At 38.6% G+C, this 72,089-nt stretch overlaps 2 protein-coding genes across 5 annotated transcripts in view; one reads left to right on the top strand and one right to left on the bottom strand.

Moving 5' to 3' along the window:
* The window catches only part of CLCN3 (chloride voltage-gated channel 3), a 97,465-nt gene extending 71,882 nt beyond the window's left edge, over positions 1-25,583 (top strand). For 2 of the 4 annotated variants that reach the window (XM_040470776.1, XM_040470782.1), the window contains 7 exons: positions 735-815; positions 1,714-2,259; positions 5,209-5,395; positions 8,213-8,611; positions 15,626-15,842; positions 20,831-20,906; positions 22,633-25,583. In XM_040470776.1, coding sequence (XP_040326710.1) covers positions 735-815; positions 1,714-2,259; positions 5,209-5,395; positions 8,213-8,611; positions 15,626-15,842; positions 20,831-20,906; positions 22,633-22,791 — 1,665 coding nt within the window. In that variant the 3' untranslated portion in view covers positions 22,792-25,583. The remainder of the gene's footprint in view (positions 1-734; positions 816-1,713; positions 2,260-5,208; positions 5,396-8,212; positions 8,612-15,625; positions 15,843-20,830; positions 20,907-22,632) is intronic. The other 2 variants (XM_040470792.1, XM_040470799.1) reach the window with 1 other exon arrangement.
* Positions 25,584-31,029: 5,446 nt separating this feature from the next.
* HPF1 (histone PARylation factor 1) lies at positions 31,030-60,619 on the bottom strand. Its single transcript, XM_040470774.1, has 8 exons — positions 60,498-60,619; positions 55,893-56,052; positions 53,439-53,628; positions 52,175-52,273; positions 43,581-43,731; positions 38,329-38,416; positions 33,474-33,646; positions 31,030-31,268 (listed from the first exon to the last, which is right to left on the bottom strand). Exons 1-8 carry the CDS (start codon positions 60,543-60,545, stop codon positions 31,137-31,139), a joined length of 1,041 nt encoding a protein of 346 aa, XP_040326708.1. The 5' UTR covers positions 60,546-60,619; the 3' UTR covers positions 31,030-31,136.
* Positions 60,620-72,089: the final 11,470 nt, after the last annotated feature.

Genomic DNA, 72,089 nt, shown 5'->3' with positions numbered 1-72,089 from the left:
GTCCAAGTGATAGTCTGGGGGGGCTGGAGAGAGGATCTGTAAGAGCTTTTGTGGATATTTTTGTCTTCTTTAACTTTATTGTTAGGCTTCTAGTTGGAAAGACTGTGTCATAAAGGGTAGCCATTGTGCTTTAGATGAGGTTTTCCATATTGGCAGTTGTAGTATTGTCACAGGATTTAGAGTAGTGAAAATAAGGAAACTCGATAGGTTTTAAGTTCTCTGGATATTTTAGTAGGATTTAGAAAACAGTAGTTATCTCACATCAATGTTTTTTGACTGAATATTGAATATATGAATGACCTTTCAACTAAAACAGAAGAGAAAAAAATACCTTTTTAGAGGAAATAAATATTTGCCTCTGTTTGGGGCGGTGGGTGGACATGCAAGTTAAATTCAGAAGAGGTTGGGGCGCCTGGGTGGCGCAGTCGGTTGAGCGTCCGACTTCAGCCAGGTCACGATCTCGCGGTCCGTGAGTTCGAGCCCCGCGTCGGGCTCTGGGCTGATGGCTCGGAGCCTGGAGCCTGTTTCCGATTCTGTGTTTCCCTGTCTCTCTGCCCCTCCCCCGTTCATGCTCTGTCTCTCTCTGTCCCAAAAATAAATAAACGTTGAAAAAAAAAATTTAAAAAAAAAAAATTCAGAAGAGGCATTTCAAAAATTCAAGCAACATAAAGAATTTTTATTTGATATATTTTAATTTATAAGAATATACGAAATAAGCCAAATCCTCTTTTTAGGTGCTATCAGCTGCCTCAGCTGCAGGTGTTTCTGTAGCTTTTGGTGCACCAATTGGAGGAGTTCTTTTTAGCCTGGAAGAGGTAGGTAAAAAAATACAGCAATTAAAATTATGTATAATTACCATTACAAATGTATTTTGACACACATTTCAGTTTTGTAACTAGTGTAAGAGATGCAGACTTTGTCTTAAAAACAAAGATTTAATTTCATAAAGTTATTTTTCATGTATTCTTACATAAAGAGTAATACATTACACATGTTCTTTACCTTGAGAAAAGTCTTAAAAATATTATTCTTGTATAATTATTAGTGGTCATTTAAAATTTAACTTTGTTGACATTTAAAAGTAAGCAGAAGTGAATTTGACTTAATAGAAAATATTTAACCACTATTTGTTAAATTATAGCCCATGTTTTTATTTTAAAAATACTTAATTCCTAATGTGTTTTTGTGAGTTTTTGTTGTATGATTATTTCTGTGGCAGTGATTGATATTTAAAAAGATGATTTTAGTTCTGTCACTGGTTTAGTTTGTTTTTGTTCTCTCAAGACTTTTTACATGTTTACACAAAAATGTGACTGGGAATGTTTTAAAATTTACTTTTCCCAATTTTTGCATTCTTTTTTTTTTTAATATAGAACAGGCAAATACTTCTTTTGAGCTCATAGGAATTGGTGGTGATGTATTTATTCACTCTACATGATTGAATTGGAGGTGAAACTCATTTTGAAAATAAAAAAATGCTGTGTCTGAAGTAATTATTAGACATTTTTTGACCAGTTGATATTGTGAATTTATAATGATGTGATAGCCAAAGTTATTAAACATCAATCTTTTTCTTACCGCAGTAAAATCTATTATATGTAAATTCTAGCTGCAACAAAAATTAGACTATGATATTCGCCATTCAACTTATACCATATTGGAAACATCTTAAAATTCTAGCATTAATTTTTCTTTTCCTTTTTTTTTTTTTAGGTTAGCTATTATTTTCCTCTTAAAACTTTATGGAGATCCTTTTTTGCTGCTTTAGTGGCTGCATTTGTTTTAAGATCCATCAATCCATTTGGTAATAGCCGTCTGGTCCTTTTTTATGTGGAGTATCATACACCGTGGTACCTTTTTGAACTGTTTCCTTTTATTCTCCTCGGGGTATTTGGCGGGCTTTGGGGAGCCTTCTTCATTAGGGCAAATATTGCCTGGTGTCGTCGACGCAAATCCACCAAATTTGGAAAGTATCCTGTTCTTGAAGTCATTGTTGTTGCTGCCATTACTGCGGTGATAGCCTTCCCTAATCCATATACCAGGCTCAACACCAGTGAGCTGATTAAAGAGCTTTTTACAGACTGTGGTCCTCTGGAATCCTCTTCTCTTTGTGACTACAGAAATGACATGAATGCCAGTAAAATTGTTGATGATATTCCTGATCGTCCAGCAGGCCTGGGAGTATATTCAGCTATATGGCAGTTATGCTTAGCACTCATATTTAAAATTATAATGACAGTATTCACTTTTGGTATCAAGGTAAGTACTGATGTGAGGTGCTATTTAAGTAATCTTGGCATGTTCAAAACTTTTATGTGAAATGAGCAGTGAATGTTTATCTAAAAGTGGTTATTTCATAAATGTAGGCTGAAAAAAGTTCTTATCTTTTGGGTTTCATTTTAAATAATGGAAAAAAAAAGAATTCCTTTGGATATATTGCTGAGCATGGTTATTTGTTGCTGTGTAACACATCACCCCAAAACCTGGCAATTTAAAAGAACTATTTTGCTCTTGATATTAGGTCAGTAATTTGGGAAGGACTCAACTGGGCATGTTTTGTTTGTGGCCTATCATACATGTCATCAGACATGGCTAAGGCTGGTCATCTACCACCCAAGCTAGGAAGATTCAGAACGTCTGGCTCTTGAAACATTTCTCTCTCTCTCTCTCTCTCTCTCTCTCTCTCTCTCTCTCTGGCTTTTCCAGTATGGTGCCTTCAGAGCATTTGGATTTCTTACATGGTAGCTCAAGATTCTAAAAGCAAGTGTCCCAAGAGGACCATTTCTTACCTAGCCAAAGAAGTCATGCACCATGCCTCTGTTGCATTCTGTTTGTCCAGACTGTCACAGAGGCCTACCTACCTCTTAATTGGAGCAGTGTTAGGGAATTTATGATCATGTTTTATTTTTTTATTGTTTAATGTGTGCTTTTTTTGTTTTGTTTTTTTGAGAGAGAGACAGAGTGTGAGCACGGGGGAGGGACAGAGAGAGAGAGAGGGAGACACAGAATCCGACACAGGCTCTAGGCTCTGAGCTGTCAGCACGGAGCCCGACATGGGGCTTGAACCCATGAACTGTGAAATCATGACCAAGCCGAAGTCAGATGCCTAACCGTTTGAGCCATTTAGGTGCTCCCATGATTGTTTTAAACTACCACAAACTTAATGGCTTAAAATTACACAAATTTATTTTAGTTTTGGAGATCAGAAGTCCAAAATGGGTCTCACTGGGCTAAAATCAAGGTGTTCACATGGATTTATGTAGTCTAGCTTTTTTTTTTTTTTTTTTTTTTTTTTTGCCTTTTCCAGCCTTCTAGAGGCTTCCCACATTCCCTGGTTCATGGCCCCCTTCTCCCATCTTCAAAGCCAGCAATGGGTGGTCAAGTCTTTTTTATCTTCATTTTTCTAACCCTATTCTAAATCTTTCTTCCATATTTAAAAAACATTTGTAATTACTTTGAGCCCAGTTAAGTAATCCAGGATAATCTCCTGTTTAAAAAAATTTTTTTAAGTTTATTTATTTATTTTGAGAGAGAGGCAGATAGTATGAGTAGGGGAGGAGCAGGGAGAATCCCAAGCAAGCTCTGCACCGTCATTGCAAAGCCCCATGTGGAGCTTGAACTCACAAAACTGTGAGGTCATGACCTGAGCCAAAACTGAGAGTCAGACACTTAACCAACTGAGCTACTCAGGCACCCATGATAATTTCCTGTTTTAAGGTCAGCTGATTAACAACCTTAATTTTACCGGCACCCTTAATTCTTCCTTACTGTATAACATAACATATTCACAGGAATTAGGATAGGGATATCTTTGGGGAGCTATTATTCCACCTATCATATTATTATAGGGTGTTAGCTTGAAAGGACACTGCAGACTCAGAGTTAAATTACTAGCCTATGAATACCATGTCTTTTTCCATCAAGGATTTAAGGGAGCTAGGCCTAATGCCCTGGGATGTTGCTTCATGTGAATTTATAAAAGAATAATATTCATTAATTAGTGATTTGCCAGTAAATATAATTCTCTTATATGGCTGTCAGTGCTGTATATAGGGAATCCGATGTCAGCTAATCCTTGTTCCTTAAGTTAACATTCACTAGTGATTATATGCTTTCACAGATGTAGATTATGTGGAATAACAGCTTAATTTCAACAAAATTGTAATGATGGTTTTTGAAATATGGTCTCTGTCTCTTCTGTTGTTCTCTATTTAGTCCACTGGTTATAAGAGTTAAATAATAGAAAAACCTTGAAGTTTAAAATGTTTAATCATAGTGAATCAAGTTAAAGCAGCTGTTAAAGCTCCTGTTTCTACAGTAAGTTGATTTTCTGTAAATCCCAACTTTCTCATCTTTAGCTGAGCTACAGGAAGCTGGAGACAGTTGTCAGGTCTTTGTTAAGTCTCACCTCGCTCTGTGCTCTGGCTGAAGGATCCTAATCAACAGGAGAGTGTAAAACATATTTTGATCTCTTCTATTTGGATAACCTTTTAATGATCCTAATGCAATGTTCAACATGCCATTATTTTGTGCTCAGCTTATTTCATTTCTGTAACATTTTAGAGCTATTAGTATTTTAATCCTTAAATGATCTCGCTTAAGGTATCTACTATTCCTATTTTTTTCATTACATTTAATTGATACATACTCTTCTCCATATATGTGTGTGTGTGTGTGTGTGTGTGTGTGTGTGTGTGTGTGTGTGTCGTTAAACAAATATTGAAGGACCTGATAAGCTTGTCCTCTTTACATTGTACTACTTGAGGAATAGCATGTAATATTTTTTTCATTTGGTAAACAACAAATATGTAGGGAGGATATAATCATGGAGTAAAGGACAGTACTTCACACTAAATTGATTCAGTTTAATGAAAAATGCTTCATATTGTCCTTTTTTTTCCTTTCCCCGTTTCACCATGAATTAATGAAAATCGTGTTAGGGACTGGCATTAAGGAACCCTTGAGCTAAAGGATGAATAACCCTTAGGTTGGTTTAGAGAATGTTATTTGTTACTTTGTAACTGAAATCACAGAATTACTAAGGTATCATTAGAACAGTATTTTGCTGTAGTTTTATTTGTACTAGGATTTTGCTATATAAATAAAATGTGTAAAGAATCTAAAGTGTTAGTTAGAAATCCATAATTTAGGTTCCGAGCATATAAGTAGAGGATCTCTGTCCCCTTAAGCATTGTGGTTTTGTTACAGGTTCCATCCGGCTTGTTCATTCCCAGCATGGCCATTGGTGCGATTGCCGGAAGGATTGTGGGGATTGCGGTGGAACAGCTTGCGTATTTTCACCATGACTGGTTTATCTTTAAGGAATGGTGTGAGGTTGGAGCTGATTGCATTACACCTGGCCTTTATGCCATGGTTGGTGCTGCTGCGTGCTTAGGTAATGTAACTGTGTCTGTGTATGGATGTTTGTGAATCTGAGAGAGAAGAGAGCGAGTGTGGGAGCACATTTATGCTTAATTGGTGAGGGGGGTGAGGGCGGTACAGGATGGAGGAAGAGAATGTTTTAACAGAAATGAAACCACTAATATATAGTATTTATGTAGTAATAGTTTTCATTTTGCCTGCTCTAAATATTTGTTAATACAAAAATTTAATGGTAGTTACCATCTTTTAAACATCATGTAATGCTTTGTGACAGAAAACATCTCAGTACAAATTAGGCTTAGTTTGAATCCTGTCAGGGAGATTTTTGGTTTTTTCATTGTCAGGGATCTTGGCTTACCTATAACAACTATAGCATGGTTCCTGAGATTAACATTTAGCAAAGCTGAAGATTTGGTTCTGCAGTGATTTATAATTAGCTGAAAAGAAAGAGTTCTTTACCAGCCCTCTTTTATTTAAGGTGCATTTATAGGAAAATTAAAAAAGATAACTACTGTTTTAACGAAAAGCAAAACAAAGTAACTGCATTAAATATGAGTCTGTTGTCCTCTTGGATATGAAAAATTGTTACTTTAAAATTTAAATGTCGAATTTTGGTTATGATATTAAATAGTTGGTATTTTGACTTACTTTTGTTCAGTGAATCACAAATCTATAATTATTGATCTCCAAAAGAATGCTATCAAGTTAAAGTGAAGGACAGGACATTTTCACCACAGTAGCGGTGATTTAGTAGTTGTCCACTGTCTGTAAAGTGCTGTGCTAGGTGCAGTGAGTGATACAAAAAGAAGTGTAAAACATGGGCTCACACTTCAACGACAGTCAGATTGGGAAGGGAAGATAAGACCAAAACTGAGAAACAGTAGTAGGAAATATATAATAATTATATATAGTACTGAGTCTATGACAGTGTAGGAAACTAGAGGAAAAGAGAGCTGAAGTAGTTCAGGTAGAACAGGAGCTTTATTTCAGAAAACTAGTAGGATTTAAAGAAGAGGATTTTGTTGAGGAATAGAATGGTGTGAAATTGAAGGAATTGGAATAAATTTGAGGATACTGATAGTATTGAAGCAGAGAGTGCATTTTGGATACTTTTGGGAAATGAAGTTGGATTAGTGAGAAAGAGCCAGGTTATGAAAAGGCAATCATCTGTGTCAGGATGAATTTGTGTTTGGAATAGGTCGTATCTGTGGCAGAATCGTGGCTTTGGCAGTTGTAACTTGACAACTTTGGGAATGTTCCTTTACTTTGATTTTTTATTTTCTTATCTTTAAGATAGAAATAATAACCACTAATCTCCTACAGTTGTTTTGAGCAGTATATGAGATAAAATGCATGTAAAGCTGTTAGCACAGTGCCAGGTAAAATAAGTTACTTGAGTTCAAAACAAAATTCTCTGTGAACTGATTAGGACATGCCTGGCATAGTGTAGATGTGTAATATGTAGTAGGTTCTTTCTCCCTTCTATTTTTAGGTTAAAAAGCAAAAAGGAAGAGTTTAAGCTTAATTATACAGTATGAACTGGCGAATCCTGGTAGGTTTTTGAGCAAAGGAGCAACATGATGAAAGTAGTACTTAGGAAAGATTAACCTGGGAACATGGCTTATAAAGTGGATTAAAGGTAATGGGGCTTGGAGTCAAGGAGGTAAGATAAAATAGTATTAAAATTAAGGAACAAAGTCTTGAGAGTCTGGACTAGTTTGGTTAAAGTGACAATAGTGAGAAGGGACCAATAGATGGATATTTTGCAAAGCAAATCAGATAAGACTAGGTGAGAGTCTAGGTATTGGATTCAAGTAAAGGATGAACCCGGAATAACTATCTAGGTTGTCAGGAAGAACATGGTGCTGTGCTGGCTGGAATGGGTAGCTCTTTGGGGAAGAAGAGGACTTTGGTTTTAAATGTGTGGTATTTTTTGTGGCAGTGGGTCGTCCAAAGTCTTTTTACAGTTGGAAAACAAGACAAGCACAGCAATAAGGTATGCATAGTTGGAGACATGGAACAATGGCAACAGGAAGTAGAAAGATGTGGATTAGGAAGCATGAGCATAGAGGTGATAGTTCAAAATGATGATTTTGGGGGGCACCTAGGTGGCTCAGTCGGTTAGCATCCAACTTCGGCTCAGGTCATGATTTTGCAGTTTGTGAGTTTGAGCCCTTTGTTGGGCTCTGTGCTAACAACTCAGCACCTGGAGCCTGCTTCAGATTCTGTGTCTCCCTCTATGCTCCTCCCTTGCTTACTCTCTGTCTCTCAAAAATAAACATCAAAAAAATTAAAAAAAAAAAATGATGATTTGGGTAAATGAATAGATGAGTTTCTAAGGGAGAGGATATTACACTGTTAACATAAATCACAAGGCACCAAAATATTTTACTCATTTTGAAAAGATTTAGAGGAGAGAAATGTATTAATATTCTACCCACATAGGAGCTTTATTTGTAATGTGGTAGTAAGCAAGATAGCTATGATGTGCTTCACCAAATTCTTTAATTAATAATCAGCTTTTATAAGAGTGGAATTATATCTTTGCTATAGCAATAAACCAAAATGGCAAATTCGTTTCAGTTGGCTGTTTACTGTGAAGTAAACAGGTTTTGAAATGTTATTTTAATAGTCTTGTGTTTAACAAAGAAAATTGGTGTTTCTCTAGATCTTATTAAAACAGTGATAATTGTCCTAAAAGAGGAGTAGTAGTTTTCGATGATTATCCTTTTCACTAAGTTCTTTTTACAATTTGTGTTCAACTGCCTAGTAGAACAGTTCCACTGACCTGTCCTGTCCTCCTTGACCAGTGGTATTCATTTTTTTTCAGGTGGCGTGACAAGGATGACTGTCTCCCTGGTGGTTATTGTTTTTGAGCTCACTGGAGGCTTGGAATATATTGTTCCCCTTATGGCTGCAGTAATGACCAGTAAATGGGTTGGTGATGCTTTTGGTAGGGAAGGCATTTATGAAGCACACATCCGGTTAAATGGATACCCTTTCTTGGACGCAAAAGAAGAATTCACTCATACCACCCTGGCTGCTGACGTCATGAGACCTCGAAGGAACGATCCTCCCTTAGCTGTCCTGACACAGGACAATATGACAGTGGATGATATAGAAAACATGATTAATGAAACCAGCTACAATGGCTTTCCTGTCATAATGTCAAAAGAATCTCAACGATTAGTGGGATTTGCCCTCAGAAGAGACCTGACAATTGCAATAGGTACCCTTTTTTAAGAATACAAACACACATATACATCTGTCTGTGTCTATATCGTGTATCTGTGGAATCTATATATCTAGATAGATAAAGGCATATAATGGATTTTTGGAGGAAAGGAAAACAATAATATTTAATTGGTTGGGTGTGTTGGAGTAAAGAGTATATTTTATTTATGTCCCTGAAAGTCTTATGCTCTTTAGGAAAGGAATTTGTGAATTGTTTTCTCACTAAATACAGTTTTATCTTTTGATTTGGCATTGTTATCAGAGATTGGAGTCTGATTCTTTTCCCACTCAGATAAGCCTTGTTTATATTGTTTGTAGTAGCATGTAATATATGGCCTAGCAAGTGCCAGGGCATCCCAGTAAATACATTCTTTTTTTTTTTTATTTTTTTTATTTTTAATTTTTTATTTTTTTTTTATAAATTTTTTTTTTCAACGTTTATTTATTTTTGGGACAGAGAGAGACAGAGCATGAACGGGGGAGGGGCAGAGAGACAGGGAGACACAGAATCGGAAACAGGCTCCAGGCTCCGAGCCATCAGCCCAGAGCCTGACGCGGGGCTCGAACTCACGGACCGCGAGATCGTGACCTGGCTGAAGTCGGACGCTCAACCGACTGCGCCACCCAGGCGCCCCAATACATTCTTATATTAACTTAATATTGGCTTATTTGAATGCAGACTTTGAAAAATTTCATCTTTGGTCTGTTTCATATCAGATTCACAATATTTTCCTTTTTCAGTTTTTGGATTTAAGTTTACAATAGTAACATGTAATAGCAACTTTGTTATTTTTTTAGTCTTTAAAAAAAATTTTTTTTAAACGTATTTACTTTGAGAGAGAGAAAGAGAGAGCGACAGGGGAAAGGGCAGAGAGAGGGAGAGAGAATCCCAAGCAGGCTCCTCGCTGCCAGCACCGAACCCAATGTGGGGCTTGAACTGATGAACCATGAGATCATGACTTGAGCTGGAACCAAGCGTCTGATGCTTAACCAACTGAGCCACGCAGGCTCCCCTATTTGTTTATTTTATTTTATTTTTTAAAAATTTTTTTAACATTTATTTTTGAGACAGAGAGAGGCAGATCATGAATGGGGGAGGGTCAGAGAGAGGGAGACACAGAATCCGAAGCAGGCTCCAGGCTCTGAGCTGTCAGCAGAGCCCGATGCGGGACTTGAACTCAGGGACCGTGAGATCATGACCTGAGCTGAAGTTGGGCGCTTAACCGACTGAGCCACCCAGGTGCCCCTGTTTTTTTATTTTAAATATTTATTTTTGAGAGAGAGAGAGCAAGAGTAAGGGGGGTAGGGGCAGAGAGATTGGGGGACAGAGGATACAAAGCAGGCTCTGCACTGACAGCAGCAAGCCCAGTATGGGGCTTGAACTTAGGGACTGCGAGATCATGACCTGAGCCGAAGTCAGACCCTCAACCTACTAAGCCACCCAGGCGCCTCTGTAATACCTACTTTAAAGTGAAAAATCATTGAGATTTTATTTTTGGTGAAATACTGTGTTGAAAAGTATATAAGTTCTATTGTATTATGTGCTGATATTCCTACAAATAATGTTTAAAGGCATTAGCCATAGTATGCTATTTCTTGGGGATAAAGTAAACTGTTGTTTTGGTTTATTTTGTTTTTACTTATTTTTTAAATTTTATTTAAATCCCAATTAGTTAACATATAGTGTAGTAATGGTTTCACTAGAATGTAGTGATTCATCACGTATGTATAACACCCAGTGCTCATCCCAACAAATGTCTTCCTTAATGCCCATCACCCACTTAGCCCATCCCCCCACCTACCTCCCCTCCAACAACCCTGTTTGTTTTCTGTATTCAAGAGTCTCATATGGTTTGCCTCCCTCTCTCTTTTTGTCTTATTTTTTCTTCTCTTTCCCTATGTTCATCTGTTTTGTTTCTTAAATTCCACATATGGAGATAAAGTAAACTTTTTATGAGGAGTAAACAATTGTTTGTGTTCCTCCAAAATTTATTTTTCTCCTTATCTTATAGTCCTGCAGTATTGATGAGGAGGCTAGGCTAGTAACACCATTTCTATTCAATCCGATTCCTTTCCCTCTCTTCTCTCAACCCCCAAAAGTGATAAATGATATTTTCATGAAGCTGTTGCTTTCATACTCCCCAGTTTTTAGTAAAGGACCCTAAGCTGCAAATGTCATGCCTTTGTTCCTTTGAGTCTCTACAGCTTATCTCTTGGCCACTGCAAAAGGATTGTGAAAGATTTTAATTCTTGTGCCATTTGAAGAGGGAAGATATCTAGTCTAGGATTATTTCTTAAATCAGAATGGAAATGCAAATGCTCAGTTTATAAGAGTTATCAAAACAAAGGAGCCTGCAGAAAATATCCTTACAGTTAAGGAAAAGCCTACAGCTTTGTAGGAGTTTTTTAAAGACTAGCAATCTCATCATTCCAAGTTTTGCTGTAGGCAATAGAATATTTGCCAGAATGGGCGAAGTATGTGGTCACACTTGGCTCTTGTATTTAAGTGTTTCAGCTTCTAATCTAGTACCATGGCCAAACCTACAGTCACAGAAGAATTTCATTGTTCACATTCCTATTCTTTAGGTTTTAATGGTAGCCAGCCAAAGAAAAGAAAAAGGTCAGAATTCTGGAATTTATATAGAAATTGAAAGGAAAAAGCAAGGTTTTTAAAAGATAAAGTGGTCAAAGTTAAGAATTACTCATATTCCCACTGATTCTGTGGATATGTTTTTCAAAGCATTGTTACTGTCTTGAAACAGAATATTGTGATAGTAGATAATGTCAGTTTAGGGAATAGATGTATTTTAGACATGCCATCAGAAACGTTTCACATGATGACTTTTAGAACATACCTTACATGTTTACCCATGTACATTTTCATAGAGTTTACAGTTTTGAATGAGAAAAATAGACCTGTCCTTGAGGCTTTGTATATATGTATAATACATAAAATATGGGGTGCCTGGGTGGCTCAGTCAGTTGAGTGTCCGACTTTGGCTCAGGTCATGATCTCGCAGTTCATGAGTTCAGGCTCCACATCGGGCTCTGTGCTGATAGCTCAGAGCCTGGAGCCTGCTTCAGATTCTGTGTCTCCCAATCTCTCTGCCCCTGCTACGCTCATGCTCTCTGTCTCTCTCAAATAAATAAGCATAAAAAAAAACTAAAAAATTATAATATATAATATAATATAACATAACATAACATAACATAATATGGAGACTTGGTTAAGTTTCTGACTCTTGATTTCAGATCAGGTCATGATCTCACTGTTCATGGGATCAAGCCCCACATTAGGCTCTGCGCTGACAGCACAGAGCCTGCCTTGGGATTCTCTCTGCCTCTCCCTGTCTCTCTCTCCCTGTCTCTCTCTCTGTCTCAAAATAAGTGAACATTTAAATATATACATAAATTAAATTAATCAAATATATATAAATATATATAAATTAATTAAATATATATAATATGTAATTTATATGTATTTATATGACATACTTTATGAAAGACAAAGAATGCTTGAGTAAGTGGTAAGCTATATACTATATCCAGGATTGGGAAAGACCAAGGTTTTTTTTTTTTTTTTTATATTTATTTATTTTTGAGAGAGAGGGCAAGTGGGGGAAGGGTGACAGAAGGGGACAGAGAGTCTGAAGCAGGCTCAGCCCAATGTGGAGCTTGGAACTCATGAGCCGTGAGATCATGACCTGAGCCAAAGTTGAACAGTTAACCAGTTGAGCCTCCCAGCACCCCAGGAAAACTCAAGATTTTGAAAGAACAATTTTCCCATAATTTATTTATAAACTATACTTTTGTGTCATTTCATCATTTTAAAGTGTTTATTTATAGATAGTATATTCACATAGTTCAAATTCAAGAAGATTAAAAAGTATACAGTGAAAAATCTCACTCACCCTTGACCTCATAATTCCCCATTTAACTCTCTGTAGGCAGCCATCTCTTTGGTTTCTTATGTACTCTGGTAGATATTATTCTATACTTATATATATATCTTTTTAAACGAACTGTGTCATGCTATCCAATACATGTGTACTTTGTTTTTTTGTTTTTTGTTTTCACTAAGCAATGTTTTCTTGGACATCTACCCAAATGAGTATGTAAAGTTTCTTCATTCTATTCTTTTAAGCTACATAGTATTTCTTGAAGTAGATGTACCATGGGATACATCATGATTTCTAAAATCAGTTCCTTATTGATGGACATTTAAGATGTTTACAATTTTCTGCTATGATAGAAATTGCTCCCTCATATATTTGATAATCTCCTATTTTTGACTCTGTGCCTATGTGCAAATGGACAAAAATTACTAGAAGTAGAAAGTTGGATCAGAGAGTGGGTGCATTTGTAATGTTGTAAGATATTTTCCTATTGCACCAGGTAGTGATCATGCCATGTACTCCCACCAGCAGTGAATGACAGTTTGCTGTGTTAAAGTTTAGTTCAAATGGAGAGATTTCTTCCTGCATTTTTGTGTCAAGATTAAGTGAGGCTGGATGTTTTATAGATTTGTTTAAAATGAAGCATATTTAACATTTATGGTGTGAATAGTCTTTCCTATTTTCCAACTTGAGTCATAAAAATACACTTTTTCGATTCTATTTATGTAATAGGAGCTGTAAGTTTTACAGGGAGATTCTCAGTGTATGAAAGCCTAAATATCATTGACATATTGAACACAGTAGTATGGTACATGACACAGTGACAGACTCTTCCCTTAATTATACTCTCCTGTCCCCTCAAGATTTTTTTCTGCAGAATAAAGCTTTGGCTTGCATACCTAGGAGAACTAATTCATTAAAGGTTTCCCCTTCCATAGCAATATTATCAACCTTAGAAACCTTAAAATACAGTTTACTCAATAATGTGCATTGCAAGCAAGCTTTTTGTTTATCTCTTTATAGTAGTTAAAATAAACTTTATACCTGCTTGGTTAGTTGAAATACCATTTTGTGGATTTAGAGACTTCTTTGCTTTCTACAGTTAATACAAGTGATGTAAGAATTCTAGATCCCTGGGGAGTGTTTTTGGACTCTATCACTACCAGGTTTCACATTGTCAAATATGAAGGGGACAGCTCATGTCCCTTTCTTTTTTGAGAAGTTTTGAGAAGTCAAGGCCTTGAGAGTATATTGACATGAATGGGAAAAATAAGACATAAAATTTGTGGGGAGAAAGGTGATTACTTACATTTGGACATTTTGTTAGAAAAGAACCATTTCCATGCTCCTGGAAGTGTAACTCTTTCCTGCATGCACACTTTAAGAAACTGTGTGAATCATATCAGAAAATGAAAACTATGATGGTATTTTCTGCTTCAAAAGCCTTTGGATGGCATTCAAAAAATTGTTTTTTTCAAACAAAGGAAAACAAACCTAGCAGATGTCCTGACGCTTTGTAAGTATTCAGTAAATGATGCTTGTTAAAATAGTTACCGTATTCACTTAAATGACAAATTTAAGTCAGGCTGAATGTTCACTACCCTGTGCCTTGTTATTTCAAAGGAACATTCCAATAAATTAAAAAATAAATTAGGTTAAGAACTTTTTCTAAAATGTTCTGAAACTTTTGTCATTAAATGGTTTATTTAAACAGTCTATAGCATATTTTCATTGATGATAGAATATTTGTTATTTTAAGATATTTAAGTTTGATGAGTGGGCTTGGTTTTAACTCAGAATATCTGTCATATATGAGAATAGTATTTATACTCCACCATTCACAGGTCATTAGTCAGAGGCTTCTATGGGTTAAGAGCAACCTAAAGAGCATTTTTCAAAAATCATTTACATCATTTGCAAATGGGATTTCTTATTTTCCATGCCTTTATCATGCTTTTAAGGTGGGTTAGTAAGTATTAGCCATTAGAACTTCAGTTAGTGCCTTCCTACCTGAATGTGTCACAACACAGTTAAATAAGGCTTTAGAGGTCAGAAGGAGTAAAAAGAATTGTAGTATTTGTTTATGAGTTCTGTATCTGCTTCTTAACTTGGGACTGATGCTTCTTATTTTGGCTTAAGTATTTTTGTAGCAAAATTCATATTTAAAATATGTTTAGTATATAGCAAATAGCATATTTGTGAACGTTTTGAATACATACTAACTCCAAATAGAAACATAAAGCTCTTTATTTTTGTATTCTCTCCACTTCATGAGTTTCCTTTTTCCTCCTGTGATCTCTGTTGTGCAGTTTTCTGTATCTTTACCCCTTCTTGTCTGGCACTTTCAAAAGTAGGAGTGGGAGTGGCAGCAAACAGAAGCACTTGAAGCAGAGCCACACTAGAGACAGAAATGAGCAGAGCCTTTATAAATAAAACCTAAAAAAAAAAATAAGTCTGCGTCCATTATGTGCATAATTGTAATTTAAACGCACCTATTGATGTTCATGAGTCACCCAGAAAATGAAACTTTAACATTAGAAAAGAGAAAGAACTAGCTGATTCACAGAGGTTGGAGTATATGCAACATAGTCAGAATTAAGAGTGAAACTCACTTTAGCCCCCCCTCTGCAGGATGAGTGACATTTTAACACAGGCAGGTGTTACTTGATGATGGCTTCCTTTATTTTTCTTCTTCTTCTTTTTTTTTAATATATGAAATTTATTGTCAAATTGGTTTCCATACAACACCCAGTGCTTGATGATGGCTTCCTATGATAAACTATGCTCTCATAATTTGTGCAGGTTTTAAAAACCATATTTCAAACATGCTTCCTTGTCCCCCAAAGTTAGAAAACGGCTTCAGCCCCAGTGAAGAAAATTGATGTACTAAAAATATTTTATTTACATGAAGACGATTTGTTATTGGTGTATTCTAATTCTGTCAAATATAAGAAATGACTAAATCAGTTTTCAGCTGATTCCTTTCTTAGGGTAGAAGATAGGAAAAAATGAAGGGACCAAAAGTCATGGGATACATTTGTTTATTCTTTAAAGTCTCCCAGAAAGATTACCCCTAAACAAATTAAGTTTTGGTCATCTCTATCTCTTTTCAGAAAGTGCTAGAAAAAAACAAGAAGGCATTGTGGGCAGTTCTCGTGTGTGTTTTGCGCAGCACACCCCATCTCTTCCGGCGGAAAGTCCTCGGCCATTGAAGCTTCGGAGCATTCTTGACATGAGCCCTTTCACAGTGACAGATCACACCCCAATGGAGATAGTGGTGGATATTTTCCGAAAGCTGGGTCTGAGGCAATGCCTTGTAACTCACAATGGGTAAGTTTAGTGAAAGAAATCAGTTCGCTTACTGGAATTTATGATACTGTTTAGTGGAATTCAAATTCAGTTATTAGGAAGGACTGTAAGTCAGCTTCCGAGTGGGAAGGTCTGTTTTTTTAGTGTGGTTATTATAAGTACAGGATCAGTATTGATCAAATTGACACTTACCAAGAATAAAAACATTGTCAACTGCCAGATCTTTGCCAAAACATAAAGTAGTATTTGTCAGGAACACTTCAGAGTTGGCAAAGAGGTTCTGAAACACCTCCAACATGCACATTGAGCTTAGAGTATTTCCTCTATTAGAGGAGGAGTGAACCTAACCTGTACGGAGTAGAGAAAAACCTGTTTTCTTTTTGTAAGTATTTCATTTTTTAATGTAACTTTCTAGTTCAGTAGAAACTTTCTAGATATTTTGCTGCTCGCTATTTTAGCCATTATTTTACTTATCATATAATGAGGGAAATAATATATAATTAAATTTGTAAATTAGCTAAAATCCTCCTTTGGCAAATATTTGTTTCCTCTTCTCTACCTTTTCCGTCCAGAAATCTTTTATATAAACTGCTAATGACAAACACTCATGTATTTAAAATGTGTAAGTTGATTAATTTATTTGTCCTTTCCACATGAACTACCAGTGTTTCTCCAGGGTAGGATATTGACAAGTTTTGCTCGGCAGATATCAAAGGGACACAGTGGGGATGGTATCTGCGGGCTGCTCAGCGGACGCACTCCTGCTTCACTGCCTCTGCTCCCCTCTCCCCCTGCACCTGGGGTCTCTTTCCCCACCTGCTCTCTCTCTCTAGTCCCCTTTGCTTCCATCACATTACTGTTCCTAGTTGAAATACTTAAGAACATTGTTTTATCTGAAGGCTGATGAGAGGAAGGCTAGAAGTGAGAAACAAAGGTACTCTTGATTATGCATAAGCCTGCACAGCCTGAAACTGGTTGAAATAGTAAACACTTTAGAAAATCACAGCAGGTTTAAAAAAAAAAAATATTTTGTACAAAATATGTGAGTGGCAAAACACATGACCCCTTTCTAAAGAAAGGAGGAGAAAAGAAAAAAAGGGAAGGAAATATGTGTATCGAGCACCTTCTTTGTGTTTCTCATTGAACTTTGTATATCTCTGCAAAGTGGGCGGCAGCCTCCCTGCTTTACAGTGTAGTCACTGAAGCTCAGAAGTTTCATAATATGCCCAGTCATGTGGGTGGTAAGTCATGGTTTAGGGAATCGAGTATCTTTCCAATTTTAGAACCCGATCTCTTGCTACTGCTTTTACACTGTTAATGACCAGTAGAGTGTATCTTCTTTCTTTGTGATTTCTTAAACTACTACAATTTTCTTGAACAATACATTAGGCCATACTAGGTTAGGAACAGAAATATAAAGGTAGAGAATTAGATCCAAGTTCAGCGTTTTCACTATGCTAACCAATTAAAATCACTCTAAATAGTGGCTCAGGCGGCTAAGCATTTGACTCTTGATTTCAGCTCCGGTCACGATCTCACAGCTGTGAGATTGAGCCCCACATTGGGCTCTGTGCTGGGTGTGGCGCCTGCTTGGGATTCTCTCTCTCTCCTTCTCCCTCTGCCTCTTCCCTGCTTGTGCTCTCTCTCCCTCCCTCAAAAAAATAAAATAAAATAAAATAAAATAAAATAAAATAAAATAAAATCACTCTAAATAGTGTGAAATAAATTATATTGAAGGTACAAAACTCTTGATTAAAGGCAGGAAGTTTCAAATTATTAAATATCACAGATACTGATTGGAGAAGAGATGTATGATAACTTTTAATGTTTAATAAAAAAATAATAGTACCAGGGCACCTGGGTGGCTCAGTCGGTTGGGTCTCTGACTTTGGCTCAGGTCATGATGTCACAGTTTGTGAGTTCGAGCCCCGCATCGGGCTCTGTGCTAACAGCTCAGAGCCTGGAGCCTGCTTTGAATTCTGTGTCTCATTCTCTTTCTGCCCCTACCCCACTTGTGCTGTCTCTCTGTGTCTCTCAAAAATAAATTAAAAAATATAAAATAATAATAATAATAATAATATCAAACTTCATTGTTTAAAAACTTAATAAATACATGTTAAATGGGGTAGCTGTTTATGAATTTGTACTGCTTTGGGGACCCTTTTAATTATAAATGGCTCAGTTAGAAACTAAGCTGAGTTGTTACAATTTTTACTTGCTTCCAGTTATTCTCTTTGCCTGGCATGGTGTGTCCTTTTACGTGCTAACACATATAAATGTCATTCTCTAGTCATGATTACCTGTGATCACCAAGCTGGATGGGTCAGTTACCATTTTTCACTTTGCTGCTTAATTTCCAGATTTTTGGCAGCACAAATATTACAAAGGAAAATACTTAAAGTGTAAAACTTAAAAAATGGGGGTGGGGGAGGACAGCTAATTAAAATCTTACCTGATATTGCCTGTTTATAAGAAAGCTTTGGTGAGGGGGTAGCTTTTTCTAAAAGAATATGTTTAATTGCCTTGATTATAATTCCTTATTTCTGTACTTCAAGGAAAATAAGTCGATATATAGAGAGAGAAAGAAAGAGATCATTAGGAGTGGTAGCTCTTGGGTCTTTATTTTCTTTGCAGTATGTAAGGAACATAGAGCATTTTATTCTCACTTGAAGTTAAATGATTTAAACCTAGAAAAGAAACCATACCTTCTGTATTTTACTGGATAGTGTGAAGATCCGGATAACTGTCAGCATCTTATAGTTCATATTGGGTCCACAGAGGTAGAAAGTAACTGTTTGGGGAAAGAGGTGCAACAAGTCCAGACTCGTAGATGCAAGTAGAAAATGAGAATAGAGAGATGAGGGGGAAGTGTGTCTGTGAATTTTAAAGATGTCAGTTGTATATTTCCCGTATTTTATATTTTAATTAGCAGAATTTCTCAAAATCTTTTTAGTGTTGGTGGAACTAGCAGGATGTTAAATAAGCATTGCTTAGAAAGAGTTTTGTGACCATATAGGTTTGGAAGTTACTGGATTAAATACAGTTGAGGTTTCTTTATTGTGGAATATCTCAAAAGTTATAATGTTGATATTATTTGAATCTCAGGGATAGTAGGAAATACAGTTTTCCAAACTTGTTTGAACATGCAGTTTTTTGTTGTTGTTTTTTTTTTTTTCTTTTTTAATGGAGGAAAGAGGGCCAAACTCCTTGGACTGGTGCTTTTTGGAACATATTTTGGGAAAATGTTGGGTCATGCTCTGTTATACTTATGTCATTGCTTATTAGCCCCACAGGGAAATAGCAAATTATGCAAGTTATATTTTGCATTGAGTTTCTTTATACTTCCAGAAATTAATAAAGTAGCAGTGAACGTGGCCTTATTCTCAAATCACTCTTCTTCATTGGAAAGGAAATACACGTTTGTCCTCCTTTTTTAGGGCCGTTACTTTGTAATATAGAGATTACTTTGTAAATCTCTAAATTTGCCATTTGGTCCTTCATAAATTTGTAACTTTCCTCATTTTGTATCTTGTGATTTGGTGGAGCTTACTAATATACTAACTGAAATTAATCACTGTATATAATTGGATAGAAAAGAATGAGTAAGAATTAAACTGAAACTATTTAATTGTCAACTATTTATTTCCTGACTCCAGCTATAAATTAAAATGAATTGATGTGTTTTTTTGTTTTTTATTTTCCCTCACACACTTAGAGAAGAACATCTATTGAGTGATTAAGTGCTTCTTTTATGTATCCATTTTTTATTTCATGAGTGCATTTTCTAAGCCTTTTTGGAGGGAGAATTTGTTCCCATGCTCGGATAACTTTGCAATTTATCTTTGTTCTTAAGTTAGTACATTATTTTAAATAATGAGAAAACATTAGCAGAAAATCTATTTCTGCCTTTCCCAATCTCTGCTCTTCCTGCTTACCCACCCCCACACCCAGGCATCATCCTTAATAACTGTTTCATAACTGACACATCTCTAGTCCCAGACTACTTTGACTAAGTGAAATACCCTGGTAACATTCTTGAAGAAGTCAGAATGTTCAAGGGCAGTTGAATAGTAAAGTTGACTTAACTAGATCCTCAGGGAAATGTCTAGTTACCCTGAAGGGCATTCTGGATGGGCTTCCAGAATTTCATGACTAAAGCTTTCTAAGGTTTTTGACATTCATTATCTGTGTTGCCATATATTGTAGTAGAATTCATTGGCTTCCACTCTAAAACCAGTAACCAGGATTTTGTTCTAATAAATTGAATTATTTACAAGTATCCTTGTGAGAATTTATGTCCATCATTTTGCTTGTAGGTTAACTGAGAAATAATCATTTAGAAAATGAAATGCATAATGTAAAAGTCATCTTGACCCCTAATCATAAACACATCTTACTAGTTTATTTTAGGAACTGGCTTTCAGCAGGTCCTGAAAATTGTTTTTTTTTTTTTTTACATTGCTTGGCATTATTTAAGTGCACATTGCCATCAGTTTTAATCTGAAATAATAGTAAGATCCAAGGGATTTCTTAGTTCTTCATAGACAATTAAGGCTAAGCCTCTACCTTTTCACTGTTGAGGTAGATCCAAATCATAGCTGCCGCATTGTTAACTTTTTAGCAATTAGAAAAATACTTTCCTCTAAAGAAGGAACACTGAAAATGAAACTAAATTTTAGAGGTTTATAGCTGTGTATTATTACTGTTTCTTTTTTGCTTTTCTTTATAGTCGTCTTCATTGTGAACTTTTATAGGGTTGCTTTTTAATTTAAAAAGGAAAACAGCCCACCAATATTTAAAAATAGTATCATGTCTCTTATGAAAGTCAGTAGAATTTATGCAAATGGGACCTGGGATTTCAAATCATTTTTGTTTTTATTTTTCTAAAGTTCATTAAAAGCATTCTTATGGTTCATGTTTTTATTTTTTCTCTCATTCTTTATCATTATGATTGGAACCTTTTTTACTTTGATTTCTCACAGTTATTAGCATAACATGATCTGTTTCAGGATTGTCTTGGGGATCATCACAAAGAAGAACATATTAGAGCATCTCGAGCAACTAAAGCAGCACGTCGAACCCTTGGTGATTAGATATATCAGATCTCCTCATTAGATACCTTAGAAGTCAGGAAGCATGAAACTTGTGAACTGTTCAGTTCTCTCTTTCCCAGATACCTGCTGAACTAAAAAAATCCTACATGCTGCCAGTTAACATTTCTATCTCGTAAACTATGTCTGTAAGATAAATTTAGATATTTGTAAAATTCCATTCACAGGAAGTAAGCAGAAGTTACCATCTCTCATCAAAATCATTGGTTGCAATTTAAGAACTGTAAACAGTTTGGTAGTTAAATGAGTAAATGTCATTGGACATTCTTAAAGTAAACACAAGTCTGTCTACCTTAGTGGATACACCGGTCTCAGAAGATGCCTGACTGGTTAAAAATGTCTGCCCCACCAAACCCACCAAACCCTTTTTCTTTTTTTATGTTTCCTAATCTTGTGGTAGTCTTGTGGTAAATCTAAGCTCATAAATGATTGTTAATGGAGCTTAGCAATGTTACAATTGCTGAATGTTAAACAGATTTTTTTATGGGCACACTAGAGTGTAATGTTGTATATATTTGTGATCTTGGCATTAATTCTTCTTCTGCTACACCTTGCATACCCTCATAATCAAGAATGTGTGTCCTGCCATTTCATTAGTAACCTGTACCTAGTTTATGTGTGTGCCCCTTTGGTATGATGTTTCCAGAATGCTGTGAGCAGCTCTTGGGGTCAAATGCATTTGTTTTAACCGGGTTTATGTCCTAGTGGTTTCATGACTAAAGATAAAGTTTGAATTATCTTAATCATATAACCTAAAAAATCGTCTGGCTTTAGCTATTAATGCCTGAAATTATTTTGCCCTGCAATTGTCATACCTATATAAAACCTGTCCCAGTTTGCTTAAGTACACAACTGATTATGTATTCCTGTTGTTTGCTAATATTTCACAAGTGTTTCATGCATCCTTTTTTAAAAAACTACTAACCAGAATAATAAGTAGCTACTCATTCATTCTGCTTTCTGCTTCACCTATAATAATCTTTTAGGACTGCTTCTTGATTTTTCACCTATCTTTTAATGTGAGCATTAATCACCAAGACTTTCATAAAAGCACTGTATCTTAACTTTTTTGGCCAAAATCAAAAGAGGAAAACATTGACGTGTGTACTAGAAACTTGGGTTGTCTTATAGATTTATTCTTGGGGCTCTGAAGTTTGGGATTAGAGTTCTTTGTTGACCATTTTATATGCATTTTATCTCAATTGTATGTGCTTTCATGAAGATTTGCATACAACTGGGCAATCTTTACATTATTTTTTAAAGTTGATTAAGTTTGGTTTTAAAACCGTGGAATATTGAGATTTGGTCATCAGACATTTTACTGCTTTCTTGATGTCATGGGAATTAATTTTCCTTCTCAAATGGGATCAGTGTCCTCTCTTATTTTATACGTCCTCCCATTTTTTTGTTACTTTTTTGTTGGCATACATTAATCAGAATACCTCTACTTCAGTGAGGCATGAAGTCCTCAGAGTCTCAGTGGAAAGGACATTGGCTTATTAGTGACCATAGTACTTTTATATCAAAGGATGGTTGCTGGCTAATTTAATTATCTTTACCAGTAAAACACTTTCTGAAAATACAAAATCACGATGCTTGCTTTGCTCTGTTCCTGTCAACAAAAAGTGTTAGCTATAGATTTAGCTCTTCTTTTCTTTTCCCTTTTATTTAAATAGCACTCTTCTGCTTATTCCTTTCAGGCGCCTCCTTGGCATTATAACAAAAAAAGATATCCTCCGTCATATGGCCCAGACGGCAAACCAAGACCCCGCTTCAATAATGTTCAACTGAATCCTATAGATGAGGAGAGAGAGGAAACAGAAGAGGAAGTTCATTTGTTGAATAGCACAACTCTTTAACCTGAAGGAGTCGTCTACTTTTTTTTCCTCCTTTAAAAAAAAAAAAAAAAAAAAAGGAAAATATAAAACCCAGGCTTTTGCAACGTGGTTTGCAAATAATGCTGGTGGCATGGAGGAGTTGTTTGGGGAGGGAAAGGAGAGAGAGAAGGAGACGAGTGAGGTATTTCCCCATCTAACCAAGAGCAGCAAATCATCTCCTGTGGTTCTGCACTGGATGCATTCAGCTGAGGACGTGCCGTGATAGTGCAGGCTTGAGCCTCAACGGAGAGGACGCCGCAGTCCTGGAGCACCTGGCCGGTTACTCCAACATTTTGCAAAGACGCATTATCAGTCCCTGTTCTGGAGGGATTATTTGAATTGAGCCATCTATAAGACTGCAGGGTCTTGCCCTTTTGTATCAAAACTGTTCTGTTTAATTCATGACTTATATAGTTAAGCATTATCTTTCTACATTCCAGAAGAGCTTTTATTTCTCTCTCTGTCTCTCTCTCTCTCTCCCTCTTTCTCTCTTGAGCTGCAACAAAACCTCTTTAAATTGGTGTACCCTTTTGAAACAGTCCTTTCTCATATTGAGATGTACTGTGATTTTACTGAAGTTTCATCGCAAGAAGGGAGTGTTTCTTGTGCCATTAACCATGTAGTGTGTACCATCGCTGAATGCTTGGAGCTGTCTCATGTACCACAACAAAGGCTAATCAAACAGGTAAAATCTCGAATGAAGTGTGAACAAAAGCTCTCAGCTTGTGTGCATTGTGGTTCAGAATCAACAACGAAACTTGACTTGTTAAGGATAAACAGTTTTCTTTTTGTTTTTTTCCTGCTCAGACTTTATGGATAATGTGACCTGGTCTTATGCAAATTTTCTATTCTAAAACTACTATAATATACAAGTACTGTTCAGCATAAAGAAACAAAATGCTGCTGCTTTGACAGTAAAGAGAAGGAAGTATTCTGTTTCGCTGTATCTGGAATTAATTGCATGTTTAAACACTGGAATTTTTTTTCTTGAAATTAGATCATTTTTCTTTCCTCAAGATATTTTATTGCTGACACTGAAGAAGAAATGTAATTCATAACTTGCACTAAATGTATATTTCTTTTCTTAAAAATTTACCATTCTTATTTATATTTTTATGGATTAAAATTTATAAAATACAGATCAGTTAATATCGCGCTTAAATAATTTTACCTTTTTAATGTGATTTTTATAGACTAATTCAGACTTACAAATATGGAGTTATGAACAAAGTTTACAATGGGAACAAGGGTTTAAAAAGAGGTTGTGGTTATTTGTCTATGATTCAATGTGTACATAAACCTTTTTCTGATCTTTCACTGCCATCCTCTGGATTATGTCTTCTGACCTGTATACATTTTGATCATTAACTAGCAAGTTAAAATATGACAAATCACTTTGCAGATTAAAACCAAAAGTTAAATGGTATTAACCTTTTTTTTTTTTTAAATTGAAAACCACTGCAAAGGTAGCAGTTAAAATTTTAATATGAACATAACCTTTGATTCTTTGGGTTTGTCACATTCATCAGTGAGTATTGTTTTGAATATCCACAGTGCAGAGTTTTGCAGGATGCGTTGAAAATGTCCTAGGGTGTGTCTGGGATTTTTGTTTTTGGAAATGTTTGTCTTGATCATGGTCTTAATTCACTATCAGCAAAGGAGGTTTACTTGTACGACTGGCCTAAATATTCTGGGCTTATGCATTTTTGGTAGGAAATGAATTTTTGCAGACAGACATTTTCTGAAACATAACTGGCAATAAGCCATTTTTACATTTTGGAAGTGATTCTTCACTTCCTAGTTCTTAAAAATAATGTATCTATAAGATCTTGAAGCTTTATTAGATCATGAAGCCATATTAGAATGACAGTTGAAAGTTGAGTAACATTTTAGGAATTTCATGGAATATTCTTAGTTTTGCTATCTGCCTAAAATCAGTATTTTGAATCTTAGTTTATTTCCTCCCTTTGGCAAACTTCAAGCTTTCTTAATGATCCCTTCATTTGGCCACCAGAGTGAAATCTTTTCTAAACAATACTTCTGTGTATCTTACCCGTGTATCTTGTCCTAAGTGTATCTGCAGTGTGAACTCCTCAGCATTGGCTATTAAATAGGTTCTCTTGAGTTATAAGCCTTCAAAGGAGAAACGAGTTTCTTTGCAGATAGCTTCATAACATCAGACCTCACATGGATTTTATTTTCCATGAGTCCTTTTTGATTTCAGGTCCTTCTTTCATTGCCCATCCTGCTTCACAGACTGACATTTCAGGGTGGATATTCAAGGTGGATATTAATTTTCTTCTCGGTATATTTCTATCCCTTGATGTGTCTTACTGCTAAAATACAGGAAAAGTGTTATATCTTTAATGCATTCAGTGGTTTTCTTGGGTAATACTATCTATTCCACTTTTCTTTTTGATATGTTGAGGTGTGTCTGCTTTTCAACCAAATGATGAAATACTAGAGACCATGAAATATATGTGCCTGGCTAATTGGCAAATTAATTGACCAATATAATCAGTGGAGCGCCTTATTGGAGTACCCTTTTTCAGAAGGTATGATGAGAATGGGCAAGGGTGTCAGCATCTCTTATTAATAATTGTTTTCAGTTTTGGTTCATGAAGAATGCTTAGTTTGTTAATCTGTGATGTTGCCTAGAGCTGTATTTATCTGTTTTTATTTATACTAGTGTAGTAAAGCTGCATATCATTACAGTAAAAATGATTACTGTGATGAGTTAATCAGAAAAATCTATTAAAATCTATATGACAATGTGTGGTTTGGCCTTTAATTATATCTCTAACAGTCCTCGCACTTGACTGCTGCTCTATGCAGTGCAGGCCAATATGCCTGGGGCATGCAGCCTCCGAGGGGTGGTAAATAAGATGTGTCTCTCAGGTTACAAAGCCACTTCTATACTTTGCAGGCAAGGAGCAACGAGAGAATAGATGTTACCTTGAGTAACAGGATGTACATCCAGCAATAGAATAGAGCCTCCACTTGTCAGCGAGAAATCACAGGTTTACAAGATTTCACTTCAGTTTATTTTCAAAAAGAAAAATTATGCTGTTAGCATATAGATAAAACATGTAAATGATTTAAATGTTTTGAAAATATTACTCTGTAAATTTACTAAGAGAACTGCCTGAAAGGAGGTGGTAACATTTGAATTCCTAAAAGATTTTAGTAGTCAAATATGAAACTCTTAGTAAAAAGTCAAACACTTGCTAAAAAGTCCAGGATAGATTTTTTTTTTTTATCATTCATTTTATTTGATCATTCACTACTTTTTTTTTTAATGTTTATTTTTGAGAGAGAGAGAATGCGAGTTGGGGTGGGGGCAGAGAAAGAGGGAGACACGGAATCTGAAGCAGGCTCCAGGCTCTGAGCTGTCAGCAGAGAGCGTGATGCAGAGCTCAAACTCAAGAGCCATGAGATCATGACCTGAGCCGAAATCAGACACTTAACCAACTGAGCCACACAGACACCCCCCTCCTTTTTTTTTTTTTTTTTTTTGGTGTGCCCCTCACCATTATAGGCATACATAAATCAGGCAAAAATTCCCATTCTCATGGAGAAAAGTAATGGGGAAGATGCTATTTTTATAGAGGGCCTCAGGGATAAGGTGACATTTGAGCAGAATCCTAAAGAAAGTGAGGGAATGATACAGTTATCTGTAAGAAAAATGTTCCAAAAAGAAGAAATAGTATATGCAAACATCCTGAGGTACGGTATGCCTGACAATTATAGGGGATACCAAGTAGGTCGCTGGCTGGAGTGGGGAGTGGGGTGGGAAATGAGGAAAGAGGTTGGGGGTGTAGGAATTTGACTTAATTATGACTAAAATGGTAAGTCAGCGAGGCAGAAAAGTGACATGATCTGACTTAACATGATCTCTGGCTGCTTTGTTGGGGATAGACTATATTGGGTAGGGGTGGGAGCAGGAAGACCAATTAGAAGGCTCTCAGAATAATCAAGGTAAGATATAGAGGCTTGAACCTGACTGGAACTGGTGGAGGTCATTGAAGTGGCTGGTTTCTAGACATTTTGGAGGTGGGCTAGACAGGATTTGCTAATGGATTGAGTGTGGAGTGATACATGAGGAGTAAAGGGTGTCTCCAAGGCTTTTGGCCTGAGTAACTACAGAAGAATGACCACTGACTGAATTGGTAAGGACGTTAGGAAGAATAGATCTGAGGTTGTAAGGAATTTTGGTTTTAGACATGAAATTTTAAGTCATTTCGTCTTCCAAGTGAGGATGTCAAATAGGCAGTTGTATATATGAGATTCAAGTTCTGGAAGAAAGGTCCAGCCTGAGAGACCTAAGAAAATGTGGGAGGTATCATCATCCTGAGTCAGGATGAAATCACATGGGATTAAGTGGCCAGGGAGGGACTGAGCATTGACATACGTGTATATTTAGATTGGAGGACATGAGGGGCCAGCAAAAGAGGGAGCAGCCAATGAGGTAGGGTGAAGAGGGGTGCCTTTAAGAGAAAGGTATTCCCCTTAAGGCAAGTGAGTAATAGTTTCAAGGAGGATCAAGTTTTTGGTTGTTGCTGATCAGTGAAGTAAATGGGGACTGATAGTTGCCCAGTGTGGAGATAATGGACAACTTTTACCAAAGCAGGTTCAGTGAGATCAGGCAATAGTCTGATGGGAATGGGTTTAACAGAATTGAAAGCAATTGAAGGCAGCTTCTCCCAACTCTTCTGGAGTTTTTGAAAAACAGGATGAGTGATAGAGTTTTTAAGATGCAGGATATTATAACTTGTGTTGTTTATGGGAATGTTTGGGAGGGAAAATTGATTGAGAGGTCCTTGAGTAGGCAGGAGGGGATGGCATCTTGTGCACATAGTGGGGACATTGAGCACCATTCGCAGCAATGTGGAAAAGGCAGAGTATATTGGGTAGTTGGTAGTGTGAGATTTTGTGGAAGTTTGTTTTTTCTCAAGTAAACCGAGGGCTGGGAGGTGGTATGTGTTTGAGAGAAGATGCAAAAGTAGGGGTATCAATGGGCAGCAGCATGACCAACTTGAGGTTAAAAGGAGGCCCATTATCATGGTTGTATTTTTTCCCCTAACCCCCGGATACTGAGCAGAAGTAGGAGTAGGCAGCTTTTTATCAAGCTTAAGTTTGGAACATAAGTACAACTAAAGAGAGAGGGGGCAGTGGAGTAGATGTGGGAGTATGATAATGGAGAGTGGAATATAAGGGCTGGGTGAAGAGGGAAGCAAGAATATGAAGTGAACAGTGAAAAAGGCTGTTAGATCGGTGAATTGTAGGTTGTGGTGGGGTTGGAAAATGGTTGGAGCTGGGGACTGGAGGAAGAGATGAAGATGGGTGCTGATGTCTTGGACAGTAGGATGCTTAAAGTTGATTATGGGGGGTTTGTTGGTGCTGACAAGGGCTAGGGTGGGACTTTAGAGTTGATGGCTAAAGTGGGGCACTGTCTAGATCAGGGGTCAGCAAATTTTCTTATGTGAAGTGCCAGATAGTAAATATTTTAGGCTCTGGGTCTTACAGTCTCTCTGCTGCAACCACTCTGCCATTGTAGGCACACATAATATGCAAATGAGTGGGTGTGGCTGTTTCTCCATAAAATTTTATTTCAAAAAACGAGTGGGCCAGATTTGGCCCTCAGCCCGTTTGTTGACCCCTGGTCTAGGTCACCGAATAAACTATGAGATTTAGGTAATGGGAAGGATCATCTACATAGATATTGGGTATTTGTCATTGTGAGGACACAGTTTGTAGCACTACCTGGATAAAGTTTTAGAGCTTTTATTGATTTCCTTGGGTGTATCTTTCTCCATATATTTGAGAGGTCATCTAGAAAGTTATTAATAAGCTCCAGGAGTGAACTTAGCTAAATCTGAGTTGGATAGTGATTTTCTGTTAAATTCTTACTGGGTCAAGGGGCTTCATTCATGAGTAAAGGCACTTAGAATGTATGGGTTCGCAGAGAAAAGTAGGCAGCATTTAGAAGCTACCATAGCTGTTGGATGGCCACATCCCAGGAGGATAAAAATATTTAAGCAAACTAGGTTTCAGTGGACTGTGCTCCAGTGAGAGAAAAAGAAAGGTTCGGTATTGTAAGGAGCTTACTCTTCAATGAAAAATTGTTCAATAGTTGGAAGGTCAGTACCTCCTGAAATGTTTCCAGCCCTCTGATACAAGTTGGGAATTTGAGACTATAAATCCACAACTATAGTATCCAAATTATAACGGCCATATTCTTGGCATTGGTTTCCAATTGAATCTTGGCTGTTGCACCCAGCTTTCTGAAAATACACATTCATGTTAGGTTTGTGTAAGGAATGGATGAAAAGCTGATCTTTTTTTTGTCCCCCTTCATTCTGATTTGTTCCTTGATAAGAAATCCTGTTTGAATCTGTATTATTGATCACAAGAATGCATATTTTTAAAAAGCTAAACTGTATGAAACTATAGGATCAAGAAATGGCAAAATTTAAGGAATCTAGTATTTCAAGCCAAGCAGATTGGTTTGATATAAGGTATTTGAATTTGAATAATCAGTATTTAAAAGATTTAACTATTTTTAAATACTGTCCCCAATATTATCTTAGAAACTAAAGAAATCTGAAGGAAAAAGCTCAAGAGCTTCTAAAATGTTCGATTAAGACCAAATGTGATTCAGTCACCTTTTCTAATCAAAGTATGTATGAGCTAATGTAATCTTTTTAATATAAACCAGCTAACAGTTCAGATGGGTCCAGGACCTACAGATTCTTATGAAGCTGAAATGTGGCAGTTCTTTAAAACCTCTTGATACTTCCCCATCAGAACTATAAAAGTTCTGGTACAGTAATGTAAGGGAAGATAAAAAGATCTTTCCAGTTTGGTGAAGTAAGCGGTTACATAAAACGTCTCTAAGAAAGCATCTTAATGGCCTACAAAGGCAGCATGTGGGCCATGGGAAGGAAGAGCAGATACTAGGTATAGGCTGTAGTAGACATTTTTGACCGAAGACATTCTGTTGTCTGAGAAGAATTCTTAAGGGCATCTCAAAGTAGTTTCCCAAGTCTTGCTAGTGTGATTTTTATCTGGCATCCAGCAGTATGGAATAAGGTCATTTTATTCAACAAATACATATATATTCAAAGGTTTGCATTACTGAGGGAAATATATACTGATAAAATGTATGTTCTTAAAAAGCTTATAGCCTAAATGGGAAGATGAGACAAGCTACTCGTATTAAAAATCCTGGCTGAAAGTGTTTGCTTATAATTATCTCATACTTTAGATGAAAAAGTTAAGGATCTCAAGTTATTTTAAGGAGGCAGCTGACAGAGTAAGTGAATTTGGAGACTGGCTGTTCAACAAAAGTTCTTTGGGTAAGTCAAGTCAATCTTCTGCAAATGTGGGGGTTATTTGAGGACCTAAGGGCTTTCTTACCTTTAACTTCATAAGAAGGGGGAAAAGTTTATATGCTCTTCAGCTCAATCCCCAGTTTGCTATTTTACATTTCATGGTTTGCTATTTTTAAAGTGAAGGACATTTTTTCAGGTTTAAAGAGGATGTGAGTCTGATAAAACACAGTTGTATCCAGATTTGTACTAGAAATCCACTGACAGAATTTGTAAAAAACCTTAAAATCTAAATTAATGGTCTAGTGATTAGTACACTATACTGTATGTCAGTATTCTCTGCTATATTGATTAGTAAATACAGTAAGTCCAAGAACCGCTTTACAGAATATACCTAATAGGTACCCAGACTACATATGAATCACTTGGATGAATCACTGTTAAAATGCAGCTGTGGTACGTCTGGGGTCAGGTACCTTCCAAGTTTGCTTTTCCTGTGTCCTCCCCACCACCCCACCCTCCTTTTTTTTTAAGAAAGAGGGAGGAAGGGAAGAAGACAGAATCTTAAGCAGTGCTGAGCCTGACGCACGGCTTGATCCCACAATCCTGGGATCATGACTTGAGCTGAAATCAAGAGTTGGATGCTCGACTGAGCCACTCAGGCACCCCCATAAATGCAGTACTTAAAGCTATGGATGGCTATTAATTCTAGTCTGAGAAATAAATTTTTAGTGCCCACATGTTAAAGGCAGTAGACAGTGACTTCCTGTGACATGTCAGAGGACAACCTTGGTTGCCTTTCACATGTAATTAGGGCATCACCATTTAGATGACTGACCGTCTTACAGCACAAGAAAGAAAAAAGCTAGAACTTTATACAAGTTCTTAGTAAATATTTCCATCAATTTATTTTCTGTATTCCTTAAAAACAAAAAATTCACAAGTTTAACACTTATGCTTTAAAATATTGTACACCAAAAGAAAGCCAATTCTCATTCATGCTGCAAGTTGGTCTATGTTCTCTTTACTTCTGTTTGCCAGATGATCTTCAATAATTTCTGCAAAGAGATTCCTCTTCAACAGATTATATGCAAGAGGTAAAAGCTGGCCAGCAACTTTATGAAAATACTGAAAAACAAAAGAACATAACATTAAGCAAGAATATAGCAGATGCCCTACTGAGTAGCAAAACAAGCCCTGCAAAAGCTCGTTTAACAAAGCATACTCTCCCATCCTTTCTCAGTTGACGAGGAACAGTAAAATGACACAGGCACTTAGCATTCTGTCCAAGAGGCAGTCTTTAGTTCTAAAAGACTGATGGCACATCTTGAAGAAAATTCAGAAGAAATCTAAAAATTGTAAGTTTCCTTATTCCCTTAGATAAACCTTAGATAAGGTTTATCATCCTTTTTACTTGCCCCAAACTATATGCTCAAATGCTTTTCCCTGCTCTAGTGTATCCCGACCAGTTAAGATTTTAAATCATTATTTTCCCTTAGTTGATACTGTAAGAATAGGTATGCTGGATTTGAGTTTTCAAATCACACTTATTCCCTCCCTTTTATCTTCAAATTCTCTCTCCTCCACACACCACGGAACCCTGCTCCACCCCTTAAGTCACTGCCTTAGGTTTATCAAGTGACTTGACTACTGCTATTACATATACACATACTTGAAGAGAAACTGGCACTGCTTTTGTTAGAACACTTAACACTTACTCTATGCTAAGTACTGTGCCAAACCTGTTCACATGTTCTTCAGTTCTCACAACCATTTTCAATTACAGTGATTCATGCTTGTTGGGAGGCCTGGCATTATTGTGATTGGCCAATGACTGTGATTCTGGCTGTTAAACATTTTATTTTTACTAATAACCATATGTAAGGTAGGCAGAGAAATACAGTAATACGGTTTAGAGCAGAGTTCTCAAAATAGACTCCCTTGCCCAGTGGATCAGCTTAACCTGGTAACTGGTCAGAAGTCCAAATTCAGAAGACTCACCCAATAACTCAATCAAAACTGGTGGGGAAGGAGGAAGGCAGTACACCCATCTGTGTTTGAACAGGCCCTCCAGGTGGTTGTGATATGTGAAGTTACAGAGCTGCTCGTTTAGTCTTGGTCTTTACAGCTGTCTACAGAACAGCTTGGTAGGTGACATGGCAGGTTAAATGAGGAAGGTCTGTGCATGTGTGCAGGCATTTTATAGCTAAGGGACACAGATACGACAGTGTTGGAAAAACTGCCCAGTCTTACACAGCTACTAGGTGGGGAAGATGTAATTTAAAACCAAACAGTTTAGTCCCAGAAATAGGTTACAGCCTCTACACCTTTAGGCAGCTATGGTGAATAAACACTGTGTTAACTGTTAAGTAGGTTTTTCCTATTGAATAAGCAAAGTTCATGATAAAAAAAAAAAAAAAAAAGAAAGAAAGCAAAAAACAAAAAAACCCTCCTGTTTTAAATAATTTCATTTAAAGCCTATTTTAAGACACAGTAGCCCCCCACCCTGCCCCCATTATTCACAAGGGTTAGGTTTCAAGACCCCAGTGGATGCCTAAAACTATAAACCCTATATATTCTATGTTTTTCCATAAATTAGGCATGGTAAGAGATTAACAAGAATAATAAAATAGTTTCTATTAGGATATATGGTTATAATTCTATATGAATCTGGTAACTTTCAAAATACTGTACTAATCCTTCTTATGATGATGTGACATGATAAAATGCCAACATAAGATGCAGTGAGGTGAATGATGTAGGCATTGTGATGTATAGTGTTATACATCACTATATAGTGATATAGTGTTAGGCTACTACTGTCCTTCTGATAATATCTCAGGAGGATCATCTGCTTCTGGTCCACAGTTGACTGTGGGTAACTGAAATTGCCAAAAGTGACACCGGGGATAAGGCGGGGTGGGGGGGTGGAATACTGCAGTATCTATTCTTCATCCAGGAATTCAAGTGTAACAACAAGTACCCCCCCCACGGCAGAAAAACAAACGGAGCCCCAGGAAAGCTGTGTGTACATACCCACACACATACCCAACTAAAGGGCATATATAAGTAAATGCATATATAAGCATCTAATAAGTAAATTCACTTAAATGTAAACCTGAAGGCAAATAATCTTGGTATCCACCTTTGGCAGAATACAAGATGAGTTTGAAATAAATGTTTTCAGACATCTGCTTATCCCAAAGTTCATTCTGAACCATAAGCTGTATTTACATCCTACCCATGCTCATGCTTGAGTGTGCCCATATGTGGAGCAGGGTGGGGAAAGGAAGGAAGGTCTGGCGATGGTTGGGAGGTAGAAATTTTACTCACGTGTGAGCCATAGCAAAAGAGATCCGTTCCCAGCTCAAGCCCCATCCCATAATCACATTCATCGTTAGCGAACTGCACAAAAGTCATCATCTCCTGAATGGGAGCAAAAGCTTTTAGTCTGTCCTCATCACTTGGTGCCTCAACAATTGTCTTGCAAATTTTCTTGAGGTTGGCTGTAAGAAACCAAGAATATAAAAAGATGATCACCCATCATCAAAGGTAAAAAGACATTAAGTTGGGTTTTCCCTGATCAGTTTTTGTACAACAGATACCACTTTGGGTGGCACTATAATTTAGAATGGCAATCTTATAATTTCTCTTAAGATAAAAATGGCCTAACGAAAAAGATTTTTAGCAAACTGAGACTATTTTACCGTGGATCTAGTTGTGACCATGATATGTAAGCTTTCAAAGATTTTCAGTAGCTTAGTCCATGGATCAGCAAACTGGACAAACCTGACCCACCCTGTTTTAACTGCCCTCACACTAAGAATCTTTTTCCATCTTAACTTGTTGGAAAAAAGCAAAATATATGGCACATACAGAGACCTTATGTAGCCCACCTCCAGGCTAGTTCATATTAGGAATTGGATTAAAACAACAAAACATCAAAATAGACCATAAAGTTTACTCCTTTTTGCCCTGTCCTACGTATTCTACTAAAAAGATACATGCATAGAAAAAGACAACAATATAAGAAATCCTTGCCAAGGGGCACCTGGTTGGCTCGGTCTGTTAAGCATCTGACTCTTGATTTTGGCTCAGGTCATGATCTCATGGTTCATGGGTTTAAGCCCGATGCCAGGCTCAGCGCTGACAGTTCAGAGCCTTCTTGGGATTCTCTCTCTCTCCTCTCTGCCCCTCTCACAGAGGAGTGCGCATACACTCACTCTCAAAATAAATAAACTTAAAAAAAAAATCACTGCCGAATTAAACCCTTACCAAACTGTGATTTGATATAAGAACATAGATAAACGTTAGAAATTTTCTCTAAAAAGTCAGTGGTTTAACATTTTTGGGAGAGCTTTCAACTTTTTTTTTTTTTTTTTTTTTACCACTTTCTGGATGCCAGTGTGCATCAGATCTCAGGATACATATGAGAATGAAGGTACTGAACAGTATCTAATTAACTTCCTTCTTGACAGACTATACCTTTTTGACAAACTACTTCCATGAGGATAATCCAATAATGAAAATAATGGATGTTACTTAAACCAACAAAGATACATTTCTAAACCAAGTGGCTCCTATATTGGGGGGAGAGGAAAATTTGTTAGAACATGAACAGTCACACCTAAGCATGGTACATGATTTTAAGTTGTATGTATAAGGCACAATATTCTATTCATACTACCTATTATTAAGAGTGGTAAAGAAATACTAGGGTTTTTAACCTCTGAATATGAATATGTTTGACTCAGTTGCACCAACTGTACAGAACGTATGCTGTATGTGAGATCACAAAATGTACTTTTGTTCCTTTTCCCACATTTGGTAGATCCGTATCACACTGACCAAATTACACTCATCACCTATGTTCCCGGCTATAAATAGGTGACATATTTATTGGTTTGAAACTTTTAAAAAGATTTTATATAAACTTCATAAGCTTCCTTTTCTAGAGAAAAAAATCAGTGCCAATCATTTCCAGGAAACAGATTAGGTCTCCATCAAAAACCTTCTTAAGGATGGAAAACAAGGGGTTCCTTCCTGCACCCAGGGAAGATGTAGCTAACTGAGACCTTAGAATCTCACCACAGTGCTCGAGGCAGCCACTACAACTCAATTAGAGTTGGCGTGGAAGCCAAGACCTTCATATTTAAAGTTTATCCCTTTTCTGATGTCTTCTACTTTCACTTCAGGCAAGTCATAAATGGACTACAAAAGAATAAGCAATTTATAACAATTACTGAGCTACTAAAATATTAAAGAACAGAGATGAAAATACTCAGCTCTCCACCAGTGTGAAGAAAAATATGTTCTTCCACCAATAAAAACTTCCACAAAATTTCACTTAACAGAAGCCCAAACTTAATACCTAAATGAAGTCTTAAATTAACTACTCAAAAATGTCTTAAATGTTACTATTCAAAACAATGATTTAGGAGCTTCAATACTTATCTTATCCTTTTAAAAAAAATTTTTTTTAATGTTTATTTTTGAGAGACAAGAGATCAAGTGTGAGCGGGGGAGGGATAGAAAGAGAGGGAGGCACAGAATCCCAAGCAGGCTCCAGGCTCTGAGCTGTCAGCACAGAGCTGGATGCGGGGCTTGAACCCACAAACCGTGAGATCATGACCTGAGCTGAAGTCAGATGTTTATCCGACTGAGCCACCCAGGCGCCCCTTATTTTACCCTTCTATTACCACCAACTGGAATACCACCACTTGAGCCAAGCCACAGTGGCTGTGCCAAAGTAAAAGTCAGACTAGCTAAGCAGTTATTCTTCAATAATTTTTAAATAAAAATTTTTGAGAGAGAGCACATGTGTGTGTGAGCAGGGGAAGAGCAGAGAGAGAGGGAGAGAGGGAGAGACTGAGAAAGATATTGAGAGAGAGCGAATCGTAAGCAGGCTGCACACCCAGTGCAGAGCCCAATGCAGGACTAGATCCTACCACTAGGAGATCAGGACCTGAGCGGAAACCAAGAGTTGGACGCTAAACCGGCTGAGCCACCCAGGTGCCCCTAGCTAAGTAATTATTCTTTAGTTAGCAGCAAGCACTTTACAGTCAGAAAGACCCAAGTCTGAAATCCAGTTTCCACGTGAAAATGGAAATAAGACCTACTTTAAAGAGTGGAGTGAGGGTTACTATATATACATCAATTGATACAGTCTATGATATTTATGAATTGCTCAATAAATGGTTATCTTTATTTTTTTAAATTTTTTTAATGTTTGTTTATTTTTGAGAGAAAGCACAAGCAGGCGAGGGGCAGAGAGAGGGGGAGACACAGAATCCGAAACAGGCTCCAGTCTCTGAGCTGCCAGCACAGAACCCCGACGCGGGGCTTGAACTCAAACACTGTGAGATCATGACCTGAGCCGAAGTTGGATGCTTAACCAACTGAGCCACCCAGGCACCCCAATAAATGGTTATCTTAATTGCCAGGTTAGAATGTTATATTTAAGCAGCTTCAAAAGGGAAACTGTTTGGAACAGACTACACTGTGATCTCCTGAACACTGTCACACATTAACATACTGCCAGTCAACTATACTTCCTGCCACAGTTACCTAGGCAAAAGCAAGATGGTATTAGGTCCCTAAAAAAAAAAAAAAAAAAAAAAAAAGAAGGAAAAAATATGTATTAGGTCCCTAACTTTATTATGCCTTGCTGCACTTCTCAATCAAAAATCATTAAACCACAGAAGGATCTAATGTCTAGAATGGTAGAAAAAAGTAGAGATAAATAAAAATGATCTTGGACATAATATAGAACCACAACCAGAGGAGGGTAATAAGGTTTACTCCAGGGTCCTACAATTTAATACTTACCACGCCTTAAGTTTTAGTGACTCCTGTATCTACAACATTCTCAGCCTTTCCCAAACAAGACCATGATTCTACTTTATAAAGCTGCAAATGCACTAGCACACAGGTAGGCAGAAGATTAGAGCATAAGCAGAAGACTGAACAGTAAGTAGCTAGAGCCTATATGCCTTCCCCATTACAGATGGATCACCTCTGACTTCAAAGAGGATAGGAACAGAGTAGCCTGTCCAACAAATAAAGCGTGGGCTACCTATGTAATTAAATTTTTTCTAGTATCCATATTAAAGAAATATGTGAAACTAACATTAAGATATTTAACTTAACCCAGTATATCCAAATAGTAGCATTTCAACATATAATCAATATAAAAAATTTTCAGTTTTTAAAGTTAAATGAATTAAAATCAAGCAAAATTACAAATCTAGCTCCTCAACTGCACTAGCCACATACAAAGTGCTCAGTAGTCATGTGTGGCTGGTGCTTATCATATTTATTATATAGCTCAGCCATATTCATTTTCCCCATAGAAGTCCCCGAAAGTGGTAGGGGCATGGCAAAAACAGTTACACATGAATAGTCGTGATAGATGACATTCTAATCTTGGCTGGAGACTGCACAACAAGGTTTGAGAACAGCTGCTTTAGAGAACTGATTAAAAATGCAAATTTCCAAGTGCCAACCCCAGAGACTATAAACCAAGGTGCTTAGTTCTGTTCTGAGAAATGGATGACCAATATTATATGTGTTGGGCAGGAATACTTGGTTCTTCCTTGAGGAAGTGCGAATTCTGCTTTCTCTCTAAATTATCCCTCTAAGAAAAGGATGGTAAATAAAGGAATGCCAACAAGGCTCTTCAAAGTAAGGGAATGGAGGAGAGGAGAAAGTTGAGAAGTGATTTTTTCCCCCTTTATTCAAAATAGCAATAATTAGATTTTGTGTATAAACAGTCCATTTTCAAAGAGTTTTTGTACTTATAAACAAAGTAGTTCAGGATCTTGGGCTTCTGAAAGCTAAACAGTCTTATATACAGGTGAAAATTTTTTCAGACTGGACTAAATTTTGGGCAAGCACTATGCTAATAAGCACCTTACACACGCTTTACACTTCAAACATCCCTATACATGAATGGTATTCACCATTATTAACCATTTTACAGATGAAAAAGACAAGGTTTAGTGAGGTTAAATAATTTGCTTGAGGTTACACAGCTATAAACCCATTTTTAATTCAGACGTGACACTAAAACCTGAGCTTGTTCTTTATCCCTAAGATTTAGTGACTGTCCCACAAAAGGCATACTTACTTACCTACTTCTCAATAGAAGGAAAACCTTCCTCATATGTTTACATAAGAAATACATTACCATCTGTTTCAGGGAGTTCTCTGTACCCAACATCATTTTTATCTACTGGGACAACCAAGCCTGCACCATGGAAGGTCTTTGTCACAACCTAAATTTAAAAAAACATAAAATCAATTGGTAAACAGACAAAATAGACATGATAGATAACAACGACAAACTTGCCAAAATAAATGCATACACACAAACCCTCAACACTTTGCAAAAATTTTTAATGTTTATTGATATTTTGAGAGAGAGACAGAGCACAAGTGGGGGAGGGGCAGAGAGAGGGGGAGACGCAGGATCTGAAGCAGGCTCCGGCATCTCAGCTGTCAGCACAGAGCCCTGAGCTGAAGTAGGACACTTAACCCCACTGAGCCACCCAGGCACCCCAAACCCTCCACACTTCTGTCCAAATGTAACATTGAATGACATTTTATTTCAGTAAATTTGGAGTCCACAGCAAAAATTTCTTCAAAATTAGCTAAAAGTCAAATCCAAGAAGAAATGACAGAGCAATGAAAATGGCTTTTACTAATCGTGGCATCCACACAGAAGTCTGTAGCCTGATTTGATAAGGAGGAATGCCAATGCATCGTATCCAGAAGAGGCAAGCCAGAATATTGTTTCCTCTTAGTTCCATGCATTTTCTAGGTAGGAAGCATAAGGAACTGAGCTTAAGAGGACAAGGAATAGTTTCTCTTAGCAGGAAAATGTGGTGGAACAGAATTCCTCTTGTCCATCTTGCCAAGTTCAGGTCCCCCATTTGCACCTGGAAAATTCAAGCTTGTTTTGCAAACTTCCCCCAAATAGAGCAGTTTCCAGTTTTGTGGTGCCCTTTCCAGAAGCACAATAACATAACTAGTGATCTTTTATTAAGCGGTAATCTTCAAAGACAAAACAGGCTCAACCACAACTACCACCATAACCCTTCCCATCGATATTCTTCTTTTTATTCACAACAGTGGCCTTATTAGGTCTTTCCTCAACAAAGCAACCACTTCAAATGTTACACTTATTTGTGCAGGCCAGTGAAAATTCCCAAGGCCGAAGGACACAAGCCCAAAACTTGTTCATTTTAAAGTCTTCCCACCTAAGTCTCTATATCTTAAAACCTATTTCATATTTCACTCAGATGACCCCACTCTCTTGCACCTTTCATTATCTTTCTTTTTTAACATTTTTTGAAATGTTTATTCATTTTTGAGAGAGAGAGCTCGCACGTGCGCATGCAAGTGGGGGAGGGGCAGAGAGAAAGGGAGACACAGAACCTGAATGAGGCTCAGGCTCTGAGCTATCAGCACAGAGCCTGACTCTGGGCTCAAATTCACGAACCATGAAATCACGACCTGAGCTGAAGTCGGACACTTAACCGACTGAGTCACCCAGGCACCCCTCATTATCTTTCTTAAGTAACAGAAGGGACAGATTATTCAAAAGAAGTTCTCAGGAAACAGCTCACCATTTGGAAAAAACAAAGTCATATTTATATCTTACTCTTTATACCAAAATAATCTGCAGTTGGATTTCAGGATTAAATGTAAAAATAAAACCATAAATCTACTAGAAGAAAAGGCAAATATTTTTAATAATTTTAGAGAAGATTTATTTATAGATTTAACTACATAAAATTTAAAAAGTCATGTAAAAATCAAGAATAAAAGATACTCATAAAAAATACCTGCAATATATATAATAAAAATAAGATTAATGTGGCGTGCCTGGGTGACTCAGTTAAGCATCTGACTTCAGCTCATGTTATGATCTCACGGTTTATGAGTTCAAGCCCCACGTCGGGTTCTGTGCTTAGAGCTCAGAGCCTGGAGCCTGCTTTGGATTCTGTGTCTTCCTCTCTCTCTGCCCCTCCCCCACTCATGTGCTTGCTCGCTCTTTCTCTCTCAAAAATAAACAAACATTAAAACAAGATAAGAGTAATGTCTTCAAACTATAAAGGAGTCTTAAAAGGAAAAGACTAACATCCAAATTAAAACACAAGTAAGAAAATGTAAATTCCAACCCTGACAGAAAAATGGCCAAAGTTCAAGCAGTTCACCAAAGAAATACAAATGGCCAGTAGATAAGTGAAAAATATTTAATGTCCTTTATAATCAAAGAAATGCTTATAAACGACATATCATTTTACGCTCATGCAAAAGGAAAAGGCTAATAGGGACTGCTAACACACAGCAGTGGCAAAAGTATAGGGAGAACAGGCACTCCTACATTGCTGGTGGGAATGTATGTACCCTCGCTTAACTTGTAGTGGGTAGTTTCGCAAACAAAGAAAATAAAAACTCCACAAAATGAAAATAAAAACTCCAGCAAAGAAAAACGATACACACGCAGCCACTTTAAATGACTATGGACCCGGCAATACTACATCTAGTAATTTCTGAGGAAATAACCAAATGAGTGTGCAAAGAAAGGTGTAATAGTTATATATGGCCAGGTGTGTCCTATTTGTGAAGTTTTAAGCAACCTAAACTATGAACATAGCACAGTGATCTACAGTCACTCAAATATTTATGAAATGGATCTTCAATTTAGCAATATGAAATGATAATCAATTTTAAGTATAAAAAAGGTCATAAAACAGTATTGATAATGAAAGAAAAAGAAAGTGATATAGCTACTAGCTTCATCTTCTACTCAGGCTAATGCAAAACAAAACCATGGGATGGATATATTTTCACATTTTTCATAGATGATTAACTGCACTAATTCTCCATAAAGAGGTATCAATTATTAGCAAAGCACCAGAATCCCAATTTTATTATGAAGACTAGGGTTACAAATTTAGGAAAATCTTGGGCAAGGGTGGGGGATATTCTGATGCGTCAGAATCAGAGGATGGAATGACAGAATGATGTACTCTCATTTTACAGCAACATTAAATCAGTGTACATTTTAAAAAATGAAATCTAGGTATAAAGGTAAAATGGCATATGGCCAATCAGTAAGATGGTGTGGAAAGAAAGCTAAATATGAAAGACGTGAATTTGGGTCTCGGGTCACTTAAGATTTTCGACAGGGAATAAAGCCTCTGTAAACCTCGATTTACTGATCTATAACACAGGATGAGAATTCCTTTGCTGATTTGTTGCAGAGGTCGAATGAGGTAACTCCTAAGGGCTTTGTATTCCAAAGCACCATAAAGTACCATTAAGAATAAAAACAATGATTTCTAGTGTAGCATATAGTGCACTATTATGCCAGAATGGATATATTACTCTCATACAGAAGGACAAAATCACTAACTCACATATATGAGTGGAACTGAATTTTTTGAGACTAGAAACATGTTAATTAAATGAATATCTGACAGCAGAAGTTCTTTTTAATAGACAAGGAACCAAAAAGCAGAATCATCAACCTATTGTATTTGGGAGGATAAAATAATGGTTGTTTTTTAAGTTCTGTTTTTCCCTTTATGTTTTTACCGGCTAATGTTATGGAAAGAAAAACATGTACTAAAAAGAAACCTCATGGGGAAGGGAGCCAGGATAAACATACCTATGAAATTTAAACTCCAATTATATCTTATAGTTATGGAGAAGAATTAAATCTCATTTGAAATAAATTACAGTTGATGGTAGAAAAATAAAATAAGGCTCTGAGGAAAGAATTTATTATAAGCTCTTCTGTCCACAAATATGCAGTATTTAGTCAAGCAAATTAGGAATACATAATTACAAGGCAAGAAATGCTACCGTTCCTGGGGTGCCTGGATGGCTTACTCAGTTAAGCGTGGGACTCTTGGCTTGGGCTCAGGGCATGATCTCAGTTTGTGAGTTTAAGCCCCCATCAGTCTCCTCTCTGATAGGGCAGAGCCGGCTTGGGATTCTCTCTCTCCCCCTCTCTCTCTCTCTGCCCTTCCCTTGTTCACTCTCTCTCAAAATGAATAAACTTAAAAAATTTTAAGGGGTGCCCGGGTGGCTCAGTGGGTTAAGCATCCGACTCTTGATTTCAGCTCAGGTCACGATGTTAACAGTTTGTGAGTCTGAGCCCGACACTGGGCTCTGCCCTGACAGTGCGGAGCCTGCTTGGGATTCTCTCTCACCCACCCTCCTCGTCTCTCTGCCCCTGCCCTGCTTGCTCTCTCAAAATAAATAAATAAACTTAAGAAAAAAAAATACTACTGTTCCTTTCACTCATCAGGTAGGAGAGGCTCCCTATGTAAACTAGGAAGGGAAAATGGCAACATAACATCTTGAAGTAATTTAAAAATACCTCCACTGCAGTGACTTTCATTCAAATGTACATTTTTAGAAATTATTTCTGGTCTCTAGGATTAAAGGAAGAATTGCTGAGACTGCAGTTTAGTGAGTGTAACTTATCTGAGTATCACCCCTGCTGCAGAAGATTTTCAATGACCAAATAAATACATTTAACTACTTAGTTACCAGTACTAGTTTATCCAGAAATAACTAGAACTAAATTTGGCCTAGAACTTTCAGATGAACCGGCCGCAGTAGATAATGCTGGGAGACGGGGGTGCCCTCATTTCACAGTGGTAAATGTCCTTCTTCACCCGAGGTTGTAAGAATAAAATCCTATAGAATTCTCATTTACCCCAAAGCAGAATTCTTCTGTCTTGTCCATTAACTTACTCTGAAATTTCTTAAGTGAAAAACCAAAAGGATTCAAAACCCAGAAGTCTTTGCCACTTACAAAACACTCCACTCACACTGCAGGTGTTAGAAGTGAAGCAAAAGGAAATGCTGATGGGGTCAGTAAGGAAAAAGGAGATAGGACTGCTTATACACACATTTGCTGCAGAAAATGAACAAATCTTAATACACATTGTCTCTCAAAAGGAAGTAACTTTGAACCCTTAACTAAACCACTCTAAGGCAGACCTTTACAAAACTACTCCCCAGAAACACCTTGCACTAAAGCAACCGCCGTTAGCTATTAAAGAAATTTAAGTAAACGCAGTACACAAAGCTGCTTTCACTCAACTGTATGAAATGAGTAACTGGTAAAACAAGATTAAAAGAGTGAGCGGTACTGGCATGAGCTGGTAACCAGAGCAGCACTAGCCCATCCTGGGAAACAATTTCTGAGAACCACCCAAGCAGCCCTGCTCACGGGCTGTCCTCTCTCTAATGACACAGACAGGGCAGCCCCACAGGAGCCCCTGAGGGGGTATCCAGCTCTTCTTAGGGTGGGGCAGGAGAAGAGAAGGCTAATGTGCAGGTGGGAAGGAATCAGGACAGGAAAATCTCTATTAAAAAGCAAAACAGTCTGAGACTGACAGATTTAAACCATACTTTCTTATCTCTCTGTTTCATCTTCATGGTTCTCTGTTCCAGTGAGTACCCCAGTTCTCTGGCTGCTTCTGTGAGTTTTTCATCTATGTTTTTCAAGAGACTAGTTTTCTTTTTATCTGTTACTTCCTTAAGTTTTTTCATCAGAAATAATCTGAAAAAGAAGTAAAAGCCCTCATTATTATTCAGGCCACTGTACTAAGTATACAGATCTTGGGAAGTTAAGGGAGTATGTTAGAGACATCCAATTCCATGCAAGAAAAAGACTGCAGATTACCAACAGTTCTCTCAAATGTCTAATAGATTTCTTCAAGAGAAAAACAATTATTAATAAAAAGCTACCAGTCACAGAAACAGCAAGCATGATTCAAGTCTGCATTGTCTCTATAATGTATTGTCTCTATAATAAAGATAAAAGACTAGGGTGCCTGGGTGGCTCAGTCGGTTAAGTGTCTGATTCTCAATTTCAGCTCAGGTCATGATCTCACAGTTTGGGAGTCTGAGTCCCGCATCACTGCTTGAGCCAGTCTGTCTGTCTCTCTCTCTTGCTCTCTCTCTCTCTCTCCCCCCCTTCCCCTGCTTGTGCTCTCTCTCGACAATAAATAAGTATACATTTAAAAAAAGATATGAGGTATTTAAAAAGTTGACATTAGGGGCGCCTGGGTGGCGCAGTCGGTTAAGCGTCCGACTTCAGCCAGGTCATGATCTCACGGTCCGTGAGTTCGAGCCCCGTGTCGGGCTCTGGGCTGATGGCTCAGAGCCTGGAGCCTGTTTCCAATTCTGTGTCTCCCTCTCTCTCTGCCCCTCCCCCGTTCATGCTCTGTCTCTCTCTGTCCCAAAAATAAATAAAACGTTGAAAAAAAATTAAAAAAAAAAAAATAAAATAAAATAAAAAAAATAAAAAGTTGACATTAGGGGGGCCTGGGTGGCACAGTCGGTTAAGCGTCAGACTACAGCTCAGGTCATGATCTCATGGTTCGTGAGTTCGAGCCCTGCGTCAGGCTCTGTGCTGACAGCTCAGAGCCTGGAGCCTGCTTCAGATTCTGTGTCTCCCTCTCTCTCTGCTCCTCCCCTGCTCATGCTCGCTTGCACGCTCTCTCTCTCTCCTTCAAAAATAAATAAAAACATTAAAAATAAATAAATTAAAAGGTGAGATTAAACCATATTTAAGCCATATTATTGATAATAACATACAGCATACTGCCTTGGAGAAGTGTGGTAGGACACAAGAAAATAGTATATGGATACCAAAAAGGATTTTTTAAAAGGAGCCAGAAGATACTTGCAATACTTAGGATCAGCAGACGTTTTCAAACTGTTACCTACAAATTTGTGTTATGATAAATTTAGAAAATGTAAAAGGCAATAAAAGCTATTTTATAAGCTTATACAAAAGCACAATTCAAAATAATTTTAAAGTATGTGAAAAATATCATACATCAATGCCAGTTAGGGAAATAGTTACGTTTTATCATAAGCAGGTTAAGATTTTGCCAGCAGAGCAAAAGGTTCAGGGTAAAATGCAGCAGGAAGCAGCACTCAGCTGGACACACAACTCAACCCCCTTCCTCTATAGCTACCTCCAGACTCTCAGAAGGCAACTTCCTTCTATTTACTACTAACACCTGACAGTTTGCTATGGGTGTAAAGAGTTTGGAACATTTAGAGTGGGTATTCTTATCCCCATTTTACAAATAAGGAAACAAGCACATAGGATAATCAACTTACCTAAATTCATAGAATTAGTATGAGTGGACTGAAGTGCAGAGAAGCCAAGACCACCAAAAGCATTGTCTTCTGATTACAGCACACATATTACACCTAATGTTACCTTCAATCTTAACCAGCTGTGTATCAAGAGAATGTATTTACATTAACCATTATAAGCAAACTGATCATGTCAGTTCTAGGTAAATCAATCTTTATAGTTTCCCTACCCTGTGTGGCATATGGGCATACAGGCCTTCAAGTACTCTGTGCCACTTGCTTTCATACTTCCATGCACATACTGTCCCCTTGCCTAGAACACTCTTCTTCCCATTCTTTGTAGTAAGTTCTTATGCATTCATCAAGGTCTAGGTAAAATATCCTCACGATGAAGACTTCCACCACTACTTAAGGTACTTAGTATCTGTCTTTTCATACTTAATCACATTATTATGACTATTTCTATATCAGTTTATTAGGCTTTGGTCTCTCAGCTTCAAACCTACTCTCCAATACTTTGCTTTGTGATGCCTAAAGTTGCAATATGCAAACAGAAACAATCACTGTAAACATTTGTACTCTGTTACGTTAAATCCAACGGGATACCTTGAACCTTGAATGAATCTCAGTGGTCTTTGCAAAATACTGGTTCACTAAGTTATGCAGATCTTACAAATATTGAAATTTTTCATTTTATCAAATTCTCTCCATTACAGAAATTGACGATGACACAAACAAATGGAAAGATATTCTATGCTCATGGATTGTAAGAACAAATATTGTTAAAATGTCCATACTACCCAAAGCAATCTACAGATTTAATGCAATCGCTATCAAAATATGAACAGTATTTTTCACAGAATTAGAACAATCCTAAAATTTGTATATAACCACAAAAGACCACAAATAGCCAAAGCGTTCTTGAAAAAGAAAAACGAGGCTGGAGGCATCCCAATTCCAAATTTCAAGTTGTATTACAAAGCTGTAGTGATCAAAACAGCACAGTACTGGCACAAAAACAGACACAAATCAATGGAACAGAACCGAAATCCCAGAAATAAACCAATTATGTGGTCAATTATCTTCAACAAAGGAAGCAAAAATATGCAGTGGGAAAAAGACAGTCTCCCAACAAATTCTTTTACATGCAAAAGAATGATACTGGACCATTTTCTTAGGCCATATACAAAAATAAACTCAAAATGGCTTAAGGACCCAAACATGAGACCGTGAACCATAAAATTCCTAGAAAACAGGACAGGCAGTAATTTTTCAGACATCGGCTGTAACAGTAGCTTTCTAGAGGTCTTCTGAGGACAAGGGGGAACAAAAGCAAAAATGAACTATTGGAACTCCATCAAAATAAAAAGCTTCAGCACAGCAAAAGAAACAACCAACAAAACTAAAAGACAACCTACAGAATGAGAGAAGGTATTTGCAAATGACATATCTGATACAGGGTTGGTATCCAAAATACATAAAGAACTTATAGAACTCAACACCGAAAACACAAATAATCCAATTAAAAAATAGGCAGAAGACATGAACAGATCTTTCCCCAAGGAAGACACAGAGATGACCAAGACACATGAAGAGATGCTCAACATCACTCACCGTCAGGGAAATACAAATCAAAACTACAAGGAAGGGTGCCTGGCTGGCTCATTCGAAAGGGCATGTAACTCCTGATGCCAGGGTCTTGAGTTTGAGCCCCATGTTGGGTGTAGAGAATACTTAAATAATTTTTAAAAACCTACAATGAGATATCGCTGCACACCTGTCAGAATGGCTAAAATAATACAAGAAACAGTGTTGGTGAGGATGTGGATAAACAAGAACTCTCACGCACTGTTGGTGTGTGTTGGTGGGAATGCAAACTGGTGTGGCCACTGTGGAAAACAGCATGGAGGTTCCTCAAAAAAATTAAAAATAGAATTACCACATGATCCAGTAATTGTACTGCTTGGTATTTACCCAAAGAATACTAATTTGAAGGGATATATGCACCTCTATGTTTGTTGCAGCATTATTTACAACAGCCAAATTATGGAACCAGCCCAAGTCTCCACTGATAGATGAATAAAGACGTGGTGTGTGTGTGTGTGTGTGTGTGTGTGTGTGTGTGTGTGTGTGTATACATATAATAAAATATTATTTGGCCATAAAAAAGAATGAAATCCTACCATTTATAACAACATGGATGGATCTAGTGGGTATAATGCTAAGCGAAATAAGCCAGGCAAAGAAAAGATAAATACCATATGATTCCACTCATATGTGGAATTTAAGAAACAAATGAACAAAGGGGGGGGGGAGCCAAAAAACCCCCCCAGACTCAACTATAGAGAATAAACAGTTGGTCACTGCAGGGGAGGTGTGGGGGAGGAGGGTAATATGCAAAGGGGATTAAGAGTATACTTATCTTGATGAAAACTGAGTAATATATGGAATTGCTGAATCACTATTGTACACCTGAAACTAATATAACGCTGTATGTTAACTACACTGGAATTAAAATAAAAAAAAAAATTGTCTCCATTACATCACAATGTGAAAAAATCACGTTAATATTACCACCATCTCACTAAAAAGTCTTCAGGTAGTGAGAAGCAATTAAGCTCACAACGGTGGTTACAAGCTTCCTTAATTCTAATTTTTGCTTTTGAAATCTCAAATTTTATCACTGACAACAAATACAGTCACAGTTGTTTTCTTTGGCTCATTTGAGAAAATGTCTGCCAAATACCCACGTCAGACTATCCAGACTTTGTCAGTCACTCTCTCAAATAAACAAGAAAAGTTCAGCTCCCAACTGTATCTCTTAAGACCGTTTTCCTTGAGATAAACGTTAACATTTGAGGATGCAGAAGTGCTTTCCACGTGCTTCCCATCACATTACACAAAATGTTAAACAGATTGTGTACTCGATGGTAGAGATCTAATATCTTTACTGCTTCATCACTGACATTCTTACATGACATTCGCATTATATTACTGCTGTGAATGACAACTGTAAATCTGGTGCCATTACCTTGATTCCTGTCAAGGCATCATCAGTATTACCCACCATTACCTTTGTGCCACTGATGCAAAAATGACGTATTATCACAAATAGTTTTGACCTCAGAGTCCTCCTAAAAAAGCATCAGGCACCCCTGGGAGTCTACATACTACTGTTCGATAACTGCTTTTCAGGTTCAAACCTGAATATACATCAGAACCTCCTGGGTTAATGGTTAAAAGTACTTGGAGCTAGTGTTTGAAAAATCATTGCCTACAGTAACAAATCCATATGACCCTGTATAGAAAGGCAGGGTGGCAGAGACCATGGGGGCAGCAGGCAAGAAGAAAAAAGATTATTTAACAAGTTGACCCATGATCTATTGGCCACATTTATTCTTTTACTAAGTACCAAATGTTTTACATAGTATTTGTGCCTGCACAAAGTAAGCATTCATCAAATGAATGTTCATTCATTTCTAATGCCCATTTACACTTAATTAAAATTACAGAAGTTGGGGCGCCTGGGTGGCGCAGTCGGTTAAGCGTCCGACTTCAGCCAGGTCACGATCTCGTGGTTCGTGAGTTCGAGCCCCGCGTCAGGCTCTGGGCTGATGGCTCGGAGCCTGGAGCCTGTTTCCGATTCTGTGTCTCCCTCTCTCTCTCTGCCCCTCCCCCATTCATGCTCTGTCTCTCTCTGTCCCAAAAATAAATAAAAAAATGTTGGAAAAAAAAATAAAATTACAGAAGTATAGTTACAGATTACATTTAGATATACTTATAACATGTATTTAAAAAAAAAATATTCCTGGAGTGCCTGGGTAACTTAGTTCGTTGTGCGTCCAACTCTTGGTTCTGGCTCAAGATATGATCCCACAGTTTCCTGGGTTTGAGCCCCACATCGGGTTCCATGCTGACCGTGTGGAATCTGCTTGGGATTCTTTTTCTCTCCCTCTTTCTGCTCCCCACCCCCCAACACTGTCTCTGTCTCTCTCAAATACATAAACTTAAAAAAAAAAAAGTTTAAAAAAATTTCCTGAGTGTTATTCGAGATGTACTGAAGTGGCATCTCTAGAAGTAAGACCTACAGAGCTTAAGGTGAAGTACTCTTAACCATAACTCATGAGGTCCTGATATGCAGTCAGGTTTAAAACCATTAACTAGCAGTTATCAAAGAATGGTCTGAGGACACTATGGGGTCCCTGAAACCTTGCAGGAGGACTTTGAGGTCAAAACTATTGCTATAATTATTTTAGAGAAAAAAAAGAGAGAGAAAAAAAATCATTCTTTTTTTTAAGTTTGAGAGAGAGAGACAGAGAGAGAGAGAGACAGAGAGAGAGGAGAGAGCACATTCATGGAGGGCAGGGGCAGAGAGAGGGAGAGAGAGAATCTCAAGCAGGCTCCTTGCTGTCTGCACAAAGCCCAGTGTGGGGCTCCAACTCATGAACAGTGAGATCATGATCTGAGCCAAGATCAAGAGTCAGTCGCTGAACCAACTGAGCCACGCAGGCATCCCAGTATTAAAATTCTTTAATCTTTACTAATGTTTGGTGGCTGAATTTGCATCTCTTTGGTATTAAATTCTGCACAAAGAGAACTAGTTTCCCTGAGCATAAAAATAATGTTTATTACAAATAGTCTTCCTTAAAAAGATCTTACTCAGGCTGATAAAGAAATAAACTAAGTGCACTGATTAGTTGATTTAAGTAAAGGAAGGTGCCAAAAAACTAAAACAGTTATAATACCTGAAAAATACTTTAACCTTTTACTTCTAAATTGAGATAAATTATTGAAGGTAGAAAACGTTCTTTGTGTGAAATAACATTAGGTACTCAAAGAGTCCCTGGTCTTCACCTAAATTATACAATTGTCACCAATTTTTGTTTCCTTTTTGGTGTTCTCCAATAAGCTAAAACAAAACAAAACACCAAACAAAAAACCCCACAAAAACCAGAACAGTCTTGGATTATTTTACCACTGTATCTTTCTTTTTTAAAAAAGAATTTTAGGTGATGAGGCACCTGGAGGGCTCAGTTGGTTAAATGTCCAACTCTTGATTTTGGCTCAGGTCTTGCTCTCATAATTTGTGAGTCTGAGCCCCGCATTAGGATGTGTGCTGACAGCACAGAGCCTGCTTGGGACTCTCTCTCCCTCTCTCTCTGCCCCTACCCCATTCACACCATCTCTCAAAATAAACAGACTTTAAAAAAAGATTTTTACTAAGACTAATGAAAAGTCCTGCATTTTTGCATGCCAAATTATTTGTAGAATGAATAAATTATTTATGCAGCATCTACTGTGGGGCAGGTACTGTGCATGATGTAAAGCCTCCACCCTCATGAAACTTGTATGTTAATGCGAGACAGGTAATAAGTAAATGGCAACAGTTTCTAATAAAGATACCACCAATTTAAACTGAATAATCTGAAGAGTTTAAAAGAATATATAAATTGTAAATAACAAGAAACACTGTGGAAAAAACTGGGAGGTATCAGAAAGACAAACAGCTTTTTTCTGACATCCACCATATAGTTGCTCTTTCAGATATACCAGTATGCATGCAGCAGTCTAGAGAGGGCACCTGTTGACTTAGTTTGAATTGTTTACTGGAAATTTGCACTACTGAGTCACAGGGAATAGAAGTCTTTTCAAGTAGGGTATGAAAAGAGGTCACACAAAACATGACCTATTTATATGGAAGGTGACAAAGATTGCTTTCTTCATTTTATTACAATGTAAACTGCACAGCTGCTGCCAGACAGCTTCAAATCAAGTCTGTGGCTGGCACAGTATATTGGACTGGCTCACGCAGCTCCATTCAAAGCCCCTTTCCCACAAGAGCTTGCTACATTTCCCACACTACTCTTCAGCTCCGGCTCCACAGGAGGCCTAGCTCCTCTCAAACAGATACAATTCCTTGAAATCTGAAAGGCAGAACAGATAGCAGGTGGAAGCTGTGCGTCTGTTTCCAGCAGTGACTCATTAGAGGCATCAGACTATTCAGGAGCAGCCACAGCTGAGATGTCGGTGCCTGGTCTTCAGCTTCTATCTGGGCTGAGAGGCGGAGGCAGGGCAGCCCTTTTACTCCCACAGGTTCAATCACAGACAGTGACTGACGAGAACGACCTGTGGCAGCAGTTCTTGACCGCTCCCCAACAGCGGCACAGCTATAAACTTCACTGCTGAGCCAGCTCTGCCACACAACTGGCACGTCTGGAGGCTCCACTGGCCCTTCCAAAAATTTTATGAGCACCTGACTTTCTTTTCTTTAATTCCAGTATAGTTAACGTATGGTGTTATATTAGTTTCAGGTGTACAATATAGTGAGTCAGCAATTTATGAGCACCTGCTTTTACTGTATTAAATCTTTGAACTGTACACAATGGGTTCTTTTAATGAACTCTTAGTGATGGTGTTTAAAATAAAATGCCTAAAAATCTTTTGATTTTGCCATGGGACTAATGAAGTCAAGATTAGATAATATTTTTCTTAAAGTAATTTGTTTTATAAGATGGGTACTTTTTTGGTGAAAAGTAGCCAAATAGAAGTGTGGACACGTGTCTGACTTCGGCTCAGGTCGTGATCTCACGGTTCATGGGTTTGAGCCCCGCATTGGGCTCTGTGCTGACAGCTCAGAGCCTGAAGCCTGCTTGGGATTCTGCATCTCCCACTCTCTGCCCCTCCACTGCTCACAGTCTGTCTCTCAAAAATAGACATTAAAAAAAAAAAAAAAAAAAGTGTGGATAAGAATATCTGCAAACATCATGGAAGTGACCTCTTGAAATCTAAAATTTTGTAGTTACCTCAATGTGCCTCAGTGATGGACTGAGACAGTACAAAAAGTATAAACAAATATTATAAACAGGAGAAGGATTAAAAAATTTTCTTACTTGACCGCAGCAAACACATTATCTCCACTTTGAACAATTATGCAGTTTTTCTTTGCTTCATTTGTACCAACATATACAGGAAGTTCATCAGGAGAATCCCTGTGTAAGCAAAAGATATTAAAAATTTAGTTGCCCATCATTTATCAGGCAAATAGAATTTTAGACCTATAGACAATTTATGTCTGCAGGTTTTTAAGAAATTGGGACAAATTTGCCAGGTTTAAGCTCTAAGTTTCTTAGGAATATCTCCAATAAATCTTGCTTATATAACAGATTTAAAATTAAAATTCTTAGGACCTCGTTACTTTTATATCTAAATACAAAGAAAGGGGGAATAAGGCCTGTCAAAAGTAGGGGAAATTACACACAATCCTCTCTACCTTAGTTTTATAGTCTGTGAAAAAAGGTAGAGAAACAAAAACAAACAGGACAAGCAGAATCATAAAACATGAGAAGGAAAGGGATACAATTCATACATATAATCAAATCATTTTACTTTACAATAAAGGATACCAATACACAGCAATGAAGTGACTCAGCCAAGGTCCTAGTAAATTAATGGCAAAGCCAGAAGCAGAATCTATGTAACCCAATTCCCAGCCCTTTGTGCATTCTACAGTACCACACTTCTCACTAGGCAGGTTTCCTCTACTTCCTGTATTATCCCACAGTCGATCTTCAAACAGCATCTCTACTGATAGAAGTGGCCAAGGTATTTTTTCTCTCTCAAGGTACTTCTATTTCTTAATAGTCTAAGCATTTTGCATATCCATTTAATCCTTTTAACATTCCCATTAAGTATGTACAATTATTATCCTCATCTTACTAGAGGAAACTGGGTAAACAGAAACTGAGTCATAGAAAATCACAATCATTAAAGGTGGCTGGCACATGGTCACTCAGATAATAGAACCAGTCTGACTCCATAGCACATTCTTATTTCTATGGCCCCTGGAAGCACAGGGCTAATTTAAGCCATGACAGCTGCTCTAAATTAACTTTCTTGGGCCACAAGAGTGTTTCTGAACCCAAAAGGTAAAAAAGTTTATAACCACAAAGGAAAAACCAGTGAGGTTCAACCCTGAAGAATTCACTCATCTTAGCGTAGGCTACAATGATATTATCAAGAACATTAAATGCCTATGTATCCACCAAAAAGAGGAAAACATGCCCTTCACCTTGAGTCCAGTGAATGTCTACTTATATTCTTATACTTATGTATACAGCCCAGTAGCTGTATTTTACAGAAGAAAAGATCCTTTACCTGAAATACCCCATGTGGAACTGAGTTTTATTATCTCCAATAATAATGGTCTGGAACTCAGGAGGATCATAGTAAAATCTCCAGTGAAGGTTAAAATTCAGGTTTGCTGACTTTTTCTTCATTTTATGTTTTCCGGCAAGGATATCATAAGGACCCACTAATCGAAGTCCAAGGCTTGTGGAAAGTGAATCTATAAAGTAAGTAAGTTTATTGAGACAATAACTTTCTGAAGGCAGACAGGAAAGGCCTTTCATTCGTAAACTATTTCTAAGAAATTTTCTTAAAAAAAAAAAAAGCTTCTAAAATCAAAGAGCTTCAGTTACATTTGAAGACATACATAATGAAAAATCAGAGCAATGAAAATGTGGCACTCACATTTAAGATTCTCTCTTAAATTTACAACTGATTACATTTCAAACATTTCTGCTGTCTCTTATTTTAGACAAAGCCAGACAGTTTTGTATTCTCATGGGCATATTAGAGCTTCAAGTACTTACATTGTCTCATTACTATGTTGTTATTAGCCTAAAATGTTTGTAGCATACCCATATTAAGGAAGAAATAAGACGGTCAGTAAGTGAATGTGCATGGAGGGTAAATAATTTATTTAATAAAAAATATATTTAATGAAAACATTTCCTTTCCCTTCCTCCTACACCTCAGCCAACTATCACTCTCAATTCCCTTGCCTTTGGCCAACACTAATTCTGGATGATTACATCTCTTCTCCAACCACAGATCACAAAGGGAGAATGCTAAATAAAACCAGTCAGTGTGCATGTCAAACATATCTTTTTATATCAGATGGGTCCTTGTTGCTTCTTTAAGAGAGAATAAGCACTCCAGGCAGGACCTGGATATGCAAGGAGATGGGGATTGAGAGAGGAAGAAAATTCTTGGAAGAGGTGACAATACAAATAAAGGCATAGAAACAGTTTATTCAGAGGGGAAAAATAGTTCAGCTTATTTGGAACTTAGGGTAGCATACACTGATTTTTTTTTTTTTTTAAGTTTATTTATTTTGAGAGGGGAAGAGGAGGGGCAGAGAGAAAGAGATGGAGAGAGAGACAGAATCCCAAGCAGGTTCCATGCTGACAGCTCGGAGCCCAATGCGGGGCTCGAACTCAAACTGCAAGATCGTGACCTAAGCTGAAATCAAGAATGGGACACTTAACCAACTGAGCCACCCAGGTGTCCCTACGCTAATTTTCAAAGTAACAAAAAACTAAAGTTATCCATCTTATTAGCCAGTCATAACAAGGTTAATAGTCTGATATACAATAACAATGTTTTCCTCCTTCTATGAACATACAGATATTTTAAAGACAATCATGCTGTTTTATAATGGTTGTTTTCCATTCTGTCCTCAAACTTTCTGAATATTTTTCCATGCTATCAAAATTTTTTTCCTAATCTTTAATAGCTTTATGATATTCCATTATTGAGACATTAACCATTTCTAATTTTTTTTACTCCTCTAAACAATATTTCAGTGAACATCTTTGGTAATACACGTTGTACAATCATATTTTTAGAAAAGTTGCTGCACACTTTAAGTGTTTTGCTATATTGCCAAAATGGTTATCTACCAATACACATTTCCATCAGTAGTATACAGGAGTGCTTCTTTCCCACCTGTTAAAACATGTAAACAGCACAAAATGGTGAAGAGTAACTCTGTCACAATTATCAGTTTTTTGTGCATTCTTTCACAGACGGTACATAAGCACAGAGAAAGTACATAGGAATACGTGTGTCCTTGACTTCTAAAAAATATATATGAACGGGATGGGGGGGGGTCACCTGGGTGGCTCAATAGGTTAAGCGTCTGACTGTTGATCATGATATCACATCATGATCTCACAATCTGTGAGTTTGAGCCCCGTGTCTGGCTCTGTGCTGGCTGTGTGGAGCCCGCTTGGAATTCCCCCTCTCTTTCTGCCCTTTCCCTGCTCGTGCTCTCTCAACATAAACGTAAAAAAAAAAAAAAAAAAATACAAACGGTAGCATACTCTACACATTTTTTTTTCACCTGACATATTTTAGGCACAGTACTTTATTATATAAAATCTACCTTGTTCTTTTAAAACTATGAATATCCATTGATAGATGTGTTACTGTTTAAGCCATTTCCCACTTTTGTTTCAATAAATTTGATTGAAATGAACATTTTTAGTTCATCTAACCGCCAAGTTCCTAGAACTGCTAAGTCATACTAAAACTCCTGCAACAAATCAAAGTACTTGTTTTCCTTTAAACCCTCATCAAAGCATGTTGTGAAATTATTTACCTTTGTCAGTATAACAGGGGATAGTCACATATTATAGCCTTATTTTTCTATTTCTTAGAAATATCTTTGAAAAAGTTCCTTTTCTATGAACTGTTTAGATCCTTGCTCCAGTTTCCTACTATCTTTTCCACTCGGAGAAGCAGAATGATTTTGGAGCAACTCACCAGCTGGCTTTTCAGGATCAAGCTCTTCACAGAACTTCCAGAAGTGATAGAAATCTTCAGGCAGAGAAAGCTTATAATGATTTTCTACTTCTTGTCGAAGGTCACTGGAGACATCAGCTTCACAGGATTTACTCTTCTTCACATCAACTGTGTTTTCACACTGAAAGTCAGTATACAAAACTTTGTTTCTCCAAAAGTAATTTTGGCAGCTTTCCTTGCATAACAATATTGCTCATTTCTGTTCACCCAACTCTGAGATATACATTTTCCTTAAAACTCTACAAATGGTATTTCTGAATAAAATCTAGAGATTCTTTTGGGCTAAGAAAAAAGGAAAACAGTTTATAATATACAGCGGTCAAGAAGGATACACACAGTAAGTCTTTAAGTATATTTCTCTAAGATAATGGAAATACAGAAAATAAAAAAAAACAAGTATAAAAGGTAAAGAACAGGAAGGGGAATAAGGAATAGGAAGGTTTTGCCTTCTTTGGGTAAATAGGTCATCATGCCCTTTAAGTAGATTCAGTGATCACACCGGAAGCCAACTGCAGAAATAACTAGACAAAAGGGGATTTACTAGTTAAAACATTTCAGAAAAAGGTCTTTAATACCAGGACTAAGTTATGACACTCATCTTTTAATATCCCTGCAATATGGTCATTATGTAAGTATGGTAGGTTTTATAATGCCTACTTGATAAATTTCCATAAAGGTTATGGTTAGTTGGAGGTTATGCTTAGTTGAAGGTTACGTATCTTTAGTTTTCTCAGTAGTTTTTTTCTTTCTAGGAACCTCGATCCTTTCTTTTGGGATTAAGTTTCTTTTTATTCTTCCTTTCCACCTGTATCAGTGCTTTTCAATTAGGAACGATTTTGCCTCCCAGGGGACACACTTAATAGTCATAAATTTAGGATAGGGTGCCACTGACATTCAGTGGAATAGAGGCCAGGGATGCTGTTAAGCATTCTACAATACACAGGGTCAGCTCCCTCAACAAACACTTACCAGGTTCAAAATGTTCATAGTGCAAGGCTGAGAAATTCTAACCTAGACATTTCTCAGATTTTATTTTCCCAGTAGGCTCAAGTTTATTGATGTTACTTTATGTATCAAAGTCTATAAAATTTATTTATGAATCAGTTGACACACACAAGAATGTTCTTGGGTCGGCTCAGTCGGTTACGTGTCCAACTCTTTATTTCAACTCAGGTCATGATCTTACAGTTTGTGAGTTCCAGTCCTGATGGGGCTGTGTGCAGCCTGCGTGGAATTCTCTCTCTCTCTCTGCCCCTCCCCTGCTCATGCACAGACACGTACTTGCTCTCTCAAAATAAACATTTAAAAAAAAGTTCTTGATAGTGCTGTTTCTAAGAGTAGGAAACGCAACAAATGAAAATGCCTATTGACATGAGGATGTAAGGTTATAGGATTTCAAACAGTGGAATATTCTGCTTAGTGAAAAGAAAAATATAGCCACAGAATATAGATCAGTCTTAATACAATGTTGAATGAAAGAAAAAAGCCCTTGAAGTTTATATGCAGCATGATAGCCTTTTTATGACACTCAAAAACAATAAATAAGTTTGAGATAAAGCTATAAAAAGAAGACAAAATATAAAACTGAGGATGGTAGCTACATAAATGGGGGTGACAGGAAGCCAGGCAGAAAAGATAGATGATGAACACAAGTATAGCTATTGTGTTTTAGTTCTTGGGTAGGGCAAAGGGTTCACAGATATTTTTTATATTATTAAATAAGGTAAAGAGGACCATGCATTGACCAATAATTTTTTTTTTTAACGTTTATTTTTGAGACAGGGAGAGACAGCATGAATGGGGGAGGGTCAGAGAGAGAGGGAGACACAGAATCTGAAACAGGGTCCAGGCTCTGAGCTGTCAGCACAAAGCCTGATGTGGGGCTCGAACTCACGGACTGCGAGATCATGACCTGAGCCGAAGTCGGATGCTTAACCGACTGAGCCACGCAGGGGCCCCGCTCATAAAACAATTTAAATTGAAGAAAAAGGCTATTGAAATATGCATCTAGGAGCACCTGGGTGGCTCAGCTGGTTAAGCATCTGATTTCAGTTCAGGTCATTATCTCATGGTTCATGAGTTCTAACCCCACCCTTGGCCTCTCTGCTGTCAGTGCAGAGCTCGATTTGGATCCTTTGTCCCCTGTCGGCTCCTCCCTTGCTCCTGCACTCTCTCAAAAATGAATAAACGTTTAGGGGTGCCTGGGTGACTCAGTCGATTAAGAGTCTGTCTGACTCTTGATCTCGGCTCAGATCATGATCTCATGGTTCATGAGCTGGAGCTCCACACTGGGCTCTGCACTGGTCAGCATGTAGCCTGCTTGGAACTCTGTCTCCTTTTCTCTGCCCCTCCCCCTCATGTGCTTGCTCTCTCAAAAGAAAAATTGTTTTTTAACGAGTAAGCATTAAAAAAGAAAAGAAGGGGTGCCTGGGTGGCCCAGTTGGTTGAATGTTCGACTCTTGATTTTGGCTTGGGTCATGGTCTTGCAGTTCCTGAGTTCGGGCCCCACATCGGGCTCCATGCTGACAGTGTGGAGCCTGCTTGGGAATCTCTCCTTCTCTCTGCCCCTCCCCTGCTTGCTATATCTCTAAATAAATAAACATTTAAATACATTAAAAAAGAAATATGGATGCAGAAATGAATGTTGATAATAATAGTAAAGATAACAATAAAAACAATAATAATAAATGAAACTTATCATGCACTTACCATTTGCCAAGTCACTGTTCTAAGCACTTTCTATAAATTAACTCATTCAATCCTCACAATTGCCTTATGAGCTAGATACTATTATCCACATTTTACAAATGAGAAAAATGAAGTAACTTCCCTTACGTCCCTAACTGAAAGTAGAACGGTTAAACCCAGATGAGCTGGCTCCAGAGCACAGATTCATCCACTTTATGCTGCTTCTCCAATTACATACAAAAGAGTAAGAACATATGGGCGCCTGGGTGGCTCAGTCAGTTAAGCGTTGTACTTTGGCTCAGGTCATGATCTGGCAGTTCGTGAGCTCAAGCCCTGCCTGGTCTCTGTGCTGACAGCTCAGAACCTGGAGCCTGCTTCAGATTCTGTGTCTGCCTCTCCCTCTGCTCCTCCCTTGCTCAAGCTCTGTCTCTCTCCCAATAAATAAATAAATTAGGAACATATCAAGTCCTGACCTATCCCCCCTTATGTTTTCACAGCAGTCTTTGGTTATGCTTTCAAAGACTGGCTCAAACTTAAGATGTTAGAAAGAAAAGCCTTAATCTACCTTGCTGAAAGACAGTTTTGCTTAATGGTTAGGTTGCCTGGGTTGACTCTGGACTCTTCTGCTTTCCAGCTCTGTCACCTCAGGGAAGTCATTTAACCTGTGCCTTATTTTCTTATCTACAAAAAGGGCATGTAATACCTATATCACAGGTTTGTTAGGAGGAATAAGCTGTTTGTGAAAATACACAGTAGTTGTAGCAGATAATAAATACTAGCTATTACTGTTAATTATGGTCTCTATAAATTCATTTTCATCTTTGTTTTATTTCTAATACTATCACTCAAAGCAGTTTATAGCACCTTCAATGGGAGATCAAGATTTTTTCAGCTTTGTCTTACCTCACACACTAATTTAGTAACCTCAAATCCCCAATAACTAGAATTTAGTGCAGCTGTCCTCTTCATTGGCTACACTCATCCTTTACCCCTGTGTTCCTAGAAAGCATGACCCAATATAAATAATGCTCAGGCCCTCTAACAATTAAGCGAACACTGTCCTGCTTTATCCAGTTTATAATCCAGAGGGAGTCATTTTTCTGAAAACTTTCCTTATCACAATGACATTTCTTTCCTGCCTGAGTCTCCTAATTGCTACAGCAGTAAGGAACTTCTGAAATCGAAGAACAGGATGAGAATTTGCATTTACTTTATGCCCCGTCCCGCATTAGTGCCTTTATAATCAGGTCCCTCTTTCCCATCTACCAGACTCCAGTCAGGCAGAACTCCGCTGTGCCCAAACATCCTCTACACTTATTTCTCTCTTATTTCTTATCCCTTATTTCTCTCTCTGCCTTAAAAAGCCATTTCCAGGTTAAGTTGCCCTAAAAGATTTCCTTAACAACCTCCTGGGACTTAGATCCTCCTTCAATGTTTCCCCAGCACTTTCTACGCAGCAGCGTTACAATACCAAACAACAGAAAAAGTTAAAGTAAAATGTTCATTTGTGCCAAGTTGGGGGCCATACATGGGGGCAGTGGCAGCATGATTCATCCTGAAACCGCGGCGCCCGGGCAGAGCCTGGCATATAATCAGTTTCCAATCAACATGTTGCTGACTGAACGACTGAACCACTGGTTGTCTTACGCGGCTTCCCCCAGGAACCGCAGCACCGGGAGAAGCGCACAAGAGGAGACAGGACTACTTCTCTGGTCCAAACCCCAGCAGAGCGGGAAATAGCAGCCAGTGGCAGACAGTCGTTCCCAGGCACACAGCAACCACTCAATGACCACTGGAGAAATGCAATGTGCTGCCCCTTGGTGCCCTAGCTATTACCCAGAGAGCTCGGCAGAGCTCACACACCCACTGTGGCAATACCTGCTGCCCCTCCCCGCCGGGTCTGCGTTTCCCGCCGCCGCCGGCCATTCTGTAGTCGCAGTGCCTGTGGGGTCCCGCGTCCCGCCGTTGCTTCCGAGCGCCGCCAACTGCTTCCGGTTCAAGAGACACCAATCAGAAACCCTGTGCTGCCAGGGCCACGCCAGAGGGAAAAGCCTCCGCCGTTGCCCCGCCCCGCCCCGCGAGGCCCCAGAGGAGGATGGCAGAGGCTCCGCCCACTTTCCCACCGGGCACGGGGGGCGGTGCCGCTTAGATCCACCCTTATTGCCTCGCCGCGCAAGCTGCTGTCGCGCAGACTAGCTGCAGGGATGCTCCTGAGACTCCAGTGTACCGAATTTGGATCCGTTAAGGTGATCCGGACTTCCTCTTTAGGTGTTTACTAGTGTCAAGGCTGGATGTATGGCACTGCCATCACCCAAACCCTCGTTTTTCCTTGATTTATATTTATTTAAAGCATTGAATGTTGTCTTCCTCTTTTCCATCTCTCTACCTTCTCCACTATACTATTGCTACCTAACAGTAACTCTTATTCTCAATTATCTCTCAGAAGGAAATCAGTTTCTTTCATTCTTTCTTACAATTTGGATTGTGTTCTCTACACCCTGCTATGCAAAGTGTACCCCCAGGAGCATCAACATTAGCCTTTTGAGGAGAGCTTGTTAAAAATTCGGGACCTAGGGTGCCTGAGTGGCTGAGTCAATTAAGCCTCTGACTCTTGGTTTTTGCTCAGGTCATAATCTCACGGTTTGTGGGATCCAGGTCCATGCTGACAGGCCACAGCCTGCTTGAGATTCTCTCTCTCCCACTCTCTCTGCTCCTCCCCTGCTCGCAGGTGTGCATTTCCTCTCTCTCTCTCTCTCTCTCTCTCTTTCTCAAAAATAATTGAACTTAAAAAAAATTCAGAATCGCACACTTACTTTCTCTAAAAGACGAACTTAAAAAATTCAGAATCCCACACTTACTGAATCAGAGTCCGCATTTCATCAAGATCCCCCATTGATTCGTGTGCACTCAAAGTGTGAGAGGCACTGCATTCAAATGATCTCCTGGTGCCTCCTCCAGTGCTGACATTCTGGAAGGTCTTCTGCCTCATTCCTGAAAGGATTCTTTATTTCCTGAATCTCTATCTTCCCTTTTCTTGATTTTATACCATAGCTTTGTGGAACCTATCCTCCGTGAGTGATCCCCTCCCCCTTTTCATTAGACCTTGCATGTCTGTACTGTCTTTATTCTGGCTGACTATAGAATTCTCTGTTGAAAATAATTTTTAGTCAGAATATTAGAGGCCTTGCTTCACGATGTTTTAGCTTCCAGTATTGTCATTACCTGATGATTCCTATTCTTTATAGGTAACTTTCTTTCTTTCATTTTTTAAAAACACAAATTTATTATCTTATAATTCTGGAAGTCACAGTGTAAAATCAGTCTCACTGTGCTAAAATCAAAGAATAGGGAGACATTTACCTACTTCATCCTCAAGTAATTTCTTTATGTGTAACCTGTTTCTGTTTTGTTTCATCTCAAGAAGTCTTAGGATTTTCTCTTCATTCCCAATGTTCTCAGACACCATCATGTATCTTGGTTATGGGTGTTTCCTCATTTTTATGGAGCTGGTATTTGGTGGGTTGTATTTGATCTTGAAACATATGTCTCGGTTCTGGAGATTTTTCTGGTGTTATCTATGGCTAATTTTCTCTATCTTCCCCCTCCCTCATTGTATGTCTTCTTTTTCGGAAATTCGTTATTCAGATGTTTGACCTTCTTGAATGATGTTTTTTCTTATTTGTCTGTTCTATTTTCTATCGCCTTTTTCTTCTTGTTCTACTTTCCAGATAATTTTCTCGATTTAATTAGACAAATATATCAAATTATTATTTTGTTTTTTTAATGTTTATTTTTGAGAGAGAGAGAGAGAGAGAGAGAAAGTGTGTGTGTGCAATTGTGGGAGGGAGACAGAGCATCCAAAGCAAGCTCTATGCTGAGAACAGAGAGCCCAATGCAGGCCTCAAACTCACGAACCCAGGAGATCATGACCTGAGCTGAAGTCAGACTCTTAACTGAACCACCCAGAAACCCTGATATCAAATTATTATTATTCTTTTATTATATAGGCATGCCTTGGAGATACTTTGGGTTTGGTTCCAGACCACGGCAATAAAGCAAATATCACAATAAAGTGAGTCAAATGAATTTTCTGGTTTTCCAGTGCATATAAAGTTAGGTTTATACCATACTATAGTCTACTAAATATGGAATAGTATGATGTCAAAAAAAATGTACACCCCTTCATTTAAAATATTTTAGTACTGGGGCGCCTGGGTGGCTCAGTCGGTTAAGCGGCCGACTTCAGCTCAGGTCATGATCTCGCGGTTTGTGAGTTCGAGCCCCGCGTCGGGCTCAGTGCTGACAGCTCAGAGCCTGGAGCCTGTTTCAGAATCTGTGTCTCCCTCTCTCTGACCCTCCCCCGTTCATGCTCTGTCTCTCTCTGTCTCAAAAATAAATAAACGTTAAAAAAATTTTTTTTTAAAATATTTTAGTACTAAAAAATGCTAATTATCATTTGAGCTTTGAGTGGAATCTTTTTGCTGGTAGAGGGTCTTGCCTCAATGTTAATGGCTGCTGATGGATCAGGGTAGTGGCTGTTGAAGGTTGGGTGGCTGTGGCAATTCCTTAAAATAAGACAACAATGAAGTTTGCTGCATCAATATGTTGCTGGGTGAACTGGGGAGATCTCTGGGCCCTGAGGCCTCTGCCCAGCCCATGCCCAAGATGTTGCTGGAAGCTCTTGGTCTCATTGCAGGAAAAGAATTCAAGGATGGACCAGACACATTGGTTGGTTGAGTGGCACAAGTGAAGAATCTATAAAAGAGACAGTACACTCTGGAGCTGTGAGGGTGGGCAGCCTCAAGGAGAGCTGCCTCCCCAGGACTGGTCTCTATCCTTTATTGACAGTTGTTAACTAAGGCGTGGAATATTTATTACCTGGGTAGGGGATTTTTTGGGAGCAGGGTTTCATGTATTTTCTCCCTTACTTTGTCAGGGTCTCTGGCCTTCTTTATCTTGGGTCTGTCTGGTTTGATCTAGCTCCTTGTGGCTTTGTTTGTGGAATGCTACCAGGACAGGTTGCTAACTTTCCTGATAAAAGGCCTTGACTTCCCCTTTGCTGGCCTCCAGGCATCCTGAGAAAGTCTAACTACCTGCCTACTCTGGAATTCCCCCCTCAAGGGCCCTCTGGGCCCTCAAAATCTTTCAAGGGAAAATGGGTGACAATCCATCTTATGTAACTGCTTCATGCTTGTATGGGGCATTGACCCTGCCAGAGGGCTCCAGAAGTCCTTGCTATCTAGGTTTTAGGAAACCTGGAAGGACAGTGGAGTAGAAGGAAGCTGTAGATTGTTCAAGGGGGTGTTGGTAGGCTTCATCTTCATGGGGGATATAGGTTGGAATGCCTGGTACATCATCATCTGGAGATGAGATTGTTGGAGTCTGGAAAAGACAAATATGACAAGAAAGTTAAACAAGGTCCAAGAAGTAAAAGTGACAATATAGCCACTAGTGGACCTAAAAAGGGCAGGAACCAGGGTATAGATGGAAGCACCTCACATACAGCACTCCAAATAGCACTAGAAGTATCAGCTGCTTTGGTCATTTGATGGAGCCTTTTGGCTTGGTCATATAATTTTCAGATGTTGTCTTCCATCTGTCCAGTGCTGTTGACGTAAGTGCGACATATTCTGTTAATGACAACACATACCACGCCTTGCTCAGCAGGTAAGTAATCCAAAACCAGCCTGTTGTCCAGAACCACACTGGCCAAAGATTGGTGTGGCTTGGAGAGATCTGAGCAAGGGGATGCAGTGGTGAAAGTGAGTTTATCTAACATTGCTGTCAGATTTCGAAGAGTGGTTTCATGGTATACAAATCTCCTGCAAGGGGCTAGCACCAAGGGTACCTGCTATTCCAGCCAATACAAGGGCTATTGCCCTTCAGGCTTTAATGTGGGATCAGGTAGAATTACAGACTCCTGGGGGAACCACATACCCCGGTGTGTAACTGCCCCAATGTTTGAGGTTATCAATGCAAAGAAATCCTCAGGCCAATACGGGTTGGGTAAAGATTGGCTCCTGTGGGTTGTGAGGAGGATGTCCACAGATAAGGAGATAATTGGGAGGGGCATGTAAGGTTATTGGATAACTCACTATTTCCAGATTCTGGAGCTGCAGGACCCACCTGGAATAGTTATTGTGTATGCATTGGGGGGTGGAGAAGTTCTCCTTTTATTCTAGGGAACATATAAATGTAATTGAGAAGGGTAAAATTGGAATTGTCGTCAATGTGGAGTGGTGTCCATGTGGGCCATGATCTAAAACATGGGTATAATATTGGGGTTTCATGTGGATAGCCGGATCTGGCACAAGTCCACTGGGTGGTATCACAATCTGCATTATTTTAATTTTCTTAGCAAGCATACTACATTTTGTACTCAGCACATTAAACTGAGATATTGGAAATGATTTGATGGTCCACGAATCTTGAGTTATCCTGTGAGGAGGTGGTGTTATTTGCAGCTGACCTATCTTTTGGATTTGTCTGTGATGTTATTTGGCAGCATGGACTCAGAACTTAAGTAAAATCATGGACTAATCCCTGAGATGTCTCAAGTAATGAGAGTGGATAAGTCCACACATGTTCCAATTTGGGTCAACAAGCATCTCTTCTAGGGGAAGAGAACTAGGCCCAGTATAGTTTTTTTTGGAGGAGAGTTATTCTGGGAGAATGAATGAGATAAAACAAGGTGTAAGAAGTGTCTTCTTGAGAATGTAAATGGCAGATCTAACAGCTGGAAAGGTTATTCCCTGGGAGATGATTATGTTGGAAAGATTTATGAGAGAGTTTTCCCTCTACCCCTGTAAACCTGTGCAAGTTAGAGCGGTGGTGAGAATAAGATAAAATGTGATTTTTAGGGCTATGTCTGAGGATTAACAAGGAAATCAATTTAAAGGTCCATGTAGGCAAAGGTTTGCAATGAGGAGAAGCAGTAAAAGAAAAATCAAGGCAATAGCTAACAATACAAAACAAATATTCATAGTAAGATGTCAACCACTTGCCTTTTTGAAGATGTCATGTAGATCTTCCACAGGATTAGGAATAGGATGGAATTTCTTTAGTCTTTGGTTGTGGGGAGCCTGGAGCCACTGGTTTTATTCTATACAGACTAACCCAGCTAGTTACACCTTGAAGCTTCACTGCTGTTAGCGTGTGAAAAAGTCCTTAGCATTGGGACCTGGCAGAGCCCCTTTCATTTGGGGTCTAATTGATCTGAAAGTGAGCACTTCCACCAAGTTTTTAATAAAATCATGTCCCTTGTCCCCTGGCCTGGTCTGGGCAAGGACAGGCTCTTTCTTAGGCATGAGCAAAACTTTGTTGCTATAGTTTATGATACCCTGCTGTATCTGTCCTAGATTGATTAAATGTTTTATAAGTCCATGTGTTTCTGAATCAAGCAGCAGATCTGCTGTAAAGAAAGCTCTCCCATACAGCATTTCAAAGGCGTTAAGTTGGAGGAGTCTTTTTGAGGCCATTCTCATTCTCAAGAAGGCTATGGGCATGAGTTTTGTCCAGGATTCTGAGGTTTCCTGGCAGTTTGGCCAAGATTGTTTTAAGGGTTTTGATTAAATCAGCCAATCTTTCCTGAGGATTGGAATCTCCAGGCAGCATGGAGGTGGTAATGAATTCTCAAAGCAAAAAACAGCTGTTGAGTAAGCTTTGCAATAAAGGATGGGCTATTATCACTCTATGGAGACTTTGGAAGCCCAAAGCACAGGATAATTTCCTTTAATAGGACTTTTAATACCTCTTGGACTTTTTCTGTTCTAGTAGGATAAGCCTTTTTCCAATCAGTGAGGGTGTCCACAAAGACCAGGAGGTATTTATATCCCTGAGATGGGAGCATTTGTGTGAAGTCTATCTTCCAGCCCTCTTTGGGGTGTGTGCCTCACCTTTGGATGGGCTGGAGGAGTGGGAGGTGGTCTAAGCCCTCTTCCAGGCCCTGGTGATAACTCTTCCTTCATAACCTGTGACATACCAATTCCTAAAAAGACTCTATCAACTAAGGAGGTTAATGCTTCTCTTCCCAAATGAAAGAAGTTGTGTGTTCCCTTGATAATTTTCCATTGTGATGCCTAGGGAAGCATTACCTTTTGGCCTTGTGTCTACCATCCCTTAGGATCTAGTTGGTAGCCTTTCTGCTGAGCCCAGTTATTTTCCTTTCTGTACATTGGGGCCTTTGTTGGAGGATTGGCCTGTGAGGGAGTAAGGCTGCCTGTATTGGGAGTGCTGCCAGGACTCCATTTTTAGCCTCATTGTCTGCTCAATTGTTTCCTGCAATAATATCAGTGTTTCCCTTTTGATGACCCCTGCATTGGATTATGGCCACTTCTGGAGGCTCCTGTACTGCTTAAGAAATCAAGGATCACTTGGTGATGTTGTACAGGGGGAGTATTTGGCAGTTAAAAGCCCCTTTTCTTTCCAAATGGTAACACAAACATGGAGAACAAGAAAGGCATACTTACAGTCAGTGTAGATGTTAGCTCTTTTGTCCTTTCCTAGTTGTAAGGCTCTAGTGAAGGCAATAAGTTCGGCCTTTTGTGCCAATGTATTGGGGACAGACCTCCTGCTTCTATGACCTGGTGAAGGTCTACCTGGTAAAGGTCTGGCTCCTTTAATCCCTTTTTAAAAAACCCCTGCCATCAATAAATCATATATTGTCTAGGTTATCAAAGGTTGGTCTTTTAAATCTGGCTTACTGGAGTAGACCTGTTCTGTGGTTTCCACACAGGAGTAAGTTTTCATCTCCTTTGCATGGCAGGAGAGTAGCCAGGTTAAGAATTTGACATGGTTTAAAGGTCACCTCTCGAGTAAAGCCAGATACTAAAGTAAGGTGCCCTCCTGTTAGCCAATATTTCTTTTAATATCTAGGGCTCCCTGTAACTGGTGTGGAGTTTATACTTCCAGAGACTGACCTAAGGTTAACTGGGTGCCTTCCTTTACCAGAAGTGCAGTGAGCAGTGACTGCCCTCAGGTACCCTGGCCATCTGGCTGCCACTGTGTCCAGTTGTTAGAAAAATAGGCCACTGGTTGTGGGGTTGGTCCTAAGTTTTGAATAAGTACCCCCAGGGCCACCCCTTGCCTTTCAGCCACAAACAATGTGAAGGGCTTTTTGAGGTTAGGAATTTTCTGTGCAAGGGCTGTTGTGAGCAGGCTCTTATTTTTTGAAAAGCCTCTTGTGTTTTCTTGTACATTTAAGCAGGTCAGCGTCTGTCCCCTTTAAACCCTCATACAAGGGCTTGGCTATCCGTCCAAACCTTGGAATCCAGATTTGGCACAAGCCTGCCATCCCCAGAAACATTCTAAGCTGTTTTTTTGTTTGTGGTGGGCCTACATGCAATATAATTTCTTTGTACTTCACAGAAAGTACCCACCTTCCCAGCATCAGAACATTCCCCCAAATAGGATACTCCTCTTTGGAAATAATGGGCCTTTGTCGGGGCAACTTTATACCCTCGTTCTCCTAGGAAGTTTAGAACTTAGATGGTATTTTATCTGATTCTTCCTTAGAGGGGCTACAGATGAGTTAATCATCTGTGTATTGCAAGAGAGCTCAGTGGCTAGAGTGAGCTGACTGCTCTGACAAGAGCATTGTCAAATGGGTGGGGACTGTCCCTAAAGCCCTGTTGCCGGACTGTCTGGGTATATTTCTGAGTTACATGGGTAGATAGAGTAGTCTATTTAAAAGCAAACAAATACCGAGATTTCAATGTAAATGTATGCAAAAGAAAGCATCTTTAAGATCCAGGATTATGAACCAAGTGGTGCCTTTAGATATCTGGGTTAAGAGTGTAGGGATTAGGCCCAATAGGGTGGAGAGGAAAGACAGGCTTATTTATTGCCTAGAGGTCCTGGACCATCCAGTATTCCCTGTTTGGTTTTAAAATTGGGAGAATTGCAGGGAGACTGGCAAGGGACTAGAAGGCCATGTTTTAGGAACTTGTTTATTAAGAGCTAGAGGTCTCACTGGGCTTTAGGTTTAATGGGGTACTGGTATTTGCAGGGGTAAGTATTTTTGTCCTTTAAGGTGATTTTTGCAGGTATTGTAAATATTGTTTCTTGGAATTTCTTTGTTCCACATTTGGGGATTAACTTGGTCCCAGATTTGTGGGTAATATTATCAGGAGGGTCTTCCTTGAGTGGGAGCAGAGGGGGATGCAAGCTAACTGGGAATAGGGCCCTTGTTTCTGGGAGGTTGAGAGTAGCTCCAAGGGTGAATAAGAAATCCCTTCCCAGATACATGCACCCTGATGTTTATAGCAGCACTATCAACAATAGCCAAATTATGAAAGAGCCCAAATGTCCATTGACTGATGAATGGGTAAAGAAGATATGATACACACACACACACACACACACACACACACACTGGAAGGTTAGTCATTAAAAAGAATGAAATCTTGCCATTTACAACAACGTGGACTGACAATAAGTCAGTCAGAGAAAGACAACATACAATTTCATTCCTATGTGGAATTTAAGAAACAAAATAAATATAGTGGGGGAAAACAAGAGGCAAACCAAGAAATAGATACTTAACTGTAGAGAACAAACTGATTGCTACAGTGGGGGGTGGGGATGGGTTGACTAGGTGATGGGAATTAAGGAGAGCAATTATTGTGATGAGCACCCAGTGTTGTATATAAGCGTTGAGTCATTAATTTCTACACCTGAAACTAATAGTACATTGTATGTTAACTATTTGGAATTTAAATAAAACTTGAAAAAGAAAGAAAGAATGAAATCCCTTCCCAATAGGGCTTGAGCATTCTGGCATGACCAGGAACTTATTATGAGTTACAAGATAATTTCCCCATGAACAAAGTAGGAGTTGGGTGAGGTATTTTGATTTTTGCTTTCCCTCTAACACAATAATAGACTGTGCTTTGGAGGTCAGGGGTCCTGAATGGGAAATGACTGAATATGTGGTTCCTGAGTACATCAGAAATCTGACAGGCTTACCTGCCACTTCAAGAGTTACCCATGGTTCTTCCCTTGGAATATTGATGGTCTTTGTTGGGACCTCTAGGAAACTTGGGCCTCATCAGTCACTTAGAGCCGTAACTGGTGAGGGATCAGATCTTGGCTCCCTTCAGACCCCAGGGCAGTCCCTCTTTCAGTGCCCTTTGCATTCATATAGGGGGTAGAGCACCTTTGGGGGCATTCTTGTTTCCACTAGTCCAGGCACCCACAGGAGAAACAAGCTTCTTTATCTTGTGGTCCTTTTTGGGGTTGGTTTGGGTGGCCCTGAGGTGTATCAGGTCCCCTAATGGCGACAGCTAAAAGTCTAGCCTGCCTTTGTCCTTGTTGTTTCTTCCTTTCCTTCTCAGCCTGATTTCAATTGTTGAGGACAGGGAAGGCCACATCTATAAGCTGGTTAAAGGGAATTTGGGGCCTAAAGTGATCTTTTGGAGCTTTCTGTGATTATCTGCGGCTGATTGGCTTATGAAGTGGGTGGATTAATTGCCCTTCTAGAGTGTCTGGGTCTACATTAGTGAATTTTCTCAGCCCTTCCACCAAGCGAGATTGGAAGAGGGCAGGATTTTTGCCTGGCTTTTGGGTCATTTCCCTGATATTGTCATAATTCACTGGCTTGATGATACATCTCTTCATGTCCTCCAAAAGACATGGTACCATGTGGTCCCTAAAGGCTAGTCCGTGCTGCCTTAGCTGAAAATTCCAACAGGGGTCTATCTGAGGTACTGCTGTCATTCCTACCAGATATCTTTTAGGCTGGACAGCATGAAGGGCATCTGCATGGGTTTGCACTTCCACCCAGATGCAGAATGTCTCCTTCATGGTGCAGCAGAGAAAGAATGACTGTAAGGTCCTAACAGGTTAGGTCAAAAGACTGAGTCAGGCTCCAGAAGTCCTCAGTAAATTTGCTGGTGTCCTCAGAAAACTGACCTAAGTGCTTAGAGCACTACCTGAGATCTGACATTGAAAAGGAAACATGTACTCTTGTGGTCCCCTGAGGCCCACCTTCACTTCCTGAAGGGGGCACAGCTGCTCATTCTCTTGACCTGACTCTGGTAAAGGAGGATAGATTGGTTGGTAGGGGGTGGGTGGTGGAAGTGGGGTTGGGCGGGGGGGTGGTGGATAGCTGCTCAGGTAGAGCTGACAGCATTAGGGTGTTACTCTCCTGTCTTGGGTTGTTGCCCAAAGGGAGCTATCGTGAGAGTTTTTTCCTTAGAGTCAAGTCTAAAAGGCCCTTCCTCACTGTGCATGTTCTATATTTGTTCAGGTCATCCCTGAGGGCTGTAAAGGCCTGGACATAAAGGATCTCTGCCATTTTTTCTGGCCTCTTACAGAAGAAATTAAGTAGAAAAACAGTGTTATAGTTAAGACTTCCATTTTCTGGTCAGTCTTCCCCGTCCTTTAGCCTATACTGAGGCCAAATACTGTTACAAAAGAGGATAAGCCTTTTCCTCTTTCTGGTTTTTTAACGGAGGTTGATCCCAGTGTCTCAGAATGCATCTCAGAGAGGAGTCTTTGGGGATGGAGGTGGAACTTCTTATTGCCTTCAGGGAGAAGGCTGACTCCTATGATGAAATAAGGAGCAACAAAATAAGGGCTCCCATTATTAGAAACCTAAAGTCCTATTTTCCTGGGGAAGGTTAGCTCCCTCCTTCTTGGGAACCTGATAGGATCTCAGATGTGAACTCTCCTGGAGAGTTCTGATGGCAAATGGACCAACATGCTACTTCCTTTTTTTTTTTTTTAATTTAATATTTATTCATTTTTGAAAGACTGAGACAGAGCACAAGCAGGGGTGGGGCAGAGAGAGAGGGGGACACAGAATCTGAAGCAGGCCCCAGGCTCCAAGCTGTCAGCACAGAGCCAGATGTGGGGCTCAAACTTACGAACCGCGAGATCATGACCTGAGCCTAAGTCAGACACCCAACCGACCAAGCTACCCAGGCACCCCTCAGCCTGCTACTTTTGATGGCATTTCCAACCTGCTGTCTGCTTGTCATTCTGTCATCACAGCTGTGGCCAGCATGTTGTGTGGCAACTGTGCTGGCCCTGGCGTCCCAGAGCCCATACTTGGTGCTGGCATCTGCAGTCCTTGAAGCGGAAGCCTTCCCAAAGACCCGATAATTTAGCTCTAATGTCCCAGGGTGGATACTTTGGGAATAGGCATCATCATCATGACTCCAAGTTCTCTGAATATCCCACTGTCTTTGTTCTGATAGGCCTCTCAAACAGTTGGTGACCAAAAATGGCTACCAGGGTTGGAAGTCCCTTTCATTGAATATTTCTTGTCTGACCCATAGATATCTGTTGATCTCTCCCACTTTGCTGTCAGTTCCTGTGAAACTAACCTTCCCCCCCCCCCCAAATCTCTGTATCCCTGAATTATTTGGGTTGAGTCACATTTAATTAAGTGGTGAATAAGGCAGACTCACAGGAGGAAATCTCAACAGCTGGGGTCCTTTGCCAGGGAGTAAACTGGTTTATAGCCTA

The sequence above is a fragment of the Herpailurus yagouaroundi genome, unplaced genomic scaffold, assembly GCF_014898765.1.
Source record: "Herpailurus yagouaroundi ecotype Mexico unplaced genomic scaffold, PumYag 28, whole genome shotgun sequence".
Lineage (NCBI taxonomy): Eukaryota > Metazoa > Chordata > Mammalia > Carnivora > Felidae > Herpailurus > Herpailurus yagouaroundi.
The sequence above is the reverse complement of the archived record's forward strand: the minus strand, read 5'-3'. Positions and strand labels throughout refer to the sequence as shown.

Excerpts from the sequence above, each read along its gene's own strand:
- HPF1 (XM_040470774.1), bottom strand. The coding sequence starts at position 60,545 with ATGGCCGGCGGCGGCGGGAAACGCAGACCCGGCGGGGAGGGGCAGCAG. Across the intron at positions 56,053-60,497 it reads CCGGCGGGGAGGGGCAGCAG|TGTGAAAACACAGTTGATGT; the intron begins GTATTGCCACAG and ends ACTGACTTTCAG. Across the intron at positions 52,274-53,438 it reads TTCCACATGGGGTATTTCAG|GGATTCTCCTGATGAACTTC; the intron begins GTAAAGGATCTT and ends TTGCTTACACAG.